Below are 68,113 nucleotides of genomic sequence, written 5' to 3' on the forward strand. Positions count from 1 at the left end.
TTTCTTCACTCTTGCCATCTTTATGGAAATGTCTTCTCCATTAGCCATCATAAGGTATTGTCTCATACCTTCTAGGACTTCAGCTGCTATTCTCGGCCTACCCGTAGAAACATCAACACCTACTTGGTCTTCTCTCAAGACACTAAACAGAGGATCTGATTCTTTCAGGACTGGAGGCTTCTTTATCTTCTCCACAGGTTTACCCATTCTTCTAGCTGCTGCTGCATCTTGACCTCTTTTTAGAAAAAAAGGACAAGCTTCTCTTTCATGAGTTAACCTTTGACATTCGTAACACCTCTTTTGTACTCTTTCATATTCAAAACGCACCACTGTGGTCCCTTCTTTCATGTTTATCACTTTGGATCTTCGTAAAGGTCTGGAAATATTGAAAAGAACTTTCACTCTGACGAACTCTAGAACTTGAGGCACATCCGGATCAAAGGCAACCTCTGTAACCTGACCGATTAACTCTCCAAGTGAAGAAATGGCCAGAAAGGTGTAGTGGTTGATTGGGATGTTCCAAATCTGAACCCAAATGGGCATGAACATCAAGTAATTTTCTGGTGGATACTCATACCACCTATCCACCATAATCGACCACTCATTGTAAGTATGAGCACCTTTATTGAGCACATCTAGGAGATCAAACTCACAGTTGAAGATAAACTGAAATTTTTCACTAGTAAGCGCCACTCCTCTAACTTTTCCCAACTTTTGCCACTTTCTTGGCATGTCTCTAATGAGATGCTTCATCACTTGACATTCAGGATTCAGAAGTCTTCCTACCAGACTTAGGACATTTCTCTCACACGACGAGTACTCCGGCAGATCCGGCATCTCAAAGGGGATTTCTTCTTCCTCTTCTTCTTCCAACGACATTGCCAACATGGCCTTATCCATAGCTGCAGACATACTTTGATTTCTCAGAAGAAACTCAAACCACCGAACCAAGAAAACAAGAACGAAAACGAACGGCAACACAAACAAGCTAACAACCACTTCGAACTGCAACACAATCAAGCTTACAACACCACCTAGAACAGAACCAACTTCCAGCGAAAAACCAAGAAATTTGGAAGAACTCTCAAGAACAAACAAAGAAAACAAGGACGATTAGATCTAATTTTATGTTACGGCTGCGCAAACAGGACAAACTCACAAACGAAACACTTTTTTTTTCCACAAAAGCTCTCGTCTCACCCTAATAAGAGACACTAGTTAAAATAGAAGGTCCTAAGCCCACAAAAGGGAATCAATTTTGTTTTTTCCGAACAAAATTCAGACTGCTTCATTTTTCTAACTTCAACCTTTGCATTAACTTTTGGACTTGTTTGCCATATAACACAATTTTGGTCAAAGTTGACAAAAACACGTGCTGTAAAAGTGTAAATGAGTGATGTGTTTTTTTTTTCTTAATGTGAAAAACACAGTATGAAAGAACCTAAGAATTTCTGTAAAAGTCCCCTGATGTTATTTCGTTCGTCGATGGATTATCAATGATCTTCATGTAGAACGTCACATCATATAAAATTAAGAAAATAAAGGATTATAAATAAAATCAAAACCACAAAAGAAGTAGTGAAAATTGTAAAATCTTACAAATATGTTCGTTATGACTTATGATATAGAACACCATGCAGTTGTTATTATTAGTCAACGTTTGGGTCGAGTACAATGGCCCACACGAGCAATAGGACAGTGGTTAGAAGTTAGTAAATGGTTACGTGTTTCCAATTTTCAAAGCTCATAATCAAAATCATACTCCAACTTTATTGTCATCTACACAAATTTATAACCATGACTTGTCCGACTAGGACTATAAAGTCTTGTCCGTTCGTTCCCGAAAATAATACGTTTCATAATCTGCGCATATACGTAAAACCAGCTTCTAATAATTATCATAACATCTCTAAGTCTAGAGTACAACTCATCATTCTCCGACTTATACAATTATTGTTGTAACTATTACGCTTTTTAGGCATCTACAAATTATTGGCGTATCTTTAATAGGTCAATGGTTCTTTATTTCCTCTAAATCTTTTAAAACGAAAATTGTAAAATCAAGCTATAAATATGAGACCAGTCGATACTTTTCCAAATACTAAAATCAAAAGTAGAATGAATTAGTACATCTCATAAGGAAAAATAAAAATAAAAGAGAGAAGTTAATTCAGATATTGCAAACTTATATGTAAGGAACAGAGTATGCAGTACGACACGAGTACATATGCGGCTTTGTAGTGAAAATGGGAAAAACACCAAACTATAAATGCTTTTACTACTTTTTACATTCGTTTTCTATAATAATATTTTATTACTTGTTTTCATTTTTTTTATAATATGGTCCTGCTGCATACTTACACGTGCAAGTACGATATAAATATTAATCATGATTTACATTGATACCTTACAAAAATTAATAAATTATCATCAAAGAGCAATAATGAAATCTACATAGCTGTCGACAAAAACCTATGGGTCCAAACAAACATGCATAACCAGACAAACAAATTAAAGTACTTAATTAGGATTTGATTTGTTAAGAGAGATTTGTTTGAAAATAAGGGGCAAATCACTGATTTTACTGATAACACAAAATGGAAACAAAATAAATCCATCACTCACAATTGTTTTCTGGCGGATTTTGTCGAATAATTTACCAAATGTAGTTTCAAAAGACAGAAAAAAAGAAGAAAAAATTTAATCAAGGGATTTAATTCACAACAGTACAAAAGATATTTGAACATAGCCTTCTCTTTTCATTTTATATGTTTTTAAAAAATTGTTAAAGTTGGTTCATCAATTGTATACCGTGTTGTCTATTTCTATATGGTTTTCACATTTAAATAACGAAATTTGTGCTAATTAGTAGTTACCATTCAAAATATTGTTACAATGCTGATGTTTTAAAAACAATTTATATATATATATATAGAGGTGTCAGAAAATACTCAAAAAACACTACGTCACTAATCTAGTTAAACCTAATTTTTAAAACGTTTTACTATTATTTTACAGAAATTCTATTTAGCTAAATGTTTTTTGTCATTACTATATAATGATATTTCACTATTTATACGTACCCGTCTAAAACCATTGTTATTTCATTTCACCGATTACAAACGATTTGTTTTGTGTATGACAGTTTTATTTTCTTACAAGTTATAACAAAGAAAAGATAGAAACACTACCTGAATTAGACATCTGCAATATCATTTGGTTCTATAATGAAGCAAGTAATATCATTTGGTTCTATAATGAAGCAAGTGTCATTAGGGTAAAAATGATGAGTACTCTCTTTCTTTCTCGGTACTATCACCCCTCAAAAATTTGCCTTTTCCCAAAGTCCTCAATTTCTTCACATGACCAATTTTTTTATATTAACATATAGATTTCATTACAATAATTAATCAGACAAGCACAAGAAATGAGGAACAAAAAACAAAACAAAAAGAATTAAAACACTTTTTTTTTCCGTGAATTGTTTAATCATTGATCAAAGTTTAGGGCATGAAGAGCTTGCTGCCACACTTGCACCGCCAAGCTTCAGGGTAATACTCCAATGGCATACTTAAACCGGGTTGAATCGGTACGTGAACCGGTTTACACGGCTGACATTTCCCACACTTCGATCTACACGTCGGTGGTGATGAACCCGGACCACCAAACCTCTTATTATTCTCCACGAACCCACCCGGTAAATCCGACCCGGTTCTCTGACCAATCCATCTACCATCTGGTAAATAAATTTAACCACCACTGAGTTAACTCGCTCGCCATTTACACATCAAAAATATTTAACCATTGGACTAAAAAAAGATAGCTTGTGTAATAACTGGAACCAAAATTTCGTATGAAATCAAGAAAATTTCGAGTTCGAGTTGCAAGAAAAATAAACCACATTTTATTGGGTTCTTACCGGCGGAGACTACGAAGGAGGCGGAGAAGAGGTGGAGGAGAGCAAATGCGGCGAGTGAAGCTAAAAGAAAGTGACGGCGGCGGCGACGGAAGGCGCCCATTAGTCAAGAACCGGCAAGGATGCGTACGTTAGCAGAGAGACAAGTGTTGTGGTTAAAATGGTGTGTTTTATTTTTCTCTGTGAGAGAGATTTTTTGGGTTTATGTTTGAGTGTTTGGGGTTTGGGGTTATTCATTTTGGTCTTAAGTCAAAAGAAGCTTAGATAGAGAGAGTGTGTGTGTGACTGTGAACAGTAGAATAGACCCATGAGCTTGGATTTGGAATCCAAGTATTAAATTCAAATTGCTATCTCTTTTTTTTTTTTTTTTTTTTCTTTTTGACTGTATTTTTTTTTCTCCTGCTTTTATATATTCAATTATACTTTAGTGAGACTGTGAGAGTGTTCACTTAAATATTAACCTTCTTTTCTTTCTTAACATTATATATTTTTTAAAGTATGTTTTATAAAGATTCTATAATATTTCTTATTCCATTCCTATAACTTGCCCTTCCTTAAATCAAACTATGGTCATTGGGATTCTCTTTAAAGAGATCCAGAGAGATTATATCCTGAAAAGTGAAAGTTCAAACAAAAATATAGAGGTTCCAAATTAACAATTATGACAAGTAATTAAATTAGTTGAGCAACTAATGAGTGGGGCTCAGAGTGTAGGCAAAATAAATAGGTTGGGCTTTATGGAAATTTCTGGTCAGGTTTTCTTTTCATGTTTCTTTTTATTTTGGCAACCTTTTGATGTTTCTTTTTCTTTTTAGGTTTTCAGTCCTACATTAAAATTATTTTATTCATTTTCTTTCTTGTGTAATGTTGATATGTATCTCTCACTTCATTTATATAAATTAGTTTCAGCTTTTTAGTATATTTTGGTGTCACGTATCTCCTACTCGTTTTGTCATATCGTGTAGGGGCCTTGACTCTTCTAGCATGATCGCATCCGGGGATACGTAGACATGCACACGAATCTGGAGTTGGATATATGATAATTTTGTATTTTATTCAAAATGTATATACTCCGGATTATGATATTTTTTTTTGCATTATAATCCTTATTTAGCAGTTTATATCATACATACGAGGATCTAGTTAGTGTACACCCTCAATCGAAGTAGAATGATTGAATTAATTCAATATTGAGGGTGTACACTACTAGATCATTATGAGTTGATTTTGTTAAGAATCTTACATAAAAAAAATATGGGATATGAAGTAACATATGAGGAGTATATAAATCAATCGACTCACTTTCAAGTGATTTTTCAAGTTGAAAGTTATGACCAAACCAAAACCAAATCGAGGTTCGATCCAAAAAAAGGAGTAAAAATGATTCATTTTAGAAGTCTCACATTAAAAGTGAAAAAGCAAACTACGCTAATCTATAAAAGATATGAGTCAATATATTCGTCGTCATTTGGTTTTTAACTGAAAGTTTATGGGAAATAAAGAACTACAAAAAATTTAAAACCAAGATATATATCAAAACTGACTATATGTCTATATGATTTGTAAATCTTTTTGATAAAGTCCAAATTATTGCATAAATCTTTGACTATATGTGTATGTATATCAGTAAGTGGAACATGGGTTGTTGCTAGTTTATTTCTTTTAATGGTTGATCATGAGAGATTGTTTTATGCTTTTGATCGGACTTCTATCATTTATTTTGAGACAATAGATATCAAAAAAAGATTTGTCCACAAAAGACAGCATATAAGGTTGGGTTGTTTTGCGGTCGTCCAATTGTAGTCACCATCAAATCGCAAGAACCATAAAACAAAGATGAGGCCCAAGAAAAAGACTGACATGATGTTAATGGGCCTATGATAAGATGAGGCCCATTAAAGGATGGTAAGTGTCCCTACAAAGGGGGAAACAGGTCCTGACTCACTGACTCATCCTCTGTACCCGACCCACGCACTCGCGACCCCTCTCCCTGCACATACATAACCAGTACGGTTCTTCAATCACTATTCATCCCTTTTTTTTTTTCAATAATCATTTTCTTATAATAAAGTAGTGGTTTTCAAACCAGTAATTCGGTAGTAGTTTACTGCTTACATGTTATATTCCAAAACCTCTTATATTCGTGGTCAATTACAAACATTCAATATTGATTTTTCTTTTTTTTGAAGCACATCATAATTAGGTCAACAATATATAGTTTAAAAACCATTAAGAAAAAATAAATTTGGGTAGGATTTTGGTGAGTGGTGTCGATAGAAATGGCAGATGCATTCTTTAGAGATTTAAGGCATGGTACCAACTTGGATCCATTTCTTCGATAACGACTCTTCCTATTTCCACTCTTTTTTTTGTTGTTTCCCTCTTCTTTATTTGATTTCTTCCACTACTCTCAATAGTCAATTCTATATCCCAATTTTACATTGCTGTCAACGGCTAGAAGGGTATTGTAACAGTGCTACTGGATATGAGGTCGAGTCTTAAGTGCTATTATATTTGGAAAAGAGATGATTTACGTTTGTAAATTCATTATAAGTATCATCAAATGCTAGACCCGGACATAATTACTAAACTATGAGCCAAAAATCTGAAACTTTCTGGTTAACAATAAGGAAAAAAAACGGTAGGATATAGTAATAGATAGTTTTGAAGAGCACTTAAATATGTATTAGGATTTCAATTGTTGGTACATTATACAACCTTTTCAAACGCGAGTGAACTTCAAAGTCACAAGTTCGACTTTCGATGTTAAAAAAAAGAAAGAAAGTTTAGACATTCTATTCTCTTATCCAAAAAGATTTTATGCATCATTATTCAAAATTTCTAGTAATCTAAAAAGAAAAAGTTGCAATATCACATGAATCAATAGTACATTGATAATATGGTTACTTATATAATCAATTTTCGGGACATCACCATATGAATATTGTAATGTAGAATGTAATCATGTATGGATGACGAAACTGTATTTTAAAGAAGTTTTTAACTGTTTGCTTATTCATGCATGGATATCTTGCCAGTTACGAGCATTGGATGAATCCTTATCGAACATCACGAGTATAATTATATGTATGATCATGCATTGTTATCGATTATCACTTTATATAAAATAAATATTGGATAATGAGAAGGGATGTCACGCAAGACCAAGAAAGGCTTATGGGAGAATCGATATTGGTCAGACTCATGTGAAAATATATTTCTTCTCCTTCGTCTTGTCAATTTATTAGTCTATCTCTTGTATTTTTCAATTGTTTTGGTATTCACTTCAGAAAATGACTAGTCTTCGTTTTTTTCGTGGTGAGACATTTTTCATTTACATGCATCAAAATGATCTACTATAAATATGGATTGACAAGATTTTTGGTATAATGGTTTGTGCTAGTGTTTTTGTTATATTACTATCCAAATTCATAGCACATGTTGTTGACAAAAAAGCTAAAACCATTTTAAAAATACCAACTAGTAAATTGGCTTAATAAACTGTATTAATGTTTATAAAATGTTTTTTTTCTTAAGGAAAACATGCATAGATATTTTATTTTTAGGATTTGATTGGTTGTTTTTACATTGAAGATTAATATGTTTGCAAAATGTTTGGAATGATTTTCTGTTTGCAAAAATCGGCGATGATTGCATGATATATGAGTGGAAGTGTTGCAATGCTGGAGATTCTCCCATAAACTCCTTGTCTCAACATCTTTTAAAAACATTCAACATCAGTCATGGAACTTTCCGATATAATATTTCCTAGGCCTGGCATTCGGCTAACCGTTCGGTTTCGATTAGTTTGGATATGGTAATATAATAATCATTCAGATATTTTATAAATTTTGGTTCCATTCGGTTCGGTTCGGTTTGGATATTTAAATAGATAACCGTAACCCATGTTTAAAAAATCGCTAGGCGCTAGTCGGGCGGTGAGGGTGGGCCTAGCGCCTACCAAGAAAATCGGAGATTAAACGGAGATTAATCGGGGACTAGTTTTAAGGTTTTCGTATATTTTAAAAACATATTAATCCATTATAAATAAGAAATTTATATACTTTTGTTTTTAAAATTGCATTGAACACATGAAAACAAGAATTTAAGGTCAAACTTATGATTTTTATACAAATTATGAACACAAGTGGGACGTTTTGAATTTTAGCTCAAAAAAAAAAAAATTGGGCTAGGCGACCGAAACCGATTTAGACAAAATCGTCGCGGTCCCCACCCGATCAGCGCCTAGGCGGCCGGTTTTTAGAACAGAACTGTAACTAACCAAACTTTTATTACGTTAAGTTTGGTTCGAGTTTTTACCAAAATTAACCGTTAAAAATACAAAAAGAAAATACAAAAAAGAAAAATATTAGAAAGAAAATTAAAATTTGATTCAATTTTGTAAAAGAGTATTTAAGTTTGACAAATATAACAAACAATATTTGGATATTTTGATTATTTAAAGTATTTGATTGTTTTGATTCTAAAAATAATTAATATTTTGAGTATAATTATAGTTTTGGATATTATTTTTTGGTATTTATAGGTTTTTTGATATTTCGGTTAGCCATTTGGTTATCGGTTCGGTTTCGGTTAGTTTGGATAGGAGATTTTACTAACCATTCAGTTATTTTAAAAACTTCGGTTCGAGTATGATTCGATTTTTTTCGGTTCGGTTCGGCTCGGCCGGTTATTTGGTTAGCAATTTTTTCGCCCGGGCTTAATATTTCCCAAATCCTTGCTGATAGTTCGAACAAAAAATTCTAATAGTATCCTGTCATTGTCTCTCGAACCAAGCAGAGAGATAACATATACATTAATGTTAGAATTGCATGGGTCGACAGACGATGATAGAATAAAGAAAAAAAAAGGGTTAGAATTGCAACGCTGAGTTTTCACAATATCTATTGCAACGCTGAGTTTTCACAATATCTATTTCACAAAGAATGTCATTTTATATTTTTTCACACATATTAAAAAAATTATTAAAATTTATACTTTACTTTTTCTTTATACACTAAATAACATAATTTTTATTAATATATCAAAAAATAGGGTTAAAAATGAATTTTTAATCAAAATTTTACATTAAAACTAAAATCTTTGTAAAACGGAAAGAATATAAAGTAATTGATCAACCATTTATTATATTTTTATTTTTTATTTTTTTTTTTGAAAAAGAACCATTTATTATATTTGAACCAAAATTATATATAAAACGAGAAAAAGAAAAAAAAAAAGTTTTGTTAATAAATGTTCATTCAGATTATAATAAAAAACTTGTAGCTGGTTGATCTTCTACTAACTAATAATCGTATAAGTCGTAACATGATCTTCCATTGTTTAGAGATAGATAACTAATCAAGAATTGCAAAACCAAATAAAAAAACACTAACCAAGAATTGATGATTGTCCAAAGTAGTATACAAACAAAAAACAAAAGATAATTTGTTCTATTTTTGGAATAACTCTTATCCATTTATAGATTAATTAGTTATTAATCAAAATATCACATGCAAATTGATCGTATGCGATTTTCAATAAATTGACATCCACTCAATAAACAAACAAGATAGTAGTAGATACTCTATTTCTAATTATAAAAATAATCTCTGTTTTCTTTCGTGTAATTTATCTTTGTCACTCATTGCTATAATCATTTTTAAATTAACATAAACTTTTGTTACCTTTATTTTTTATTCCACTGTTTAACGCACAAAGCCACAAACTAATCAACAAAATAATAGAGAGACTAGTAGGATGCTTACGTGGCAGTCTAGGGAGCTTCGCTGCTCCAAAAACCATTCCCCTAAAATTGAAGCCCATAGAGAGACTATTAGCAGCGACTTCACTCTTTTTCTTTTCTTCTCTCTCGCTCTTCTAATTTTGCCCTCAAAACCCTCCAATAATTACGAAAACGCCACTGCTCTCCCGTCGGGGCTCCGGTGAGGCCGTTTGGCCGGAATCTGACAAGGATATGGATGTTGGAGTGTCTCCGGCGAAGTCTATACTTGAGAAACCTCTGAAACTGCTCACTGAAGAGGACATTTCTCAGCTTACTCGCGAAGATTGCCGCAAATTCCTCAAAGAGAAAGGTTTCTTCTTCCTCCTTCTCCATTTTTTCCGGTCTTATTGTCCGGATTTTGAAGAGAAGCATCGTACATAGTCAATTTTTTGAAATTCTCTCGGAGCTTTTTTTTGCTCGTTTTTCTCGAGAATGGCGGCTGACACGTGTCGAAACAGGAATGCGCAGGCCTTCGTGGAACAAATCTCAGGCGATCCAACAAGTTTTATCCCTTAAAGCTCTCTACGAGCCTGGAGACGATTCCGGCGCCGGAATCCTCCGCAAGATCCTCGTTTCTCAGCCGTCAAATCCGCCTCGCGTGAGCGTTTTTCTTTACTTTGATTTTGCTTATATTTCTCGTCGATTCGCATAGAAAAAGAAGTGAAAATCTGAGTGAGAATCGTTTACTTGGTTGGTGCTGCTGATTTAGGGAAAATTGTTGGTTCTGTGTGTACTTTTGTTCACAGGTTTCAACAACGTTGATTGAGCCAAGCAACGAGCTCGAAGCTTGTGGCAAGATTCTGGAGGATGACGGCTCGTGCCATAGAAGGGATTCTCCAAGATCAGCTGAGTTTTCTGGCAATTCTGGTCAGTTTGTTGCGGATAAAGATGGCCACAAGCCTGTTTCCCCCAGGTTTACATTTTCTTCTTTGAATTTATGTGATGCATTGTGATCTTAGGAAGTATTTGGTTTGATATCACATCCTTAGAGATAGAAAGTTTCTATATGGATCATGGCTTTGATGGTGGATTGGTCACACTGAATTTAGGTTTAACGAGTCAGATAGAGGTTTAATTTCTATCTGTAGTTGGTGTTTCAGGAAGATCTTTTTGGTTCTGTCTTACTCTTTACTCTTCTGGTTGGAGGATTGGTATGCCTTGATGTGATTATATATTGCTAGTGAACGAAAAATCATTTACTTGTCCATTAGTCAATATGATTTGTGAATTCTGCAATGGTTTCTTTTTACGAACAAGAGTTTTAGGGTAGTCCATGTACGAAGGCTTGTTGATATTATGTGCATGTTTTATAATTACTACTCCAATGCTATTCAAACTAGTTGTTTTAAGGTCTGAAATGTTGCAGCAGAAGCCCAGCTGAAACAAGTGCGCCGGTTGGGCAAATGACGATATTCTACAGTGGCAAAGTGAATGTATATGATGGAGTACCACCTAAAAAGGTAAATGAACAACATTATTTCTGTCCAGCCTGACAATATATAAATTTGGATGGCATGTTTTTGATCATGCATCCTGTACATTGGTTTGCAGGCGCGGTCAATCATGCACTTTGCAGCTAATCCAATTGATTTGCCTGAAAATGGTATTTTTGCTTCTAGTAGAATGATTTCGAAGCCCATGAGTAAAGGTAAGCTTTTGCTAAAGTGTCTGATCTGCTTTTTAGTTGATAGATTGATGATTCAGACTTGAAATGATTTTGTTTTAAGTGTATAATCTAACTGGAAAAATGAATACAGCTGCATCTCAAGATGAGTCTTTCTTTCTTTTTGTTTTGCCAAAGACAGCTTTTATTTTGTCCAATTTTGAAAGGAGGCATTGTTAAATGACCATAGAAGCATGTCTAAAAGCTGTAATGGTGCTGCTACCTCAACTAGCTTGTGTGTCTACAAATGCCTCTTGCCCCCTTTTTGATAGCAACTTTTGATGTTCATCTTTTTTTGAAAGCATCTGAAATTGTGATTTCATTTTGCAGAGAAGATGGTGGAGCCTCCCCAATATGGCCTTGAAAAGACAGCTGCTTCTCGTGATTCCGGTACAAACTGTGCTCAGATTACCTTTAAGATTCATATAGAAACTTATTATTCTAATGATGCATAAAACACCTGAGAGCAAAATTTGATCTACCTCTTCACCTCTACATGCTATGCTAATTGTGTTTACTTAAGGCAGATAAACTTGACTTGCTTGTTCTGTATGACCTGGAAATTCTGTTAATTTAACCATTGTTCTTTTTGTTGGTCTTTCTGAAGATGTGGAGGGTCAGGCGAACAGAAAAGTGTCGTTGCAAAGATATCTTGAAAAGCGGAAAGACAGGTAGTTGTTACAATTATGCCGTGTGCTTATATTCCAAATCGCTGAACCTTTATTTCTGAGCAGAAGATTTTCTAAGACCAAGAAGGCTCCAGGAGTTGCGTCCTCTAGCTTGGAGATGTTTCTGAATCGTCAGCCACGGATGAACGCTGCATATTCACAAAACCTTAGCGGCACAGGGCTCTGCGAGTCACCTGAAAATCAAACAAAAAGCCCGAATCTCTCAGTTGATCTAAACAGTGATCTAAACAGTGAAGGTATGAACAAGCATTTGTTAAATGGTTCCAACGATCTCCCTTAAAACTCTCATTCGCTTGTTTCTAGATAATTAACAAGGTGCCAAAAGAAACTGGAGATGCTATTACGGGTCAAAAGGCGCGCTTTACACAGAAGAACAATTTCATGTTCTTTTAACAAGTTAGCCATGTACAAAAGGAAGAAAAGCAAACAATGAATGTTCTCGTTCACTGTGGAAGAAACATGGCTTAAAGATTTGAGCTGGATCAGTACGGGTCTTGGCTTGTTTTGTTTTACCGGTTGCGTCCATCTTTTTTGGTCTGTAATTTTGAGTAGGTTAGAGAGACGAGAGAGAGAGAGAATGTGGCGTTTTGTATTATGTAAATGCTTGTCTTATAATGAGAGACCTTATTGATACCACCAATCTTTGAGGTTCCAAGTAACACAACTTCTTTGTGATTGATATGTATGAGATAAGCCCTTGATTTGTTTATTTTTAAGACTTTTTGCAACTTTTCTATCTTAAGTTACTGTTTGTTTTTTACCCCAAACAAAATCGGAAAGGCATCTCTAGGGGTAGTTTAGTCTTTTGACTAAATTTTTCTATATTGGTTTCTTCTGTTTAAAAAAAAATGAAGAATTGAGTAATCGCGTGGTTTTGAAGAAGAAGAAGGAATAATAAGGCATAACGAGGAAGACGATGGGTGAAGCGGTCAAGGTATGTTTTATCTTTCTCTCCTCTGCTTCTGATTTGGTTTTCGCTAATCGATCATTCCTAGTTTTCGCGATGCAAGCATGAATCGCCGATTGATTGTTCTCCGTTTAGGTTCCGGTTTGTGATTTGATTCATTTTCGAATCATCACTACTTCTTTTGCTCAAATATTGCAATTCGTATTGTATTTAGTTTTGAAATTGAAGATTTCTCGAATTGTTTGCAGTTTTATAGCTAAAATCAGATTTAATATCTGAACATTGCCTCCCAAGGAATCTAATCCCTTTTTGATGTGCTTTTGTTTAGGATGGAAGAGAAGAAGTGATTGAGGCTTGGTATATGGATGATAGTGAAGAGGATCAGAGACTTCCTCACCACAAGGATCCTAAAGAGTTTGTATCTTTGGACAAACTTGCAGGTTTGTTTGTCTCTTTAATTCAATGTTCTTCTCTCTGTTTCTCTATTTGTTTCACATGTAATTTTTGTGTGTAGAGCTGGGAGTACTTAGCTGGAGACTTGATGCTGATAACTATGAAACCGATGAGGATTTGAAAAAGATCCGCGAATCTCGTGGTTACTCTTACATGGTTTGTTTACATAGACTTTGAATGCTAGATGTTTACTTTTGAAAATGTCTTGTTTTAACTCTCTAGGGGGTTTACTCAATTGTAACACTTACTGAAGTGAATGTGTTTAGGGAAATTAGTTGATGATTCGCAAACAGTTTTATGTGCTCGAGTCTTGGTTTGATGATGGAAAAGTGTTTAAATTCAGGACTTTTGTGAGGTATGCCCGGAAAAGCTTCCAAACTATGAAGTGAAAGTAAAGAGCTTTTTCGAAGAACATTTGCACACTGATGAAGAGATCCGTTACTGCGTTGCAGGAAGCGGTAAGTACTTTCACTTGCTGTTTTTAATTCGATATAGTAGTCATGTTTTTATTTTCTTGGAAAAAAGGTTACTTTGATGTGAGGGATCGCAATGAAGCTTGGATTAGAGTATGGGTAAAGAAGGGAGGTATGATAGTCTTACCTGCTGGAATATATCACCGCTTCACTGTGGACTCAGACAACTATATCAAGGTTCAATGTCAGCTTCTTCTAGCCATTTATTTATGTATTTTGGGCTTACTTAGAAAATTGAAGTATCTTGTTAAAATAGGCAATGCGGCTTTTCGTGGGTGAACCGGTGTGGACACCATACAATCGGCCACACGACCATCTTCCTGCAAGGTACACTGTCCTGTTTTTCCTCATTTTGTCTCATCAAGCAAGAAATTCTGTTAATTTACGGGCAAGAAATGTGATATTTACAGGAAAGAATATATCGATAACTTCATGATCAACGCCTCCGCTTAGAGAGCTCTCTCTCTCTCTCTATCTGGCTTTCTGAACTCAGGATCTATAAACAAGGCCTACAATAAAGAAAGCTTTCCTCTCAAGTATTGGATATTTATATGTATGCATGTGGAGAATGCTGGCTTTTGGTATGCTTGAGTTGTTGTAAACTTAGTTACACTCTCTGATATGTCTCTCTTTACCATCTTTGTCGTATCCGAATATACGAAAAGACTACAGTGGGATCGTATCTTCTTACGTTCGTTCTTGTATGTGCAATATGTCTATCTTTTTTTATTTGCTACGATCGTTCTTGTCACTGTGTCTCTACCTCTCTGGTTTACTCTGAATCATGGTTCCTTTGGTTGTTGTAGAAGGCAGAAAAATGTGGTTTCGTGGTTAAGAGTCTTAAGTCTTAAAAGAGTAGAGAATAAATCATATTTTATTCTCCTATTTATTGGGCTATATTGGGCCTCGACTAATCTTGAATTAGCCCATACGTTTAAGCTTTGTACATGTTCGATTAGGTTAAACACATTCTTGTATATAAGCCGTTTGGCAAGATCAATAAACGCAAGCAAACCTTTAACAACTTCTATAGGTTTCTTAACATGGTATCAGAGCCTAGATCTGACCTCTCTTGATCTAGGTTTCAATTAATTCCGCTTATTTACTTCTTTCTTTGACCTAATCTTTGTTAAATTTTTTGTTAACAAGAAAATTTCTTAAAAGATAATGAGTGCTTCATCATCTTCTTCTTCAACGAGCTCTGCTCTGTCTTCTACTTCCGTTGACACCAAAAGAAAGACAATTTCTCCATATGACTTGTCTTCCAGTGATAATCCCGGCATCATAATCTCGAGACCTTTACTACGCGGTCCGAACTATGAAGCGTGGGCAACGAACATGAGATTGGCGTTAACTGCTCGGAAGAAATTTGGATTTGCTGATGGATCCATTCTAAAACCAGGAGAAGATTCTGAAAATTTCGAAGACTGGGTTGCAAACAACGCTTTGGTGGTCTCGTGGATGAAGTTGACCATTGAAGAAAACATCTCAGACTCGATCTCTCACTTGGATGATCCACACGAACTCTGGACACATATTCAAAAACGTTATGGCATGAAGAATGGGCAGAGAGTTCAGAGATTGAAAACTGAATTAGCAACTTGTCGCCAAAAAGGAACAAGTCTCGATGAGTACTACGGCAAACTCTCGAGCTTGTGGAAAAGCTTGTCAGATTATCAACAAGCAAAAACAATGGAGGACGTCCGCAAGGAGAGAGAAGAGGACAAGCTGCACCAATTGTTGATGGGCCTTGACGAATCGATTTATGGCACAGTGAAATCATCACTTCTTTCTCGTGTTCCATTGCCATCATTGGAAGAGGCATACAATGTGTTGCTGCAAGAGGATGAGTCAAAATTGGCGAGTCGTTTTCACGCTGAGCAGACCGATGGAGTGAGCTTTGCGGTTCAATCACAGTCACGACAAGTCTCCTATGAGGACCACCGGACTCACACTTGCAAATTGTGTGGAAAAATTGGTCATTTCGATGAGAATTGTTTCAAAAAGATTGGATATCCACCATGGTGGGTTGAGAAGCCGAGAAACAAATCGAATCACGCATCCAACAATGGTCGTGTGACAACTTCAGCTCCAATACAGTCCTCACGTGGTCGCAGATCTGCGGATGTTTCTCGTGGTGGTCAAGCTAATGCCATGGTGGTTTCTCGTCCTTTGGTCTCTGCATTAAATACCACCGCGATCACTGATTCTGATAGAGTGGGGTTAAGTGGGCTGAATGATCACCAGTGGAAGTCGTTAGTTCAAATGCTTGAAGAGAGAAAATCAACATCGACAGATCGTCTTAACGGTACGTGGTTTCTTGAATCTTGGATTATTGACACTGGGGCATCTAACCACATGACAGGTTCATTAGATTTTTTGAATGAAGTTTGTGATATGTCCCCCGTCTTGATTAAACTTCCGGATGGTCGATTTACTACTTCGACACGTCAAGGAACAGTTCAGTTGGGATCTTCTCTGAAATTATATGCCGTGTATTTAGTTGATGAGCTGAAATGTCATTTAATCTCCGTATCACAGCTGACTCGTGACAGTGGTTGTGTGTTTCAGATCACTGATCGTCTATGTGTGGTTCAGGAGCGCATTTCGAGGACGGTGATTGGTGCGGGTGAGCAGAGAAATGGGTTATATTTTTTTCGAGGTGTTGCGGTTGCGTCGGCAGTCCAAAGAATGGCTTTACAACCTTTGGAGTTATGGCACAAGCGTTTAGGACATCCCTCTTCTACAGTATTGAATTTGTTGCAGCTTTCTAGTAGTAGTTCTTTTGATTCACACTCTTGTGAGATTTGTATTCGCGCAAAACATTCAAGAGATTCTTTTCCATTAAGCAATACTACTTCTCACAAGGTTTTTGATCTAATTCACTGTGATCTTTGGGGACCATATCGAACTACGGCACTATGTGGATCCCGATTTTTCTTAACCATTGTTGACGATTATTCACGTGCGGTTTGGATTTACCTTCTCACCTCTAAACAAGAAGCTCCAATGCATCTTAAAAATTTTTTGGCTCTTGTTGAACGTCAATTCTCTACTCAAGTTCGCACGGTACGTAGTGACAATGGGTCCGAATTTATATGTCTCCGAGATTTCTTTGCAGAAAAGGGAATTATTCATGAGACTTCTTGTGTTGGAACGCCACAACAGAACGGTAGCGTCGAACGCAAGCACCAACATATTTTGAACGTTGCTCGTGCAATTCGTTTCCAAGCAAATTTACCCATTGAATTTTGGGGATATTGTGCTCTTACTGCGGGGTATCTTATTAATAGAACTCCAACGAAGCTTTTACACGGGAAAACACCATTTGAATTGGTGTATGGTCGGCCTCCTCCGCTTGATCATTTACGAGTTCTAGGGTGTCTCTGTTTTGTCCATAATCAGAAACATGGAGGCGATAAATTCGCATCAAGGAATACAAAGTCTGTGTTTTTGGGATATCCCTTTGCGAAAAAAGGTTGGAGAGTGTACAATTTAGAGACTGGAGTAGTCTCTATTTCACGTGATGTCATATTTAAGGAAGATGAATTTCCTTTTGATACACTAGAAAATGATGAAATAACGGATTCACAGCCAGCACCTATCGTTCTAGCTCATGAAGATGATTCATTAGCTGCGGATATCATCTCTTCTTCTCCAGACTCAACATTACCACCATACGTTGTCACCTCCGGAGAACCTAGCAACACCGACGAACCCGTTACTCCAATTTCACAGACTGTGACACCAGCTCCATCTTTAGTCACGACGACACCAACTTCTATCATAGAGAAGTCTACTTCAATATCTGAACCACCATCACCTGTTGCGTCGATTACGCCTCTGTCTCCTGTGTTGAGTTCACCGGAACAGTCATTGGCATCACCAACTTCTTCGACTTCATCTTCTTCTCCGGCTTCGACTGAAACTCTGGTCTCCAATGATTCTCCGGCTCCGTCTATTCCCAGCCCTGAAAAACTAGGACCAGGACTTCGTAAAAAGAATCCGCCGGTGAAGCTAGCAGATTATGTCACCATGTTGCTTCATCAACCGCATCCTTCGGTAACTCCATATCCCATTGACAATTTCTTGTCTAGTTCACGGTTTACAGAACCATACCAAGCATTTCTTTTGGCTATCACTTCCGGAGTTGAGCCGCAGTTCTATAAAGATGCAATACTAGACGAAAATTGGAGAGATGCGGTACAAGATGAGATTGTTGCTCTTGAAGACAATGGCACATGGACTGTTGAAACACTTCCAAAGGGAAAGAAGGCATTGGGCTGCAAATGGGTTTTTAAATTAAAGTATAATGCTGACGGTACGTTGGAGCGCCATAAAGCTCGTCTTGTCGTTCTTGGAAATAATCAAACAGAGGGTATTGACTTTAACGAGATGTACGCTCCGGTCGCAAAAATGGTCACTGTCCGAGCATTCTTACAACAAGCCGCATCCAATGACTGGGAAGTCCATCAAATGGACGTCCACAATGCATTTTTACATGGTGATCTTGATGAGGAAGTGTATATGCAATTTCCACCGGGTTTTCGCACGGAGGATAAATCACAGGTGTGTCGTCTTAAAAAATCTTTATATGGTTTAAAACAGGCGCCTCGGTGTTGGTTTGCAAAATTGGGATCAGCCTTGAAAGAATATGGTTTTATTCAAAACGTGTCCGATTACTCCCTATTCACGTTTGAAGATTTTACCTCTACGCTTAATGTCCTTGTCTACGTCGACGACATTATTATTTCAGGGAGTTCACTTGCCATCCTCGAGAAGTTTAAGTGCTATGTGAGTGATTGTTTCCACATGAAGAATCTTGGTCTTCTCCGCTATTTTCTCGGTATTGAGGTCGCTCGAAATTCGACGGGCTTCTATTTATGTCAGCGGAAGTACACACTGGATTTACTTACCACGACCGGTGTATTAGGTGCTAAGCCGGTTGCTTTTCCAATGGTGCAAAACCACAAACTTGCATTGGCGAAGGGAAAACCACTTATTGATCCTACACGTTACCGTCGTCTCATTGGTAAGTTAATTTACTTTGGTGTTACACGGCCTGAATTATCATATGCGATTCACATCTTATCGCAATTTATGAGTCAGCCCAAAGAAGAGCATTGGACAGCTGCACTACGAGTCTTATGCTACTTGAAAAATACACCGGGACAAGGGATTTTTCTTCAAGCTAATACACCTCTTGTTCTCACTGCTTGGTGTGACTCCGATTGGAGCTCTTGTCCTACAACCCGACGTTCTCTCACCGGTTGGTTTATTCAGTTAGGAGGATCCCCAATTTCATGGAAGACGAAAAAGCATGATGTTGTTTCACGCTCTTCAGCAGAAGCTGAATATAGAGCCATGGCCGATACGGTTTGTGAAATATTGTGGCTTCGTCAGTTGTTACCAGCCTTGGGAATTGATTGTTCTGCTCCTACGATTCTTCATTCCGATAGTCTATCTGCGATCAACCTAGCCAAGAATCCGGTTTATCATGCGCGCACCAAACACATAGAGAATGACAAGCATTTCATTCGTGACGAGATCATACGTGGTGCCATTGTTCCTAAGCATGTCTCCACGACTTCGCAGCTCGCAGATGTTATGACTAAAACCTTGGGAAGGACGGTCTTTGAGGCATTTCTTCACAAGATGGGTGTTCGAAATCTCCACACTCCACCTTGAGGGGGGGGTATTGGGCTATATTGGGCCTCGACTAATCTTGAATTAGTCCATACGTTTAAGCTTTGTACATGTTCGATTAGGTTAAACACATTCTTGTATATAAGCCGTTTGGCAAGATCAATAAACGCAAGCAAACCTTTAACAACTTCTATAGGTTTCTTAACACTATTTGTATGGATGACAATATACAGTAGTTGAAACTTGAAAGAAAATAAATCGGATATAAAAGTGTACTTAGCAAGTTTAGCAGCCATGATTAAGGCTTATAATAATTAAAGCTTACGTGGCAGTCTAGGGAGCTTCCCTGTTCCGGGAACAATTCCCCCAAATTGACTCCCATAGGAAAACTATTCGACCTCACTCTCTCTCTCTCTCTCTTCACTGCTCCGCTTTCTCTCATTGTTCCTAATTTTACCCCCAAATCCTCCAATTATTACTGAAACGCCACTGCTCTCTCGCCGGGATTCCGGTGAAGAGGCGGAGATGGATGTCGGAGTTTCGTCGGCGAAGTCTATACTTGCGAAGCCACTGAAGCTACTCACTGAAGAAGACATTTCTCAGCTCACTCGCGAAGACTGCCGTAAATTCCTCAAAGACAAAGGTTTCTTCTTCCATTTTTTCCGGTCTTATTGTCTTCTCCGGGAGGATCTTCCTCTCGGATTTTGCCTACTTGAGTTAATTTTTAAATTCGCTACTCTCTCCGAGCTTTTCCCGAGAATGGCGGCTGACACGTGTCGAAACAGGAATGCGAAGGCCTTCGTGGAACAAATCTCAGGCGATCCAGCAAGTTTTATCCCTCAAAGCTCTCTTTGAGCCCGGTGACGATTCCGGCGCCGGTATCCTCCGCAAGATCCACGTTTCTCAGCCGGCAAATCCGCCTCGCGTGAGCTATTTACTTCGATTTTGATTCACACTGAAAAAAGAAGAAGTGAAATTATAGTTTCTGAAGTAGTTGAGAGAATCGTTCCTTAGTCGGTACTGATTTATGGATATTGTTGCTATAGGTTACAACAACTAACGAGCTTGGAGAGTGTGGCCGGAATCCTTTTCAGGAAGATGACGGCCCATGCCACAGAAGGGATTCTCCAAAATCAGCTGAGTTTTCCGGCGGTTCTGCTCAGTATGCAGCGGAGAAAGATACCTGCAGGTTTACATTTTAGTCTTTGAATTTAAGCGATACCTTTCTGCTGGAATGTTGCATTGTGACATTCTTAGTAATAGAAATGGTGGATTGGTCTGACAGTAACTAGGTAACCTCCCAAGGAGAGTAAGCAGTCGTAGGGGCTTATCTGTATATGTAGTTAGTATATCTAGGTGTTCTTGGTTCTATCTTAGTCTTCTTGGTTTTGGTGAAGATGAACTCAGTTCAAATGATGGTAAAAGTTCAGTTATTCATTCCTCAATGGTATTTGTGGTTAATCATCTACGAAAGCCTGATTTAAAGTTTTGCTGACATGTGCCTCTTGTTATATTAACGAGCTAACCACTCCAATGCTGTTTACTTGTCTGTAATGTTGCATCAGAAGCCCAGCTGAAACGAGTGCGCTGGTTGGGCAAATGGCGATTTTCTATAGTGGCAAAGTGAATGTGTATGATGGAGTACCACCTGAAAAGGTAAATAAATCTCGTTATTCTGTCCAGCCTGATAATAGAACTTTTTGATGGCATGGTTTGGATCATTCATCTTGTGTATTGGTTTGCAGGCCCGGTCAATTATGCACTTTGCAGCCAATCCAATTGATTTGCCTGAAAATGGTATTTTTGCTTCGAGTAGAATGATTTCAAAGCGCATAAGTAAAGGTAAGCTTTTGCTAAAGTATCTGATCTGTTTCAGTTGATAGATAGATGATTCAGACTTGAAATGATTTTGTTTTGTGTATCATCAAATTGGAAAAGTTCATGGACCAGCTTTTATGACGGAGTAGAGCTTTTTTTTTTTTTTTTTTCTCTAGTTGCCAAACACTGCTTTTGTTTTGTCCATCTTTGAAAGAAGGCATGGGTAAATTGACCAAGGAAGCATGTCTAAATGTTGCATTGTGCTACCTATACTACCTTGTGTAAAATATGCAAACGCCTCTTGCAACTTTTTGTGATAGTGATTCCACATTCCCTCTTCATTGTTGAGTTTGAACTAGTAGAGAGTTAAATTGAAATTGTGAATTCTTATTGCAGAGAAGATGGTGGAACTTCCCCAAAATGGCCTTGAGAAGGCGAATTTTTCTCGTGATTCTGGTATGAACAGTGTTCATAATACCTTAATGATTCTGAGAGCAAAATTTGATCAACACATCTTCACCTGTGCAATGCTATGCTAATCTTGTTAACTTGGAGGCAAATAAATTTGACTTGCTTTTTGTTCTACATGTTATATAACCTGTGAAGTTGATTAATTTAACCAGCTTTCTTATGTTTTTTGGGTCGTTCTTAAGATATGGAGGGTCAGGCGAACAGAAAGGTGTCTTTGCAAAGATATCGTGAGAAGCGGAAAGACAGGTGCTTTTATATTTTTACGCTTATTCCAAAATCGCTATAAACTGATGTTTTTTTAATGTGCAGAAAATTCTCAAAGGCTAAAAAGTGTCCAGGAGTTGCGTCCTCTAGCTTGGAGATGTTTCTGAATCGTCAGCCACGGATGAACGCTGCATATTCACAAAACCTTGGCTGCACAGGATCTCCACTGCAAAGCGAGTCACCTGAAAACCAGACAAAAAGTCCCAATCTTTCAGTTGATCTAAACAGTGAAGGTAAGAAGAGAATCATATGGAGAGCTTTGTTAAAATAGTTTGGATGATTTCCCTCATAACTCCCCCCGGTTGGTCTCCAGGCATTTAAACAAGATGCCGAAACGTGGAGATGCTATCACCGGTTGAAACATTTGCTTTCTTATAAGCTCAAGATATGAAGAAACCTCTCTTTCTTTTGTGTTTCCGGGTTGCACCCATAATTTTTTGTCTATAGTTTTGAGTAGCTTAGTAGGTTAGTGGTAAGTTCTTGTGTTTCTATTCTTTTTGGCGAGGATATAGTCACAGAGATTAGAGACAAGATAGGGAAAAGATGAAAGAAGATCTTTCATTTTCTGGTTTTGTTTATGTGTAAATGCTGTCTTATTTGACACACTTTTAACGAGAGAGAGAGACCTTTTAGCCAAACTGTCTTCTACTCTTTGAGTCTTAGCTTGACACCAAACTTCACTTCTTTTGACCATTTCTAACCCATTTTTTAACTTTACCTTTGTTACCTTTTTTACAATACTCCCTCCGTTTCATACTCTCTTTCTCCCATTTTATAAGATGTTTTGTATAAAAGCACAAAGATTAAAGAATAATTAATGTTTACTTTTTTTATAGGAATTCAGCCAATAGAAAAAAAGACTGCATAATTTAAATGGTCATAACATACTAAATAAACATAAATTATGCAAAGAAATCTGGGAAAATCTTATAAAATGGAACAAAGAAAAAATGCTAAAACATCTTATAATTTGAGACAGAGGGAGTAATATAAGTCGTTTTAGGTAAACTCACGCCAATTAAGAACATCTACTTTTAAAAAGTTCAACCAATCATAAAAGAGAGTACATAATATAAATAATCATAAAATATTAAAATAATATATAATTTGCATCGAAACTCGAAAACGACTTATATTGTGAAAAAAAAAAAACTTTTTCCAAAGGGAGTACTTTTTGTGTATAGATGAGTGATTTAAGTTCAATCAAAGGATATGATTCTAACTAACGCATTAACATTTTCTTAAAACTTAAAAATGTGTTAAATAGTCTGAAACGGATCTACGTGGAGGCGGCGTTTCCCTCGCCGCACGCCGGCGAAAGGAGGGTAGTTTAGTCTTTTAGCATTTTTCTATATTTTTGTCGCAAAAGAAAAAAAACATAAATCGCGTGGATTTGAAGACGAAGAAGAATAATAAAAGGCGTAACGAAGAAGACGACGAGACGACGAAGAGGAACAAACAACCATGGGTGAAGTGGTTAAGGTAATCGATATTCTCTTGGTTCTGATTCTGATTTCGTCAATCTTCATCGGAAATTTTCTTGTTTCCGTCATGAAAACATGAATCGCTGCCGATTAGGTTCGGTTTTGTTATCTACTGAATTATGTTCTGTCTGATTCGTTTTATCGCTACTTCTTTTGCTTATACAGTTATTTAGTTTGCTTTCTTTATCTTTGATGTTACTTAACATATCGAAATTACTTGCTCAAGAACATTTTTCTCAATTAGTGTTGAAGTTTGATCACTATCATCAAATTGATGTTTTCTAGTTTCACATGTTGTGATGTGCTTAGGAGCAAACAGAAGAAATGATTCAGGCTTGGTATATAAATGATTAAGTGCCTTTTCTTATTTTCTCTTTCGAGCTTAGCATCAGAAATTTATGTTTTCTTGTTGTCTGTGTGTTTTTTGATTAGGATGGAAGAGAAGATGTGATCCAGGCTTGGTATATGGATGACAGCGAAGAGGATCAGAGACTTCCTCACCACAAGGATCCTAAGGAGTTTCTATCTTTGGATAAACTTGCAGGTCTTTGTGTGTCGAAAATGTTCTTCTTTCTGTACTACTTTCTATTGTCTTTTTTTTTTTCATGTGTAATGTTTGTCTACAGAGCTGGGAGTACTTAGCTGGAGACTTGATGCTGATAACTACGAAACCGATGAGGAATTGAAAAAGATCCGCGAATCTCGTGGTTACTCCTACATGGTTTGTTTTTGTCACCTTTATTTGATACTTTCTTATATCTTTGTTTGTTATCCCTTAGACTTGATGCTAGATCTTTAGTTTCGGACAAGTGCTGTTTTGAAAATTCAATATATACAGTGGGCTTACTTGATGACGTTCAGCTGCTCAAGCCTTTTCTATAACTAGCCAAGGACGGAACGTAGTAGATTGTAGCGGGTGTGAGTTGGTTAGAGAGCAAGTAGTAGGGTTTGGTTGAGACGTGAGAGTCTGTCATTAACTATCAAATCTCTCTGGTTCGCCTTCCGTTAACATTAACTATTCAAAGGGACATAAAAAATCTTTTACGTTAATCACTTGTTAAATTATAAACATTTTTCTTTGTGTGTTTGTATATTGGTGATGATGGAATAGTGTTTAAATTCAGGACTTTTGTGAGGTATGCCCGGAAAAGCTTCCAAACTATGAAGAGAAAGTAAAGAGCTTTTTCGAAGAACATTTGCACACTGATGAAGAGATCCGTTACTGCGTTGCAGGAAGCGGTAAGTACTTTTATAAGCTACTTTACTTGATTAAAGTCGACATATATATATATATATTCTCAATGTTTCATTTTTTGGGAAAAGGTTACTTTGATGTGAGGGATCGCAATGAAGCTTGGATTAGAGTATGGGTAAAGAAGGGAGGTATGATAGTCTTACCTGCTGGAATATATCATCGCTTCACCGTGGACTCAGACAACTATATCAAGGTTCAATGTTAGCTTCTTCGAGTCGTTAATTCATCATATATATATATATATATTTGGTTGATTAAATAATCAGAATTTCATATTAAACAGGCAATGCGGCTTTTCGTGGGTGAACCGGTGTGGACACCATACAATCGCCCACACGACCATCTCCCTGCAAGGTACAATGTTCTGTGTTTCCCCTTTTGTCTCATCAAAAGCTTACTCTGCAATTGTTCATCCAAGCAAAGAACAGAGAAAACTGTTTATGGATATTGAAACGGCCATTTTACAGGAAAGAGTACGTCGATAATTTCGTCAAGGTGAATGGGGGCGGTGCCATAGACGCGTCAGCGTAGAGGACTCTCAGTCTTAGGCATCAGATTTCTCTATAAACTAGCATACAATAAAGAGAGATTTCTGTCTGATGTTGGATATATATGTTTACTGTTGTCTTTAATGTCATCCAAAGACACACTTAATGAAGACACTTTGATTCGTGTGGCTTCTGTCATTATGGTTGTGTTGTAACAATATTTATACTTTATACACCAGAAATCAAACTATGCGTTACATATCAATCTCCAAATTTTCCTTAAACTAGCTATAAATAGCCTTAGACGAGAGCCCGATCGTTCAATGATTCAACAGAGACAAAAACTCACAAGTAATTGGGCAACCATGGAAGATCCTTATTGTCTTTCAATGCAAAAGCAACATCATCACTTGGAAAATTCAGCTGCAGCTTCTGCAATCTGTGCTTCTCTCCAGGTTCACAGAGAACGATTCTGCATTCACCAAGATCGCAACTGATTTTGAGAAGAATGTCCCAACCCGGAAAAGCTTCTCCATTGGTTAAGCAAAGAGACGATACTGTTGTTGCCACTCTGTCAAAAGTTGTCTCTGCCATTCCTGTTTTGTAAAAAGCTCATGAACCATAGCCGTCAAGAAGATCTTACTCAGTTTCTATACACTCTTCATAACTTGAATATGCGGTGCCTGAAACATCTCTTGAATGGCTGCTTCAACATCTGCCATAATCACCAGCTGACTCTTTGCAGTTTTGTTAGTCTTCTTTAGACGGTACTCCGCTACTTCTGCTGCACGCCTGCATATCTCAAGCGCACGTCTTGCATCTCCTGAAACCGCAGCTACCTTTCTCGAAGCAAATTCAATAGCTGTCTTCTCAAAAGCATTGATTCCTTTCAATCTTGTAGAAATGATTTCTTGTAGCTGCATGTGGTTATAAGGACCAAAACACAGTCTCTGTATACCCATTTGGCTTGAAATCCGAGGAAGCACCTTCTCTGGAAGATCCATAGTGTTTGCTATTCCCAACACAACCAATCTGGAGTTAGGCTTGGTAGGCCAATCCAAAATATTGTATAAAACAGACTGATTTCTAGTGACTAGAAGATCAAGTTCGTCGATGAGAAGTATACAAGGCTTTTCATTCTCTTTACCAATCCTTTTTCCTTCTGCAAACCTCTCATTCAGAGACTGTAGAGCTTTCTTCCAACTAACGCGATGACCACTCAGCGCTTCATAGATAAAACTGTAAATGTTCTCAGGTGAAGCCAATTTGAGACCATTGATCTCCACAAAGCAATATGGGCTTACGCTTCCCGCTTCAACCTCAGCCTTTAGATTCTTCATAACAGATAGCACAGTAATAGTCTTCCCAGTCCCGGGAACACCATGAATATACATACATCTTCCTAAACACTGATCATCCAAGATTGAACCCTTTATAAATGCGGTGATCTCTTCCATTTCTTTGCTTCTACAAGGAAGAGACTTAGGACTTGTAGCCAACAACAAAGTAGCTTTCGCTTTTTCTAACTCATTCTTCTTATGAAATCTCACATGTTCCGGAATCCGCTTAGTTCCCACCTTTTCAAGCCCAAAGATACGCCCTTTACGAACATTCGCACACGTTAAACCTCTCTTACTCTTTGAATCTGCACAAACACTTTCTTCCTCATCATCACTATCATCAATCTCCTCCTCTTTACCACCATTCCATTCTTGATCACTATCGGAATCTTCATCAGCCGATTCAACCAAACGCTTGAAACTATGGCCAATGCACATCATATTCATACTCACATAAAAACACATCATCACCATCATTACTCGCTTTCGAAAACTCCATAGGACACTTGACATAACAATGCCTAAGAAGACATTCCATCTCTATATCAGCAAAATCATTCGTCAAATAAAGCTCGCGTTTCAGATTATGCCGTTGTCTCCCCGAAACCGTCTCTTCAGGTATCATATACCAACGAGCTCTAATCCAATACACACAACCACCATCATCATCAACTTCTCGATTCGAGCCGCCCATAAATCACCGAAAAGAAGCTTCTCCCTCATCGTTCTCGCCGCTTTCTTCTTCCCTTGTGGTTGTGGTGGCTTATTAATTACACAGAATTGACAGATCCAATCACCTTTGGGAACATCTTTCAATGGCGGTTTCAAGCAATTCAAATGAAACCCGCCTAAACAATCATCACATTCAATCATTATGTTAGTATCTGATTTGAAACACATCTGACAATCTTCGATCTCTGGATCTTCTTCTTCTTCATCTGAATTCGTGTCTTCTCTTCTCTTAACGTAAACATGATCACCAATTTCAAATTCGGTTACATTGAATTCAACTTTATTGTAATAAACTCTGTTCTTCTTCTTCGTTATCGTCTCAGATCGATTTGGGGATGTAGGAGAGAACGAAGCTTCCTCAGCTATCTTCTTCTTCTTCTTCTTCTTCTTCTTCTTGTTAGGAGTTGTTAGAGTTTCTGCAACAACATCAGTGGTTCGTTTTCTGGGAGTTAGATTGATTTCTTGGATTGATTCTCGTCCCGGAAGATCGGTCGGATCATTTCCCAGATCGATCTTCCGGGAAACATGACGAGAAGATCTACGAAGAGGAGTGAGTGTTTCTGGTGTTTGAGGAGTGAGTGAAGTTGAAGAAGGAGATAGATACCATTTGCGATAAATGTTAGTCGGGGTTTTGTTTGGGGATTGGATGGTTTTTGCCTTCGAACTCGGAGTAGCAGCCATGGATGGTGACGCAGAAGGAGAGAGAGACAGAGAGAAAGATGGTAACTTTGGTGGGAGAAGGGGAGATTTTAGTGAGAAATTTGGCGGGAAATGTTGAAGGATAAAAAAAAGTTGTTACTTTTATAGAAAGACTGGAAATGATATTTGGTAAAAGATTCTTTGGAAGAAAATAATTTTGGTTTGTATTAAAAATAGATGACACAAAGACAAAGATTCATTGAATTTGATTTTGAAGATTTAAATTGACTAATGCCTGAAATATATAGTTCCTTTTGAGATTTTAATAGACATATTGACTAAGAGCTAGAATTTTTGAGAGATAAGAGTTATTTCATCTAATTCCTAATTAATCTTGAGAAACTAAAGGCTGATGTTAGTTGGATTTAGTAACCAGTAATAGTATGTTTAGTTGCATAGAAGAAAAAAAAGGTTACCAGTGTAAAATTTGATTCCCTATAGATAGGTTTTGTATGTTTTGGTTTCGGTTCAATTTTGGTTTGTAAGTAAATATCTTGTAACCAAATTATGATTTATTCAATTTTTCTTTTTGGTCCTCAAATCAAATATCAAAATTTCTATATGAAACAATCAAAGTGTAATGTACCATTCACTATTAAAACCATTGAAACTCAACAGTCAATCATGTAAAAGGGCCTATTTCCACCCCTACTATTTGGACGGTTCCGTTTCCTACCTACACAACGAATTGGTGCTTATTTCAACAGATTTCGTAACAAATTTCAAATTAACTACTCATACTCTGTGTTTATAGTTGAATTCAACATTGACTCAAACGGACGTTAGTCAACCGTTAAAATAGTAGAGTCGGATGACACGGTGGCATTTCAAAAGAGGGAAAAGGTCCTATTTCCACTCTTACTATTTGAACGGTTCCTTTTCCTACCCACACAACGAATTGGTGCCCATTTCAACAGTTTTTGGAACAAATTTCAAATTAACCACGTGAAATTTGTGACGACAAGATTATTTTAAGAAGATTTAGCATTAACTACGAAACAGTAGTTGACTTTATATCCATGATTTAGATATAAAATAAATTTAGTCACCTATATTGTTATAAAAGTAATTTTGAAAAAAGAGTAGCTCATTCAAAAATGTAAAGCTACATGCCTACATAGTTTTTCATCTAAAATATCAGTTGACAGTGAGTGAATTAATTCATTATTAGGGATAATATTATCCCACATTGGAAAGGACAAGGGATCTTGACTAGTATATAAGATATATGGGCCTCTCCACTCATTGCCAATTGGTTTTGAGTTAGAAGCCCATATTCTAATATGGTATCAGAGCTCGATCCGTACATGTCCTAATCCAATCCACCATCGGCCCGGCCCAATAGTTGGCCCGCCGGTCCATGCCCGAGCATACCGAGATCAATGGCTAGAGCCATCATCTCGAGAGGGCGTATTAGGGATAATATTATCCCACATTGGAAAGGACAAGGAATCTTGACTAGTATATAAGATATATGGGCATCTCCACTCATTGCCAATTGGTTTTGAGTTGGAAGCCCATATTCTAATATTCATATCTCGGTCCGATATGGAATAACAAAAAAATAATAATTGGTCCGCTCTGTTTTTTAATGGTAAAGTTGAAAATTTCCTTTAAATATATACAGATCTGTTTTTGATCTGCTAGGTTTTTGAATTATCTTGAATAATTGACATTAGCCATGAACTATATAAGTTATATGAGATCTAGTTACCAATTTACCAAGATCTAAATTATGCTTTAAATATATATCATATATACATTGTAATTCAGTGTCACTATATATTAAATCTGAATATAGAGTAGATCTTTGCGAATTATATATAAGACATTTTTTTTTTGATAAAGGATTAAGAGATGAATATCTAAACACTTGATGGTGTTGATATTATTTTTATTGGTGTTTCATTCTAGTAGAATGTATTTAATGTTAGTGCTGCTAGATTTATCTTTTATCACCGAAATCTAAATAAAATCCTGAATATAAAGTTGTCATAATTACACAAAACGATGCTGGAAAATCTGTGTTATTGATATAAGATGGCTACATACATATATATACTAGTTAGGGAACACTAACCCTAATTACATAAATATTAAACCTAATAAAGCCCATAATCAAAGGCCTGATCCGATTCTAATCATAGGCCTGATATCTGTGCATGAGTCGAAACATGTTGCGTTGAAATAGTACCCTTAACAATCTCATCCCGCACAATATGACAATCAACCTCAACATGTTTAGTCCTCTCATGGAATACCGGATTAGCACTAATATGGATCGCAGCTTGACTATCACAAAACACGCTCATTGGACGTGTCATCACAACTCCAAGATCCGTCAACAAACCTTTGATCCACAAGAGCTCAGCAGTGAGCATTCCCATAGCTCGATATTCTGCTTAATTTGAAATTTGTTCCAAAAACTGTTGAAATAGGCACCAATTCGTTGTGTGGATAGAAAAAGGAACCGTTCAAATAGTAAAGGTGGAAATAGGACCTTTTCCCTCTTTTGAATTGTCACCGTGTCATCCGACTCTACTATTTTAACGGTTGACTAACGTCCGTGTGAGTCAATGTTGAATTCAACTATAAACACAGAGTATGGGTAGTTAATTTGAAATTTGTTACGAAAACTATTGAAATAAGCACCAACTCGTTGTGTGGGTAGAAAACGGAACCGTCTAAATAGTAGGGGTGGAAATAGGCCCTTTTCCCGTCCCAAATAATACATCTTTAGCAAGCATGTAAATGTACCATCACTATCTAACAAAAAAAATAAAACATTGGCATATGCTGAAAAAGAGAGGTCTAGTAACAAGACAGTACTAATGAACAACATTATCATCTCAAATGTTTCATCTTTTTCATCATCATCATCATCATTCAATTTCAACAGCAGCCTCAGCTTCAGATACATAATCATACCTATAAAAAATGGATAATAAATTAATAAGCATTTCATCCATGTATCAAAAAGATAAAATCATAGACAACATCATAAAAACCAAGTATATAGCATATACAGATATACTTCTAAAGTTCTAAGTGAATCATCACAACTTTAAACATCTTAAGCAAAATTCCTTTGTTGATTGTAAACGCCAAACAAAACCTTTTGATTGCGTTTCCATTTGACGTTTGCGTTTCAATTCTTAGCAAAAAAATGTTTTCTAGTAACCGGAATTTGTTACTATGTTAAAAATGTGATTCTTGTTTTCTCATGTAAAGTAAACACAAGCAAAAAAAGTGGGTTTGATCTCACTTTATTTTGCGAGCAAGTTGGTATATCCCTGTAGCTGCCATAGCAACATTAACACTAAACAGGTTCCAGTTTTTCTGTAAAAACAAAAGTCAAAATCAACAAAAAATCAGATAAACCAAAACCAAGAATATCCATCCAATCACAAAATCATTACAAAAACTAAAACTCAGACAAACAAGATAACAGAATATATAATAATAATCCCACTAAGGAGAAGTAAACAAAACTTACAGGAGTAATTACAGTGCTGCAACGACACCAAATCATTCCAGTGCATGTCACAGCTAATACAGTAATTATAGATAAAATTTAAAAAAATGTAATAATTAAGAAGATTAGAGATACTGTAACAGCAAGAGTAGTAGTAATTTACCAATTTGCTGAAGGTATGAAATATTTTCTGGAGGTTTTTGGAAATCTGCAATGTTAGCAATGCTTATACCCCATTTAAATGTTGGAGCCCAGAAATGAACTGATTCAATTAGAGAAAAAAAGAGAGTCAAACTTTTTACAATTAGAATCCATTCTTTATTAGAGGATTTAAAGTGATATGTTCTAAGCATTGCTAACATTTTCCAATAGTAACGTTTCACTACAGTCTTTGATTCATAAATAGATTGGTCAAGACTCAAGACATCCAAATTGGATTTTCAAGTCTCATCACTTAAAAGGAAAAAAAAAAAAAGGAAACTGAAGAAAGAGTAATTATTAATGAAACAATGTGAGCAGAAACCGAGTTGACTCACTCGTCTTTGGTCCTGCCGGGTGATTCCAGAGAGCTTGAAGCTTAGATGTCGCCATCAACTTTTGTTTTCCTCGGAGATTCTCTTTTCTCTGTCTTGTTTCAGTCTCCCACATAAATTTTAACGAAAAGATGCTACTCTCAAAACGACGTCGTATAAGAAATATTTCAATATATTTTTTTTTTTTTGGGCACACAGAAAGATTTCAATTAAGCCACTAATCCTCTTGATTTTTAATTTTTATTTTACTTTCACAAATATTTCCGATTGTATTCAATAATTCATCGAGCGTAGCCTTGTGGTGGCCAGATCTTTCCTCTTTTTAAGTGTTTTTTTGTTTGTTCATTAATTCTTTTTTTCTTTTTTCTTTTTGTTCTTGGGAATCATCGACGCTTTGATTAGGCTTTGATCAGACTGCTAACCCATGGGCTTGAATTGAGATGAGGTGATTTGTTTTTGGTAGAGAGGAGTCGAATTCAATTTCGTTTCGTCTTGGAAGTTACTTAACTTTCATTATGGCTGACACATGATGACTCTATTGGTCGATAATAACAAGGGAGCGCATAATTAATTATTCTTGGCTCTGGCTTTATTTCAAAAGATTGCAAAAACGCTCAAGCTTTGTGGATAGAGGCTAAAAATTATTTTTTCTTCTTCTTCATTCACATTATCATATAAGAAAAACTGTTGAAGTACTTTTTCAGGTAGGTAACCAATAAATAATTTTTGATTCATGTTGATTGTTGACACAGCTTGTAAAACTCATAGTATTTAATCAAAGTATCAAACTATGCGTTACATATCAATATCATTCTCTCCAAATTTTTCCTTAAACTAGCAAAACAAAAACCTTAGACGAGAGTCCCACCAGTGACGTACTCAGTGAAGGCCAACGCAACGAGACCAATCATAGCGAACCGACCGTTCCATAGCTCGGCGTCTGAAGTCATGAACCCTTTTGACTTTGACTCTGCCCTTATTCCCTTGAACAACGGAACCATCGATGCCAACGTCAGCAACGCCGTTGTGCCTAGAAACCACCCAACGCCACCGTTGGAGATCTGAGCAAACACGTTTTCTCCCTTTGACAACTCCACGGCGATGGCCGCCACGAATCCAACCATTGCTAGTCTCCCGTTGATCCTCTCAGGTGCTGGACCGCTAAACGCTAGTAAATCTCCAAACTTCGTACTCACCTAAACAATAAACAAATTATTCAATTCACAAATCTAGTTTTTATCAACAACAACATGACTTTGATCATTAGATCATATATACCTTAGGCTTGCTAACTGGTGGAGGAGGAGACGGTGGCATTTGCGGCGGAGTAGCCGAAGTCGAGGTCGAGGGCACAGAAGGATCTTCCTTGATAGGATCGCCCTAAAAAATTAGTCAACGTAAGGAACGGTCAGGATTAAAAGTCAAATAAGTAACGTATGGAAGTGGAAGGACTATGAGGTAGTATATATATATATATACCTGAGCCATGCATCTGACTCCCACCGGAGCATTCCTCTTGAAGAGGAGTTGGTTTGTGTTTCTGATGTTACGTGATGATTTCAATACACCGGAAGGAGCGGCGAAAACTGACTGCATGTTAAACGACGCCGTTGCCATTTCTGATTAGGGTTTTTAAACACCGAAGATCGAAGAAGAATGAAGAAGCGAGAGAAATGAATAAACTTAAGACTTGAGAAGTGAGATTGAGCTGGTTTGTTGTGTAACTTAGGATTAATTATCTCTTTATTTATAGAGTTGGTGAAGGTAAATGATAGGTCCAGTATTTTCTGAATTTTATTTATCTTTAGTGATTTATGGGATACTATGATTACGTATTTTGTTTTTGTTTTTGTGGTGTGTAGTAGAGTAATAAGTAGAAACAAATCTATCAAAGAAAAGAAAATTTGAATTGAAACTTTTTACTCTTTTGGGAAGAAAAAGTTTCCTCAAAAAAAATGTTTTCAAACTTATGAGATTTTTTTCCATCTATAGTGTAACAAATTAAGGTTATACAAAAGTTTGCCAAAAAAAAAAAAAAAAGGTTATACAAATAAATTTGTAAATCGAATTATTTCTCATGAAATCGTTGGAAATGTGAAAAAAAGAAAATATAGTATATCGGAATTGAGTTGAACGCTAAACACAAAAACACGTAGCCATGAAAATTTGAAAAATGAGAGGAAAGTGAGGTTGAGATCAGTGAGAGGCCACGTCTAGTCGAAAAAGTGCAAGTAAATTGTTGACGTGGCCTCCTTCATCACACACAGACGACACACGTCTTCATTGTCTTTTTCTGATTGGCCAAGGCCAAGTGGGTCACGTAAAAAATAAGAAACTTGTCTCAAAATATTGAAAACAAGTTAATGGCTCACAATATTCACTTGGGAGATTTGTTTTTGGTAGAGAGAAGTCGTATTCAATCTCGTTTCGTGTTGGAAATTACTTAACTTTGTTATGGCAGACTCATGATGACTATTTTGATCCTTTCTGTGTCCCATTCATGGCTTCGTGCCCAATTCTCCTACGTGCACTGTTTTTTAACACATTAGGACGGTAATTAATAACAACACAATTATTTAGATATACCATCGATAAGTGTGGTACTGTCTTTGCTAAATCTCTTAAAAGTCTTAATATATTTTGAGAGAAAACAGATATCCAGATTAGACACTAGCTAGCTTTTTAATTGATTTCTAGCCGAGGATAATAAACTTATCGCATATATTACTTACATTTTGTAGTTTCAAATACGAAAAAACTATGACCAATAGTAGTGTGAAGTGTGTATTTGATACTTTTGAGTTTTGAGTTCAAGACGAAAAAGTGTTCACGTGACTCGTGAGGAACTAAGGCACTCTAAAGGTCCTCGAAAGGCCGAACATAAAAATCCCCGAAGCCCATAACACAAGTGGCCTTATTATCCCCAAAGAGGAACACAGAAATATGAGTCTTCGAGTGGACAAAGAGAAGGAACAACTTTGGGAAATCAATAGTAGCTTGTACAGTAGAACCTCTATAAATTAATACTCGATAAATTAATAAAATTGTCCGGTCTCAAGTCCGACCAATGTAAATTTTGACAAAATTAGATAAGATAATAAGATAATAATTTTTTTAGAATCTCTATGTAAATCTATGGTCCCATTAATATCCTAAATTAATAATCATATATATATATATATATATATATATATATATATATATTAGTTGTTATACTAAGGTATGCTTTTATTTGTTTTTTTATTAAATTGAATTTTGGTTAGAACATATGTCTAACTTTTATTGAATAAAACAATTGGTCTATTGTGGTTTTAAATTATAGTGGTGTAGTATACTCTATAACTGTATCATAAAATAGTCAAGATTTTCTGTAAGTTTTTAATTTTTGAATATGCATCATTTTCATTACGATAGTCTTATAACTGTTAAAATACGACAATTGAGATCATTAATCATTAATTTGAATTTACGTATATCGTTTGTATAAATAAATTCATCTATAGTCTTTGTAATTTTATTGTCTAATTTATTTTCGAAAAAGTTTTTTTAAACTATTAAAATTTCAAGTCGAGAACTACAAAATTTATAAATTCATTTATTTCTAAAATTTTAAGAATTAAAACATATCTCTTTATAAATTAATAAATATTAATTTACACTATAAATTAATAAATATTAATTTATAGATAAATTAATATCACTATAAATTAATAAAATATCATGGTCCCAACAATATTAATTTATAGAGGTTTTACTGTATTTGTTTGTGACGACTTTCATATGAGAATTGTATTTAGGGAGACTCACAAAAATGCCCCTTTTTCAATACCCCTTTTCAAAAATGCCCCTTTTGGCTGTCGATTTTTTAAAATATCCATTTTTATGTACAAAATGACTAAATTACCCTTCTTTTAATAAAAGATATCACAAATAAATAAGAAAACATGAGAATGTGCACACATCAAAATTACAAATTTTATTTTGTAAAAACTTGTAAAACCTTTAAACCTTGTAAAATTTTTCCGTAAAATTTTTTCCCGCCAAAAGTTTTTTTTTGCGGGAAAAGTGATTCTGCAATTTTGTTGGCGCTAAATTTTTGGCGGGAAAAATTTACAAGGTATTTTAAAGGTTTTTTACAGGGTATTTATAAGGTTTTACAATGTATTTCAAAAGGTTTTACAACGTATTTATAAGGTATTTATAAGATATTATAAGATTTTATAAGCTATTTTATAAGGTTTTACAAGTTTTTTTATAAGGTTTTACAAGTTATAAATACCTTATAAAACCTTATAAGTACCTTGTAAAACCTTTTAAAATACATTGTAAAACCTTACAAAACACTTATAAATACTCTGTAAAACCTTTAAAATACCTTGTAATTTTTTCTCGCCAAAAATTTTCCCGCCAAAAAAATTTTGCCAAAATAATTGCGGAATCACTTTTCCCGCAAAAAAATTTTTTGGCGGGAAAAATTTTACAAGGTGTTTTAAAGGTTTTACAAGTGTTTTGGCGGGAAAATTGCGGGATCACTTTTCCCGCCAAAAAATATTTTGTATTTTGTAGACCTAATTTTGTTTCAAATAAAGGTAAAATGGTCATTAAAAATTAAAAGAGGGCAAACTTAAAAATGGACTCTCAAAGGGGGAATTTTTGAAAAGGGATATTGAAAAAGGGGCATTTTTAAGTTTTAACAATTTCTCTTGTATTTATGAGGTTATTGTGTTTTTAAAAAGAGTAAACGAAAAAAATACGAGGGTCATCTTTTTTTTTTTTGTCATCCGCAATTAATTAGAGCTCAAAAGAGCCATTCCTGAGGAATGTTGTTTACATAGGTGATATGAAGCGGTTCTGTACGAACTTTTCGTGCCAGGTTATCCGCCTTAACATTAGCCCTACGAGAAAATAAAGATAAAGAAAAAGATGAAAACTCCTCCTTGTCGCTCTGAAATTCCTCCAAATACACTGAAAATGCCGGCCATTCGGTTGGAGAAGACACTATCTTCACCAGGTCTGAACAGTAACTAAAGAACGCTACCTCTTGATTATCTGCACCAATAATACGAGGGTCATCATTCATTTAACATTACAATTAATTTTTGATTTATCCAGTAGTTCACACCTTTTCCTGATTATAGACTTAGGTACAAGTACTCTTTGGGATCTCGTATAAATCAAATGCATATACATTTGATAAACTAAACCATGAAAGAAGGAGTTTTTAACTAAGATGATGATTATTGACGTTGATATAAGTTAAAGAGTAAATCGCATACATTTAGATTCTAGTTTTGCTGTATTTGGAACATAAATGTTATAACATCTTTAAGCCCAATTTGGAACAAGGCCTTGCCCTTAATTTAAGCCCAAGTAATATTATTCTTTTGTTACGTTACGTATATGAATGAGGGTAGGTCGACCCTCAGATTTCTTATTTGCACATGTTGAATGTGAGCCCAAAGCAGCCACCAATAAACTGATTCAGCTTTGTCATTTTCTATGCTTTTTATGCAAGAGGAAACATTAAAATATCATCGTTTTAAACTTTTAATTATGTTTTTGACCTGTAAAGGATGGACAAAAGATATACAAACAAATCATTTAGCCGTCAAAAAAGAAACAATAGCTCAGATATAATTTCCTGGTAGCTTCAGCCTTCAGGTCAAGATAAAGTCAGGTCAAAAGTGATAAGCTCTATACTGAGTCCTCAAAATGTGATTTTAAGTTTAAGAAATTAACACACTTTAACTTTTCTTAAGCCGGCATTATTTTTATATTAATGCCTTCACAATTGCAAAAATACTATTTTATTAATGTAAAAATATACTAGTATTAATTAGAGGGATATATATATAAAAAGAATATTGGTGATATCATCTTTTTCTTTTTGTTGATAAATGAATATTGACGATGTCGCATGGTCCTTCACGTGATTACAATATTTATTTGCCTAGTTGATAATATCGTCATCAATATATTGAGTCATGAGTCATGAATCATGAGCAAAGTGCTGGTCGAACATCGACGTATTCTTGGATAAAGTTCGATTCTTGAATTGGTCCTAACTCAAATTCTTGTGTTTTAAAACAAAATTTGTTTTGTGTTGCCAAGTAAATAAATATTTCCTTCAGTTTAGTGTTTTTTTGAATCGTTTTAGGTTAAGAAACGTAAAAGAAATTAAAGTCATTACTTTAAACGAAAGATTGAAAGTTTTCCTAGGAATGCTATCGTGGATACACTTTTATGGATATCATTTTGAATTAGTATTAAAGTAATTTTCTGGATGAGTTTTTTTTTTTTTGGGTTGGACTTTTGATAATACCAAACGGATGATCATAAATCAGTTTATGGGCATTAATGCATTCCAAACTTTAAATGGGATTCAAAATCAATGTAAATCACACAATATATATATATATATATATATATATATATATATATATACGTGATTTTAATACATAATTAACATCAATATGTCTAAATTTTTTTATCAAATGAATAATCTAAAAACTGACTGTTTAGCTTGATACTCCAAAATTTTACTTTCTTATGTTTCTTTTGTAAGTATTTTTTCTCTATGTATGATTTAATTAATTAATATATTGTTGAAAAAAATATTAAATAATTTTAATATAATCAATATTGTATGTGTCAGTCCATAGTCTACGGATCTTTGAAAAAAAGAAACAAATGCTATTTGCAATATTTCATATTTATGTATTAAATACTTAAATATAATCTTAAAATTACTTAAACTATGTCAGTAATATCTATTTAAATACTTAAAATATTTCAATATATTTGTGTGTATATATCTACTAGGGGAGGTCCCCGCGTCCAGCGCGGGGTTGTATGTTGATTAAGACCAGAATTAATAATTAATATTTAGGGTTATCAAGTTAGGGATATTTATTGAATTAATTTTGTCAAGAGTCTAATTTTTATAACGACATTAATATAGAATTATGGTAAAACGCTATAACTTTTGATATATATTATTAGTAATCAACAATTAATAGTGTTTTTGAATCACAAACAATTATTAGTGTTTATATCTTGATATATATAATAGAATTAAATATAAAAAATCTATATATTTAAACCAACAATATATTAGCAACGCCCCGACCGCCACTGTCCATGGGTTCCCACGTCCAGTCTCGGTCTTTAGGTCCATCTTCTTTGTTTTGTCGTACTCTTGATTTTATGACATATTCATGCTTACTCGTTTCTTTCATATTAGCAACGCCCCGACCGCCACTGTCCGTGGGCTCCCCACGTCCAGTTTCGGTCTTTAGGCCCATCTTCTTTGTTTTGTCGTACTCTTGATTTTATGACATATTCATGCTTACTCGTTTCTTTCATATTTGTAATGCCACGACCGCCACTGTCTGTGGGTTCCCACGTCCAGTTTCGTTCTTTGAGCACATCTTCTTGGTTTTGTAGTACTCTTGGTTTTATGACATATTCACGCTTCCTCGTTTCTTTCATATTTGTAACGCTCCGACCGCCACTGTCCGTGGGTTCCCCACGTCCAGTTTCAGACTTTAATTTGGGCCCATCTTCCTGGTTTTTGTTGTATTCTTGATTTTATGACATATTCATGCTTTTAGATTGTATGTCACTGGAGTTTTTCGTAGTTGGAAACAAATAATTGAAAAATATAATCTCTTACCATATCTCTTACCTATCAAGTAAGTCATCTTGCTCTTTGAAGTAGTTATGTACGTAAAATTTCAATGGTATAGAAACAGGCATCTCCTTTGTATATATCGTGTCATATTTATCGTCCCTATTGTAGTATCTTTGTCTCTACCTTCGCCATTGGTCGCTGCGTAACCCTTCAGTTGATCTCTTGTTTATAAAACCCATATAAAAAGTTGTAAGAGAAATATCATTTTCTTAACTGTATCGTATATGTATTTGTAGTATATTGATCTGAGATTGCAAAGATGTATGCCTATCAAGAAGCTCTTAGCAAAGTAAACACTGAAGATAGGTACTAAAAATGAGAGGGTTACAGAGAGCAAGTATCTATCCCTTAGAAACCACTATGTGCAACTGAGAATAATTCATATATGTACATACATACACATGTATACAACGTATTGAAGCTTTTAAATTTAAATATCGAATGCTACAAAACTGGAAAATTGCTTGTGGAGAAAGCAATATGAACATGGCCACATATATAACAAATAACCGATTATGCTTGTCGTAGATCATTCTCTTTCAAACCAAAAGTTTTACCTAAACAACATATCAAGTGACTCACAAGAGATACATAAGAGCCATATCCTAAAAATATCCGGCAAAGCAAAAACGCTCCAGGTTCGAGAAGGAAGTCATTGGAAAATTTGAGTATATACCAAACTGGAGAGTAATTCGGCTACAAAGAGAGATGTGTTGGCTTTGAAGAAAAAGCTATGTGATGCTCTACCTTTTATTTATGAATTTTATGCTATGAATATATGTTTTTGTTAGGGTTCAACTTCAGTCTCCGGATTAGAGACTTATATTCATCCGACAAACAATTCGATGTCACAATCAACGCTACAAAATTGGTGGGTTCTCTCTATTAACAAACAAAAAAAAATTCTGGGGTATATATTTTTTTTTTGTTTTGTTAGATCCATACGACGAAGAACATGACGAAGAACACCAAAAATTCTCATCAATCCGGTACGTTTGATCTTATTTTTATTAGTTTAACAATTACGGTTATGTCCGAATCTGAAATAACCATGGCTCCAGACTCATTCACACCATGGCCACATATCACCGGAGTGGAGACGATTTCAAATTCGGAGCTTCTCTTCGCATATAAAATCATACATATGGTCTCTTTGTTTCGGGTTCCCTCTACAATAATTAGTACATATTTCAAAACTGAGCTACAAAAGAGCACATTGGATTTTGGTAAACATCAAGATTGCTTCCTACCTTCCAAGAAACATGATAGACTAATTCACATCCAAGACCAAACATTAGCCACATAAAGCCTGAATCAAATTAAACGATCTTAGGATGCTCTTCATAATCCGTAAGTTAAAGAGACTTGCATTAATATTGCAAATTAGACTCTAGAGGTCCACAATGGTTAATCAGAGTGTATCAAAGACGACGAATAAAGCATGAATTAGAATATCAGCAGAGGAAGCACACAAATATTCAATAAACGTAATCAATCACTGAGAATAGCATGGACCCAACTTTTGAAAGATTCATAAAAAAAGGAAGATTTTTCCTATGCAACAATATTCAAACAATGAGAAGATCAATGATTGATGACTAACCATACAACCGAAGCAAAGCCATAAACAGAAACGAAAGTACTAAAGAGCCACAACAGCAGTGATACGACATTTGTTTCTTCGCACTGGAAACAATGGCGTGCTTCCATAAATCCAATCTAGTTTTTATGGAAAACAAACCTGCATTCATAATAAACACTACTATTAATTATTATTTTTTATGCAAGAATTAAATGGCAGTATAAAAAATTCAATGGTTAGTGCCGAAAAAAAAAGCAAGGATTAGTTATGATATCAAATCAAAATTAAATATCAAGCAAGGTATTTACATAAAATTAAGGCAGTGGAGGATCTAAGAAAATTTTATATGACAATATCTACAACTAAACAAAGAAAATTTATATATTTTTAAAACAGAATCATTATTTGTTTTTTGGTAAGATTAAAACCGAATCATTATCATATTAGTAAAATTATCATTTATTTATTATTATCCACGTTAATTTAAAAGTTTAAGAGAATATTTGCTTTTTTCTCATAAATTGATGGAATAATAACATAACTCTTTTAGATTTATAACTATATTTGACATTATCATATTAAATCTATTAAGATAAATATATTTCTTTTTGAAAAATATAAATAAAATGATAATATAATTATTATAGATTTACAATTATATTATTATCCATGTCAAAATTTTAAAACATTTTACTTTTTTCTCACATAGGAAGATAGAACAATAACGTAACAGTTTAAGATTTACAACATAAAAATAATATCAGAATTGGAACGCCAAATCATAATCAACACAATTAACACAACTCTAATGGGAAATTAGAGTTATCTTGTGATTAAAATACTAAACAAACAAAACTAACCGAAACAAAACAAAAGTCTTCCTTTCAAAATCATTAACGTGACGGATTGCTGACTGATTAAGTTGAAGTTTTAGGCATTTAAAGATCTAGAAAGATGATTAAGGTTAAACATTTTTATTTATTTTAAACAACGTTTGAATGTTGACAAAAAAGAAGAAGAGAGTGTTGGGACCATCGGGAGAGACAACGTTGAGCAGCTGCGAAAGAAGCCAACGTTGTCTATTATGTTCCTCACAGTGTTTGATTTGACTTTTGATGACATTACACTCCTGTCCACTTGTTGTCTCGAAAGTTCATGCAATGGAAAATTATTAAACAAAACAATTTACTTTTATGTATAAATCCTAGGGAAGAACCGATCAAGGTAAGATCAATGGTTGTGGTTTTAGTACCGTATACTTCTCAAATATACCCGTTGAATAACGGAAATCCGCAAGACGGGGAGGAGACGAAGTCAACCTAGCTGGCAAAGGAGCTAACCCAGCTCCTTTGGTCTTATTTATGGTCATATGTATTTAGCAAAATATGGTATACAAACCGAACCAATCAACAACAAAACCTGGTTTTAAATTGTTGTATATTTCTCAAAAGTCAAAACCCATAATAACCAATGGAACAGAAGAAGCTAATGCAGAGCATACTTACGCTTGGAGTAAAGAGTGATGCAAGCTTCCATTGGCACACCCGAAAACGCATCAGAGCATGGAAAGAAACCTAAAAACCAATAAATTAAACAATAATTAAATCTTAGTGCATGGAAAACGAATCCTATACATACCAAAGTCCGAATCTCAGTGCCTTAGAATGACCTCGATACTAAAAACTTTAAGTTACTACTTCCATATATGTAATATTTTAGTTTGGGGAGAGAGATTGGCAACGAAGAGTAATTCCTGAATTTAACAGCCAAGTTTGTTATCCCTAATCTAAAGAGAGGAATACTTAAATTGTATTAACGACAAAAATTAGCCTCCTCTGAAGATTCATCCCTGAAATAAGTCATCTTTCTGACTTTGTGGCAACTGTGTTATCAAAAGTTGAGTGTTTCTTATGAAAAAAGACATATTTGAAAATAATAAGAACATGTACCTCAACAAAATCGGGAGGTACCTCATCTTTTTACAACAAAAAGAAACATACCAAACCATCGATGATTACCTTCTCAAAAGTTGAAACCAAACTCTTTGATTATAAAAATTGATTAGTGGTGAAAATAGTGAAACCATAAATACAAAAAAAAAAAAAAATCAAATTTGTACATATAAACTATAAGATCACCTGTTTATTCATTGAATTAGGTCCAAATTTTCCATACACCAGTTCACATCGTCCCCTCCATACATCCACTCTACAATAAAAAGAAAAATTAAAATTAGGTAGAAGCAAAAAAAAGTTTGAAAAAAAAGAACAAAAAAACAAGGGTTAGTTATGATCTGAAATTGAATACCATGAGCAAGGTATTTATATTGAATAGGAGGCGGTGCATGATTTAGGGTTTCTAAATTTTTCGACGATAAATACAAAAAAGGAAAAGAAAATTTACATATTTTAATAAGCAAATCACTATCATAATAATAAATATTTGTAAAACTGCCATTTATTCATTGTTATCCATGTTTATTTAAAATAATATTTACTTTTTTCCGTAAAAATATGGAATAATAACAACTATTTTAGATTTACTACTATATCTGATACTATCTTATAAAATATATTAAAATTTAAGGGAAAATTCCTTTCTGTTTCAAAAATAAGGCGGAACAATAATATAATTTTTGATTTACAATAGATAGACATGCATGGTATCCATATGCGTCATGTCACGCTGATCCATATTTTTTTCCAAAACTCGATCTAATTGCTATTATGTGCAAAAATCACCGCCGTTCACGTTCATGTTCACGTTAGCACTCCATACCTTAATTCACATGTAAACCTCTCTGCCTATCTCTGACTTCAGCTCTCTCATCTTCGAGTCTCCCCAAGAAAGTTTTGACACCACACCAACATTTCATTCGTCAAAATTAAATCGAGTTTGCACAAGGTTACAACCGATTAATAGGTGGTCTTCTACCTTCTATTTACGATTTTATGCTATGAATATATGTTTTTGTCAGGGTTCAAGTCAATCTCCGGATTAGAGACTTATAATCATCCGACGAACAATACGATGGCGTGATAACCGTTCACGTTCATGTTCACGTTAGCACTCCATACCTTAATTCACATGTAAACCTCTCTGCCTATCTCTGACTTCAGCTCTCTCATCTTCGAGTCTCCCCAAGAAAGTTTTGACACCACACCAACATTTCATTCGTCAAAATTAAATCGAGTTTGCACAAGGTTACAACCGATTAATAGGTGGTCTTCTACCTTCTATTTACGATTTTATGCTATGAATATATGTTTTTGTCAGGGTTCAAGTCAATCTCCGGATTAGAGACTTATAATCATCCGACGAACAATACGATGGCGTGATAACCGTTTCTAAATTGGTGGGTTCTCTTTCATTGATCTACATATTATTTTTTTTGTTCGTTTTTTTTTCCAAATATTTAGATTGAAACGACGACGAACACGACGATCATACCAAAAATTTCATCTATTCCGGTACGTTTGATCTTTATTTTAATTAGTTTAACAATTAATAGCCGTTTACGATTAATTTTGGATATCTAAATCTTATTAATTTGAGTAAGGTTAGAATAGTATTCTTTTATGTTTATATTAATGCTCCGATTAATAATTTTCGGATATTTGACATTATCATCTTAAATATATCAATATTATAATAAATATTTTCCTTTTCCGATTTTTTTTTTTGGTATAATTCCTTTCCGATAAATTATGAAACAGATCTGTTTACACAAAAGGTAAAAAAGAAAAAAAAAAAAAAAAAAAAAAAAACCCATCAACCGTCTCCATTCACACGTTTCTTCATTATTATCACGAATTCACGTTCATGGAAGCTTCATCATACATTAACACTTACAAGTTTCTTCGTCGAGTTTTTATCTAAGGTTTCTTCGTCAACTCTGTATCCAAGGTAATAAATATTTGTTCTTTTCATTGGTTAGAATTATAGGGTGCAGGATAGTATTGAAGTCTTAAAGACATAACATGGGCAAGATACTATGAGAAGCTTGACTATTCTGCTTCGACAGATCAACAGGTGAAATTCTATCACTAAATTATTAGATCTCTGTTATTGCTATGAATATATGCTTTATGTTAGGATTTCACGTTTTGCCTTCGTTTAGAAGAATTATATTCACACGACGAAGAACACGATGAATTCAATTAAAGCTTCCTAACTGGTACTTCGTTGTTCTTTTTTTTTTTTTGGTTAATTATCATGTTTATTGTTTCCAAAATTATTTTTTCCTGGTTAATTCCGAAATTCAATTTAATTTTTCCAAAATTAATTAGATTTCATTAAGGGTAATTAAGTAATTACGTAAAATCAAGGACTCAACAAGAGCCGAGAGTCCGACACGTCAGCAAAAATACTTCTCAAATATTGTTATATATAGATAGTTACAAAAAAATTAAGTAATTATATTTTAAAAATAACGGGGTCCTAATTGTGTATATATACTAGATTTGAACCCGCGGTACACCGCGGGGCTATATTTTTTTTTAAAAATTAAAATATAAATTATTTTGTTTATTAATAGAGAAAAATATATTTATTTATATATTTTAAATGTACCATCCATATATCTATATATATATATATATATTTTTTTTTTAGGTTTACGGTTGAAAAATATAGGAATGGTAACATATAATTCCGTAAGTAACGATTGATTTGTTAGAGAATTTTTTTTTTGTTTTCTTAATTTAGAAATTATAGTTTCTAATTAAATATATTAAATTTTGTAATATAAGTTAAGTATTATTATGTTTGATCATTTTGTTTGTTTCTAAAATAAATAATGTATCACTTTAGAATATATATAGTTGTGTTGTGCATTGAAAATATGAGTGGGAACAATTATGAATTTCATACCAAATATAGTTTTAAGTTAATTTTGTTATAAACTTTGATTATTAAATTGAACCAATTCTAATATAATTTTTACGAATTAAAAAAAATGTATGTTGGTCTTTAAAAAAATAACTATCCTATAGACACATTTGGTAATTATATTGTTGTGTAAAAAAAGAAAGTGAGTAGATAATTTATTTATTTATTTTTTTTTTTCATCAGTGAGTAGATAATTAAGTGTAGTTTGTTGTCGGCACCAATTTTCACTCTTCTTCGATAACCTAAGATTTTCTTTCTCTATGCACAAAATCGTTGTCATAAGGAGCTGAAAGTTCAATCGATTGCTTCATCTGCTCCAAAGAATAGATCAATGTTACACTGTTGTTTGCTACGAATTCCACCGTTTCAACATCAGGGCTCATGAGAACTAAATCGTATACTTCGTTTCCTTTTCTCTTTTTAATCGACGAATCCATCTGGTTTTATTCCTGAATCTTGTAATTTTATTCTCGATTAGAGCTGTGAATAGAAGATTTCATCACAAATCGTCCATAACCCCAAATCCAAACGATTCTATGTATGGATCTAAGGTAAAATCTGCAAATCTATCTTATTTACTTTTTAAATCGATCCCAATAGAGAACAGATATGTTCATTTATACTTTTCGTTTCCGTTTCTCTATCTACGAATCCCTTAATCGATTAGCTAAGTTAAGGGATAATTTATGATTAACATGTTTATAACTTTTCATTGATGATGTAGTTCGATATACGTTTTCCTGCTCTACCATGTTCGATTCTTAGTGTTGATGCTATGGATATTAGTGGAGAACTGCTTTGTGACGTGGTATGTTTGAAATTGTTCACTGTCTTACTCCAGTGACAATTTTTGTGTTTGAAACATGTTTAAGCTTGTGCAATGTGTGAATTACAGAAACATGATATTATAAAGAGAAGATTAGATTCAAATGGCAACACTTTAAGAGGCAAGACATGACGTAATAGGCGCTACTAAGGTTTGTTCTCTGTCTTTCTGGACTGGATAATCTGTGATTTTTAAAATGGAAGATTGAAACTATTTCGGTATGCTTTTCATTCTATTCTTTAGGATTAAGTGAAAGGTCTGATTCAGTTAGAGTATTGTTTGCTTTTTCTGATCTTAGAAGTGTTCGGTTTCATTGTCCATGGCTTGTTTGTTATTATGTTAATTTGATGATTTTTTTTAAAATCTCTTCAAATTAAGTCTCTGAAGTTGGGACAGAAGAACTGAGTCTCTGCAAAACTGAGTCTTAACAATTACATCGTACGAATTAACTATTTGTGTATCTAAAACTGTCTTTTATGAAAATATCATCCCTAACTATTATAATAGAAAGTATAAATATAAGTATTCTCAGTTATACAATATTCTATCTAATTGTGCAGATGTTGTTTAGAAAAAGTTTTCCACGTCATTGCAATATTTATCCATGTTATATGTTGCTAATTGCTAATAATTTTATGCAGACCAAAACTGCAGTTTAAGAATTAGCAAGGATGGTTCGTTCCAGGTGCGTATTTACTCTACCAGTAAAACTATTTTATGAAATAAACTTAGCATTGAAGTGACATAGGGAAGAAACTGTAAAAGAATGTTGTAGATAAAAATTGAAACCTGAGTCATAACCTCTTCATTTGAAAGTAACAATCACTGTTTGAGTAAAATAGCAACGTAATATGATTCTAATTGTCTTTTCTCTGATATTGTTGTGTCCTTCTCTTCATCTTGATTGAATTGATTGGTAACGTGTGATCTCCATGAACAAAAAAAAAAAAACATATTAGTTAGTAATTGTCTGTATTCGAATATATAGATTGAAATTGGTAAGACATAAAGGTAAAGTTGTGTATTAGTAGGGAATAAGTGAAGTCTTTCTTTACTGTTGCATGCATTTTTTTCCCCTGCAAATAATAATAGGTAAAGTTGTGTATTAGTAGGGAATAAGTGAAGTGTTTTGAACATAATTATAAAATAGAGATTAATATGACTAACACCTGTTCATCAGAGATGATAATCTCTAGTGTTTCACCAGTACTCTGCATATACTGGCGCTAGGAGTGCAAGATTTTGACTTGGACCCTCCAAGAAGTCTTGTAGGGACGCACGTCGTTGAGGAAAGCAAAAGTGCAAGCCATTTCGTTTAGGTAAAAGTTTTCAATATCGGGTTTTAGAGCTTTTTAGGTTTGTGAGAGATATTGGAGCTTAGGAGTAGAGTTTATATAGGGAAAAGAATTAGGTTACATGAACCAAAACGTGTGGAATAATATCTTTCAATATAATAGGTTTGTTAGGAATATACCATCTTTATGCTTATAGAATAACGAAATTGATTAATTTTCTAGATTTGTAGGTTGATATTGGAATGAGGATTTCGTGGGATTGAATTAATTAGTTTGTTAAGAGAAGAAAGTTAGGAGATATGGAATTGTGATTAGGAAATTAGTTTTGTTAGGTTGTTAAGAATAGAATTTTAGGAGAAACAAAATTACTAAAAGTGAGAATTTGAAATTTTTTGCTAATAAAATGTAGATTAGTGTAAGGAAGTTTATTAATATATGAATCTCATTTATTATTGCAGGAGATACAATCGGAAATATGAGACTGAAAGAATGGTGAATTGGTTTTGGAATATAACGTGAAGAATATATAAATTGATGATCGAATTAAGTTTGAGATATTTTAGGAAGATTTGAATCCAATATGTCGTTTAAGTATAGTAACTAATTCTGTAGTTAAATATTTGGAGATTGGTAAGTTTAGATTTTATATGTTGATTTAAGATTATTTAATTAATGTGGTTTTGCCAAATAAATAAAAAAAGGTAACGTGATTAAGATGGGCCTAATATTGGGCCTAGTCGTTTATTTGTTTCATTAAATGTTAGAAGCAGAATTTTCGGAAGTATCCGATTTAATAAACCGGGTCAAACGTTATTAAAATAAACCGATCAACCAGTGGCATTCCATTGTAAATACATTCCAACTCCAGGATTTATTTGCTAAAAGTCATCCAAAAATGTATATATAACTAGAATTTAACCCGCGGTACACCGCGTGGCTATATTTTTTAAAAAATATAATGTTATTTTTTAAAGTTTAACTGAAGATATATCATATTAATTTGTATTTTTAAATGTAGATATCTATCTATGTATTATCTAGTGTATGATTACTATTGTTTAGGTTTCAATTTTTAAAGTATAGATACGAAAACATACATTTTTTTTAAGTAACGATGTATGGTGGATTTTAAAATTTTGAATATTTGACTCCGAAGTATACCGTGGGTCGGTTTTTTAATAACTAAAAATTTTAAGTTGTATTTGTTTTGTTAATATTGTTTCTTTTGTTTTGTGTTTAAGATTGTATAATTGTATTTTGATTGTTAATTTTAGGATTTCATCCTTAATATACCGTTATTAATATCGACCCAAACCCGTCATTCCATATAAACCCGTCTATATTATCCCATTAGCTAAATTATTAGTGTTATAAAATCCAAGAAAATAAATTATTATTGTAATAAAATCCAATAATTTTAGGATCTCACCCGTGATATACCGTTCTTTGAATGATTTTAAATTTATATTACTAATATATATTTTAAATTTATCATATAAAATATATGATTTTAGGTTTTTGTGTTTTTATTTTATTTAAATAAAGCAACGGCTTAAATGATGACATATATAGTTTTTTCTTGTATGTGTATATAATTTTTCTATGTGAATATTTTGATTATTATAAATTAGTATTTTTATTACTATGCAAAATGTTAATATAAATATTTGCTATAAAAGTTTTTTGAAGATATATGGAAAGATTGTGTAGAGATTTTTAAAAACAAATTAGGCAAGATATTGTTTGGTTCATATCTTTTATTTAAATTTTGTAAAAGTAAATAATAAATGCCAATGGCATTCTTTGTAAATACATTCCAACTCCAGGATTTATTTGCCAAAAGTCATCCAAAAATGTATATATAGATTTAATGTCTTTTTTTTGTGCAAAATTAAAGGAAGATCTGTTTAAAACGATTTCGGGTCAAAAAATAAACAAAAACCCGACCCACCAGTGGCATTCCATTGTAAATACTTATCAACTTCATGATTTATTTGCTAAAAGTCATCCAAAAATGTATATATAGATAATATAAATATAGATTTATACTAAAACAAAACAAGTGTCCAGATACATTTGCAAGACGGTCCTTAAAACAAATCACATTGGTCTATAAAAGCCCACTCACACTTCATCTTCCACTTCAAAATTCATTTCGAAGATTCTCATTCTCCATTACAGAACAAAAAAACTTCAAAATTTCACATTCCTCTCTGTTTTTGGCTTTCGATTCTCCTCCTTCAATGGCTTCCATGTCCACCGTCTTCCCCAAATCAACCTCTTTCCTCTCTCAACCTCTCACCAAACCCCACAAATCCGATTCCATAACCACATCCATTTCATTCCCTTCGTATTCAAGAAACCGTAACCTAACAACCCTCCGTGTACGAGCTGGCTTAATCGAGCCAGATGGTGGGAAGCTTGTAGATCTTGTTGTATCGGAGCCACGACGGCGAGAGAAGAAACACGAAGCGGCTGATTTGCCGAAAGTGAGATTGACGGCGATTGATTTGCAATGGATGCATGTATTGAGTGAAGGTTGGGCTAGTCCTCTTCGAGGGTTTATGAGGGAATCTGAGTTCCTCCAAACTCTTCATTTCAATTTGCTCAATCTTGATGATGGATCTGTTGTTAATATGTCTGTGCCTATTGTTCTTGCTATTGATGATCAACAAAAAACCCTAATTGGTGAATCGAAACGTGTCTCTCTTGTTGATTCTGATGATAATCCAATCGCTATTCTCAATGAGTAAGTTTCTTTTAGGTTTTTATAAGATTTTGAGGAATAAAGTTTCGGTTTTTATTGGTCTGTTGTTGATTGTGTATACATTTTCAGTATTGAGATTTATAAACATCCGAAAGAGGAACGGATAGCGAGAACTTGGGGTACGACTGCACCGGGTTTGCCTTATGTAGAAGAGGCGATAACTAATGCTGGAAACTGGCTTATTGGTGGTGATCTTGAGGTTTTAGAACCTGTTAAGTACAATGATGGGCTTGATCGTTTCAGGCTTTCGCCGTTTGAACTGCGTAAGGAGCTAGAGAAGCGTGGCGCGGATGCGGTCTTTGCGTTCCAGCTTAGGAACCCGGTTCATAACGGACATGCTCTTCTTATGACTGATACTCGTAGGAGACTTCTTGAGATGGGTTATAAAAACCCAATACTTTTGCTTCATCCATTGGGAGGGTTTACGAAAGCGGATGATGTTCCTTTAAGCTGGCGAATGAAACAGCACGAGAAGGTAATAATGGAAGCAAAGTCTTTTCTTCTTTGTGTGTTGTTACTAGTTTCTTTATAGGAGATGCTGAGTTGGTTTACGTGACTTAATTAGGTGTTAGAGGACGGTGTTCTTGATCCAGAGACGACTGTGGTTTCTATATTCCCATCTCCAATGCTATATGCTGGTCCAACCGAAGTGCAGTGGCACGCAAAGGCTAGGATCAATGCCGGTGCTAACTTCTACATTGTGGGTAGGGATCCAGCTGGAATGGGTCATCCTGTGGAGAAACGTGACCTGTATGATGCTGATCACGGGAAGAAAGTACTAAGCATGGCTCCTGGACTCGAACGACTCAACATTCTTCCTTTCAGGGTATATACATCAAAATCGCATAATACTCAACCTCGGTATCTCCTTAAAAGATTTAAGCTTTTTGAGTTCTGATTTCTGGTTCTAATTGGTTTAGGTTGCTGCTTACGATAAGACACAAGGCAAGATGGCTTTCTTTGATCCCACTAGGGCACAGGATTTCTTGTTCATTTCTGGCACTAAGGTAAATAACTTCTCAAACCACTTGGGACATAATGTAACTAAGCTTTAAGTGTACTCGATTTCTGACTAAAGCTTGATTTGGTGGTTGTTTTGATAGATGAGAGCATTGGCAAAGAACAGAGAGAACCCTCCAGATGGATTTATGTGCCCTGGAGGCTGGAAGGTGCTTGTGGATTACTACGACAGTTTGACTGTAACCGGAAACACCAAACTCCCCGAAAAGATTCCGGTTTAAGACCGATAAACCCATTTATTTGTTTTCATTTTAGTAAATTAATAACATGATAGTTTTTTAAGAACTCAACATAATGATTGATCCATCTTATTGTAAGATTTGGAAAGCTGATATGAACAAAGGTAACACAAATCTTACATATAAACTAAAATAAAAAAAGCAGAGCGTAGAGATATATGAATCTAACTTTCAATCCTTGATCATTCTTCAATCTATCACTATGACTTCACTTTTTATTTTTTTGGTTAAAGTTTCTTCATTGCTTCTTCCCCTCTTATTCCGTGAATGAATCACAACATCTGACGTTTGCTCTGTCTTCTTCGCAACCACATTCTCATCTATTTGGTAGACAAGATCAGTTTTATCCACGTTTACATCAATGCACACAATGGAGTCGTCATCGATTTCTTCTCGTACAATCATCATCGATATATCTGTGACCACATTCCTCTCTAGCCATCTTCTAATAGGCCTAGCACCATACACCTACAATAATAATCATACGTAAGTGAGTGATACAAATGTAAAACCTCAAGCGCAACATATACTTGTTAAGTGATAAGGAAAAAGGACATTTACCGAGTCGTAACTCGCTGCTAAAATGTAGTCCAATGCATACAGTCATAGATACACCTTTCTCAGCAAGACGATTAGCAACATTATTCACTTGGAGTTGAACAATTTTTGTCAAATGCTCGTGGGACAAAGGATGAAACATCACTATCTCATCCAATCTGTTTAACAGCTCTGGCCTGAAATGTTTTTTCACCTCTTTCATTGTGTTGTCTCGAGCCACTTGCATTGTCACTTCACCAGTAAGCCCTGAAATAAGGTGGTCAGCACCAAGGTTAGAAGTCATTATGATCACTGTGTTTTTGAAATCGACTGTCCTCCCATGCGAATCGGTTAATCTCCCGTCTTCTAACACTTGAAGTAGCGTGTTGAATACAGTAACATTGGCCTTTTCAACTTCATCAAATAGTACAACACAGTAAGGTCGTCTCCTCACGGGTTCGGTTAGTTGTCCACCTTCTTCATGACCAATGTACCTAAAAACAAAGTACTATCATTTGAGTTTCCATTATACCATTAATCACAAACGCACATAAGAGGCTTGAGTTATAAGCAAGTACCCGGGTGGTGCCCCTATAAGTTTATTAACAGTGGATCTATCCATATACTCCGACATATCAAGCCTAACAAGTAGGTTTTCATCGTAAAAGAGTTGCTCAGCAAGAGCTTTAGCCAGCTCAGTTTTACCAACACCAGTTGGACCGAGGAAAAGAAAGGAACCAGATGGTTGTTGTGGCCTTCCTAGTCCAACCCTTGACCTTAGAATTGCCGCAGCTACAGCTTTCACGGCTTCGTCTTGTCCAACAACTCTCTCGTGCAACCTATCAGCAAGAGAAATCAGCCTCTTCTTCTCGTTCTGGTCAAGTGCAGTCACTGGAATCCCAGTCCATCGGCTCACTACCTCAGCAATATTCTCTGGCCCAACAGTTTCCGTAAGCATCACGTTATCTTTAACACTCTTTTCTAATTTTGCTATCGCGGATTCTACTTCCTGAATTGCCCCATATCTTAGATCAGCAGCTTTAGGAAGGTCATATTGTCTCTCAGCCTCTTGTAGAGCAATCATGAGCTCATCTCGTTTCTGTTTAAGACTCCGAGTTTCATTAATTATCCTTTTCTCATTCTTGTATTTTATTGTAAGAGGCTCAAGCTTGTCCCTCAAGTCATCAAGCTCTTTCCTCACCTGCAGAATAACAAATCAAAGAAGCTCGTATATAAACAACACTTACTAAGCAGACTTATATATAAAGAACATGTTTTCAAAGTAATATACTTCGACTAGGCGAGCTTCGCTAGCTTTGTCGTCCTTCTCCTTTTCGAGAGCATGAATCTCTATCTTTAGTTGCATTGTTTTTCTTTCAAGGTAATCAATTTCTTCTGGTTGACTATCAAGCTGGACTCTCACATGTGCACAAGACTCATCAACCAAATCAATTGCCTTATCCGGTAAACGTCGAGCTAAGCAAATACAGAACAGAAATAGAACACAAATCAGCAAAAATAAAATAATTATCATAAACCAAGGACATCTTAAATAGAAAGATCGCGCAACAGACCAGTGATGTAACGCGCAGACAATTGAGCAGAAACAACAAGAGCACTGTCTTGGATACGAACACCATGGTGTCCTTCATATTTTTCTTTAAGCCCTCGAAGAATACTGATAGTGTCAGGGACACTAGGCTCAGCTACATACACTTGTTGGAACCTTCTCTCGAATGCAGCATCTTTCTCGATATGTGTTCGGTATTCCTCAAGCGTAGTAGCACCAATGCAACGAAGCTGACCTCTTGCTAACATAGGCTTAAGCAAATTAGCAGCATCCGTGGAGCCACTTGCCTTTCCAGCACCAAGAGCCATGTGGATCTCATCGATAAAGAGAACAACTTTGCCTTGAGCATTCTCAACTTCTTTCAAGACCGACTTCAATCTTTCTTCGAATTGTCCACGTAGTGTTGTTCCGGCAACCATTGCACCCAAGTCCAAGGAAAAGAGCTTTACATCGGTAAGATTGATAGGCACGTCTCCTTTCAATATCCTTTGAGCCAAACCTTCAACCACAGCAGTTTTTCCAACACCTGGCTCACCAATAAGCACGGGGTTGTTCTTGGTTCTCCTTGAGAGAATCCCAACAACTCTTCTAATCTCCTTGTCTCGGCCAATGACAGGATCAAGCTTACCTACTTGCTCAACCAAATCTATCCCATAAGTCTTCAAAGCCTGAAGGTTTACCTCGCCACCAAGCTTCTCCACCTCAGACTTAACCTTCTCTGGTACAGAACCAGCTTCTTTCAACAAATCCCTGATTTGAGAATCATCAAGAAGACTAATCACCAATGCCTCTACTCCCACACTGGTCTCCCCGGGCTTCGTTTGTGCACGATTTAAGACCATAACAAGACTTGCATTGTTTTGAGGAATGGTTCTAGTTAAGAAGGGAATGGGATTTTGAGGTATGTTAAGACCTGGATATTGAGGAATGGCCCCATTCGATATTGGAGGAGTCTGTTTTGGAAGATTCTTACGACTTGGGTATCGAGGAATGGCTCCAGTTGGTGGAGGAACCTGTTTTGGGAGCTTTTTTAAGGCTTGTTTGATGACTTTGACAGCTGACTGAGCCAAGAGTTCGCTTCCTCCTGCAGTGGTGATTGCTCGATAGAAAACACCAGTCTTGTCAGAAATCAAACCAACTCCGAGATGCAGAGGAGTTACTTGAACATGTGACGATACGATGGCAAGTGTTCGAGCCTTTGCAAGTATAAGCTGGACCTTGGGGTCAAATCTCGTATAATTCATCTTCCTCTAAAACCTGTGAAGCGAGAAACCCTAAAACCTACTCAAGAGATAAACGAATATGATCTAGATAGAAATTCGTAGGAGAGAAGGCAAATAAGGGTTTTTAGGTTTAGGAGAGAAAAGACTTTTTCTCTGATTCAGTTTCTGTTTTGTAACTTTTTTTTTTCGATCAAATTCAGTTTCTGTTTTGTAAAAACTAAAAAGTTATAACGAGTTTGTGTTGTTGGTTGGGTAAATGAGCTCGGTTTTAGCTGAAGCTTTGCAAGAGCTTTAATGACTCATGAATTCAGGTCCCCTTTGATGGAGAACCAAGGTAGAACTTAAGATCATGTGGTTGCAGTAAAGATATTAAGTATGCCTAAATGAAAAGAAAGGAGAAGTGAGTCTTCGTCTTCAATAGGCTAAGGTGAGGGTGGTATTTGCGAAGCATAGTATCATTTTCTTTCGGTATTATTCTCCTTGACGCATGATGTGTAGGTTTAGATCTGATTGTATAGGATAAGATTGGTGTGAAGTTATGACGATGATTGTTGACTTTGATATGTGTTAGTAATGATGTTTGATAATGTGATGTTATATATGATATATATAATTCGCTAATCCGTCGGCAAGATGATTAGCCTCCTTATATGTATGAGAAATCCGGACATTCCAGTCCTTCGAAATGAAGCCATGGCGCAATCGTACCAAGAAGGACAGCGGGTGCGTGTCGTTAACCCCTGTCTTAAGAAACTCAACTAGCACCTTTGAGTCTACCTCCAACTCTAAATGCGTCACTCGCCTCTCCCATGCTATATAAAGGCCATAATATACTTCCCACAGTTCCGCCAACGGAACCGAGCATATGCCTATATTCAAAGCATAGCCTCCACGCCAAGTCCCTGTCTCATCCCGTAACACACCACCTGCTGTGGCTCTCCCCGGATTACCATGTGACGCTCCATCAGTGTTTATTTTCATCCATCCATCTCTCGGCGGCTCCCACTTAACCATCCGCTCTATTCTTCCCCTCCTCGCCCGCAACCCCTTGAGAGATGAGTTAGCTTCCTGCACCTCACTTGCCAACTTCCTGACAAACGCAACTCTGTCCCTGCATTTACCATTTACTCCAAAAATGTTCCCACACCGCCATTTCCATATCCCCACCAAACTGACATCCCAAATAATGTAGACCAAGGGTAATGTTCCATTTGCACTTCCCTGCTGAGATTCTCATACAACCACTCCAACAAGGACTGTGTAAAGAAACGCTGGGCTTTCCCAATAGGTACAAGACGCTGCCATATTCCACTCATAGCCGGATATTCTCTTAAAATATGCATAATGGGGCCAAGAACGGAATCTAGCAATCCCCTACCTCAAGTTAGAATATTATGGATTTGGTTGTGAGCATTTGTTTTTAAGATAAACTGGTTTTGAAACTATACTCTGGCGATTTTATATAATGCTATTTTGTTTAATTATTATTCATTTGTAAAAAAAAAATATAATTTGTAATGAAAATCTATAAATAATTGGTGGTACAAGATTTTTTTATACCGCTATTATTTCCAAATTATAATGTGGTGACTAGAGTAGTTATTTATTTGTTTTTAACGTCTCGATTTATTATTTATTGCAAATTATGAGAACTTTTACATAGACGACTCTACAACGGACAATTATTTCCGACCCTTATTAGATCCACGACATACGACACTTTCTTCTTCATACTCTTGATGGTTACCTTCAATGATCCACGACCTGACGACACTTTCCTCTCTGTGTAGAATCCTGGCGAACTGCTATAATTGTACATCGCTGGAGATCTCCTGCACATTTGCCTCCATTAATCTGCAAATTTGTTAATAAATCGCAATATCTGGGACTCGAACCCCAGACCTCTTGGTGTAGAAGCATTAATTAATGCTTAGTCAACCAATGGGCCAAGGGGGCTTCCACAACTAGAGTAGTTGTTTCTTTATATTTTTAGATAGAAATTATACGATTATTTAATATTGTTTTCTTTTAACACTAACAACTCTTTTTGCCTTATATAACTTCTAGGAGAATGATTTAGCACCAACCGGTTAACTCGACTCGAACCAAAAATAAATTGTATCCTCGAAACATTAAATCGGGTTCGGCGCGATAAAAGAAGCCCATTTAACTAGGGGTGGGCATTTCGGTTTAACTTCGGGTTCGGTTTGGGTTCAGTTCGGTTTGGTTCGGTTTATTTGGGTTTCGTAAAACTCTAACCAAACTCAACCGAAGTTAGTTTGGTTCGGTTTGTGTTTGGGTCAGTTTATGTTTGGTTCGGTTCGGTTTTACTTGGATTCGGTTTGAGTTCGGTTCAAAAAATCAATTAATGTAACAAAACCAAAAATTTCATTGTCTTTGAAGTTTGAACATTGAAATTGATAAAGTAATTTCAAGTTGTAAGTTTAAATTGAATAATTCAAATTAACCATGAAAAGAAAAACCTAAAAAACCCAACCATGGTAATTAGAAGAAAAGGAAAATGAAATCCAATTAACAACGTAACATACCAATCTTCCATGATTCCTTCACGCAATGTCATCAAGAATAAAATATGAAAGTATTTTTGAGTTTTACTCTTTATAAGTTAGAAGGAGAACCCTAATTTTTTTAGAGTTAGAGTTTTAGAGATAATTAAATATATTTTACATTTATTCAAATTATTATAAAAGTAAAAATAAACACATATTTAGTTATTTATAATATTATTAATATAATTAACTAATTAATTAAATAAACACATTGGGTTATCGGTTCGGTTCGGTTTTGGGTTGAGAATAAACCCAACCGAATGGTTTGAGTCTAAGCTTGGGTTCGGTTTAGGTCGGTTTGAGTTCGGTTGGGTTGGGTCGGTTCGGTTCGGTTCGGTTTAAATGCCCACCCCTACATTTAACATAGAATAAGCTCCCTTTATGTGAAAATAGAATAATCAAGATCGACATAATGGAAAATGGAAGGATTGACTCGGATTTACGCTTTCAATATTGAGAGGATAAAAGAAAGGAAGAATAAGCCCATTTAACATAGAATAAGCCCATTTACGCTTTCAATATTGAAAGGGATAAAAGACAACATAAGAAACTTCCTTTGCAAGTTATTATAGAGATATAGGGTTTCCTTACCTTTAACGGCCTCGACGATAGCTACAGTTGCTCCGGTGACACACGGTGGCCATGGTCTCACGCTCTCTCTCTTCTCCTCCACCAGACTCACGATAGTTTCTCACAACGACGGCCATGTAAGCTTTGGAACGGCGGCGGCAATCAACGCCAACAACACACAAGGCGGTGGCTCTAGGATTCAAGTTGCTTCTCCACCTCACGACCTTCTCCACCTCACGACTCCGACGACAACATGAACATACAACTAGGGTTGTGTTTCTTTGACGGCTTAAAGAAAGAGGGAGATATATATATATATATATATATATATATATATATATATATATATATATATATGCACATATTATATTTACGAACTTACAAAACGGGAAAAATGTCGTTTTATCTCCCAACTTTCAAAAAGTGGCCAATCAATACGTCAACTTCATATGTGGCCATTTAAAACATGAAATAAACGTTGACTAACGTTGACCAGGCCAAAATAGACATGCCGTTATCAGTCGTTAACGGAACTTCTAACGCCCGTTATCACCCGTAACGACTCTGTTAATCAACTTTCAAATTGTGGCCATTTTAAACATCAACTTCATATGTGGCCATTCAAAACATGAACTAATCGTTGACTAACATTTGAAACATTAGAATTCGTTGACCAGGCCAAAGTAGACATGTCGTCATCATTCGTTAACTGAACCTATAACATCCGTTATCACCCGTTAACGACACTGTTAGTATGTCCAAAAAGATTTTTCCCAAATGAAAACACCAAATCCCCAAATCTATTTCTACAACAGCTCAAACAAGATGAATAGTCCTATTATCTCTATCTGCATTTCAGAAAAGCTACATTTAGTCTAGGCCTGGGCATAATACCCGAACTCGAAGAACCGAACCGAACCCGACCCGAAAAATCCGACCCGAACCCGAACCCGAAGTTTTAAAATACCCGAACGGATTCTAAACTTGACAACCCGAAAAACCCGAACCCGACCCGAACTCGAACCCGAACAAGTACCCGAACATACCCAAAATATAAGTACATAGTTATAATATATTAGTAATATTTATACTTGTAATAACCTAAGTGCCAAAATTATTCGGATGTTAAGATATTCGGGTGTTTTAGCTACTTTGGGTTAGATTCGGGTTAAAATATTTGGGTTTTATAGATTTTTTGATTATTTTTCAATACTTTGCATAGGTCGGATACAAAATTTCTAATATTTGGATACTTTGGGTAAACCTGAATCCGAACCCAAAATACCCGATCCGAACCCGACCCAAACCCGAAGTTTTAAAATACCCGAATGGATCTTAGTTTTCTAAACCCGAAAAACCCAAACCCAAAAAACCCAACCAGAATCCCTGAGAGTGAATTCCATTGTTCAAGCGAGGTGAGTTTTCTATTTTTTTTATTCTCCTTTCAATCAAAATTTCAGGGTTTATGATCTCTAGGGTTTAGGTTTTCTTTTCTTTATCCATTGTAATTCCTCTTATAAACTAATTAAAACTCTAAATTGTTTTTCGTCTTCCTCTTCTCCTTGTAATTGCAAACGCTAGAGGAGATTGGAGATCGAAGAGGAAGTGTTATACAGGATCGTGGGATCAAAATATTCCGACAGATCTCTTACAGGATATATTATCCCGCCTCGGATTAAAAGCCAACATAAAAGCTTCTATTGTCTGCAAGACATGGCTTGAAGAAGCTTATTGGTATATAAGTTTGGTTTAGTGTAAACCGGTTAATCATGTTGATAACCGGAACACTCTTGTATAAATAGAAGGTTTCTGTTGTTGTTGATAGTGCCTTATGGCATAGTCGATTAGGACATCCATCATATGATAAGATTGATGTATTACATAATGTTCTTGGAATTCATAAAAGGAATAAAGATGAGTTAGTTCATTGTTCAATTTGCTAGCAAGCTAAACAAAAGCACTTATCATTTCCTTCCAAGAATAATATGTCTCCTAACAGCTTTGATCTTGTTCACATTGACACTTGGGGACCTTTTGCAACACCTACAGTAGAAGGATACATATATTTTTTAACGATTGTCGATGATCACAGTCGAGCTACTTGGGTTTTTCTGATGAAGACGAAGAATGAGGTACTTCAGATATTCCCTGAGTTTATTCAAATGGTTAATACTCAGTTTCAGACGTGTGTGAAGGCAGTTCGTTCTGACAATGCTCCTGAGTTAAGATTTGATAAACTTTACAAAGAAAAGGGTATTGTATCGTATCACTCTTGTCCAGAGACACCACAGCAGAATTCTGTAGTAGAGAGGAAGCATCAACACATATTGAATGTTGCAAGAGCTCTTATGTTTCAATCAAATATCCCTTTGGAGTTTTGGGGTGACTGCATCTTATCTGCAGTTTTCTTGATCAATCGATTACCATCTCCTCTGCTACAACAGAAGTCTCCATTTGAGCTACTAAACTCTAAAATTCCTGACTATTCACAGCTAAAAGTCTTTGGTTGTCTCTGTTATGAATCAACAAGCACACATCAGAGACACAAATTTGAACCAAGGGCCAAGGCATGTGTTTTCTTGGGGTATCCTGCAGGTTACAAAGGTTATAATTTGCTGGATGTGGAAACAAACACAATTCATATCTCAAGACATGTCGTATTCTTCGAGAATATCTTTCCTTTTGCGACCAAAGATGGAGTACCTGCAGATATTTTTAACATTGAATCTGGTTCTGATGATTCTGTTTCAGCACTTGATCCAGTTTCAAATGATGTTGAGATTCCAGTGTTTACTCCTGCAACAACGCCTACAACAAAGTCTGAAACAACATCTGCAATAACATCTAAAAAGAAGTCTGGAAAGAGAAAGACAAAACCGCCAAGATACTTACAAGATTACCACTGCAATACGGTTCCTAATGTGCTTAAGGACGTCAGGTACCCCTATTTCAGCATCTATCAACTATGCTCAATTGTCAGAAGAATTCACTGCTTATATTTGTGCAATAAATAAGTATCCAGATCTAGAACTTATGCACAAGCAAAGCAGATACAAGAATGGATTGATGCTATGGAGATTGAGATTGATGCTCTTGAAGACACTAATACATGGACAGTCTGCAGTTTACCTGATGGAAAGAAACCCATTGGATGCAAATGGATCTTTAAGGTAAAAATCAATTCAGATGGAAGTTTGGAGAGGTTTAAAGCACGTTTAGTAGCTAAAGGCTACACACAAAAAGAAGGGGTGGATTATGGAGATACTTTTTCCCCTGTTGCCAAAATGACAACTGTGAAAGTTCTACTCTCTGTGTCAGCTGCAAAGAATTGGAATCTCCATCAACTTGATATTTCAAATGCGTTTTTGAATGGAGATCTAGATGAGGAAATTTATATGACTTTACCTCAAGGTTATTCGCCAAGAAAGGGAGGCTCTTTACCAGACAATGCTGTTCTTAAACTTGAGAAATCCTTATATGGATTAAAACAGGCATCAAGACAATGGTACCTGAAGTTTAGTACAACATTGATGAATCTTGGTTTTAAGAAGTCTCAAGCTGATCATACACTCTTCACCCGCAAAGCTGGTAATGTTTTCACATCTCTTTTAGTGTATGTTGATGACATAGTTATTGCTGGGAATGATGAAGAGGTTATAGCTCAGTTGAAAGTTGATTTAGCAAAGGCTTTTAAGCTTAGGGACTTAGGTCCTTTGAAGTACTTTTTAGGCCTGGAAATTGCTAGATCTGTTGAAGGCATATCAATATGTTAGAGAAAGTATACATTGGAACTACTAGAAGAAACGGGTCTCTTAGGTTGTCGCCCTTCTTCAATACCAATGGAACCTAGTCAGAAGTTGACTCAACATAATGATGAACCAGAGATAGAAAATCCAGAAACTTATCATCGCTTAGTTGGCAAACTAATGTATCTTACGATCACAAGACCGGATATAACATTTGCTGTCAACAAGCTGTGTCAGTTTTCTTCCTCTCCGAAACGGTCTCATCTCAATGCTGCCTATAAAGTGGTACATTATTTGAAAGGCACAGCTGGTTTGGGTTTGTTTTACTCATCCAGGTCTGATTTGTGTTTAAAGGCATACACTGATGCAGATTGGGGTTCTTGTGTTGACTCTAGAAGATCTACATCAGGTTATTTTATGTTCCTTGGTGATTCATTAGTGTCTTGGAAATCAAAGAAACAGGACATGGCTTCTGCTTCTTCTGCAGAATCTGAATATCGGGCGATGGCTATGGCTAGTAAAGAGATTGTGTGGCTTGTAAAACTTGTTGCTGAGTTTCAAATACCTCATACGAAACCAGTACCTATGTTTTGTGACTCCACTGCAGCTATTCACATTGCTAATAACTCGGTTTTTCACGAAAGAACGAAGCACATTGAGAATGATTGCCATATCACTAGGGATCGAATAGAACAAGGTTTGTTGAAGACTCTGCACATTACCACTACTTCTCAGCTTGCAGATATTCTAACTAAACCCTTGTTTCCTTCCCTATTCAATTCTCTTTTGAGCAAGATGAGTCTTCTTTCAATTTACATCTCATCTTGAGGGAGGCTATTGATATATAAGTTTGGTTTAGTGTAAACCGGTTAATCATGTTGATAACCGGAATACTCTTGTATAAATAGAAGGTTTCTGTTGTAACAAACTTTCAAGAGAGTCAATGAAAAATTCATCTTCTTCGTCGTTTCTTCTTCGATTCTCTCTTTAACTATTAAAGCTGTTTATGTCCGGAAGTTACAGCCTCGTCCTTGGCTTTTTTATCGACAAAGAAGAGCAGAACACGAATACTCTCCAGCTGAAACTTACATTCTTTTTGACCCATTACGGTCTCAACAATATAAGCTCAAATTTCCAGAGTTGGAGAGAAACCATGGAATAATTTGTTCTAGGGATGGTTGGTTGCTAACATACGATAGCGGTTATGCACTCTTTCTTAACCCGTTTACCCAGGAGAGCTTCTATTTAACCGAGGGGTCTCCCTACAAAAGAAGCTATTCTTTAGCTTTCTCAGCTGCTCCTACATCAGCTAGCTGTATGGTGATCTCGTACCCCCAAATATCTTCATGCGCATCTGTTGTGATCGATACTTGGCGGCCTGGTGAAACCGTATGGACCACCCATTGGTTTAAGAATCAGTTACCCAAGCGCATATGGGGCAAATGTGTCTTCTCAAATGGTATGTTCTACTGTCTCAGTACCTGCGGCTACCTTGGGGTTTTCGACCCGTCTAAATCAACCTGGAATATTCTTCCTGTGAAACCATGTCCCGCCTTTCGTGGTCGTATACCAGTATTGATGACGGAGCATGAAGGAGACATCTTTGTTATAGTTTATAAATTATACATGTAAAAACAACAACCCAATGGTGCTTAAACTAAATTTTAAACGCAATGTATGGGAAGAGAAGAAAGATCTTGGTGGCTTGACAGTATTTGCAAGTTTCCCTTCCTCTTTTGCAAGAGCTGGTCTCTCGACAGAGCAGAGGAACAAAATATGTTTATCGTATAGGGATAAGTATGGGCGATATGACGTGTCCTACTCCGTCGGTGATGAGAAAAGCTCTTATCCCCCTCCAGAAACCGTTTTGAGCAAATCCATTGTTTGGGTGGAGCCACCTCATAACTACGTTAATTTGTGACTTCATCATCCCCTGTATTATTTATGCATTTTAAAAGTCTGATTTGAATTATTTGCAAGTCCTTTTTGCATTGTAGCTCGGACACTCTAAGAATGGGACAAGTTTCTATCAATCCAATGCCTTCTCTTTAAAAGTTAAAACACATTGTACCTCGAATAGTCAATGAATTCACTTTAAAGGCGATCGTGAATTACCCTGTATCTTCTTTTTCTTCTTCTTTTTCTTGTTGTAATGGTCAGAAAAACAAGTAAACAACAAAGAATAAACCACAAGAACACATGGATCTCCTTGCCAGTTCTTCTTCACTGCATACTTGGCTTCTATTTTCCTCATGCCATTCATTAGATTGCATATAAAAAAAATGCACATACAAACCAAAATCATAACAGGGATGTATCGTAATAATCCTTAGTTACCATCAATAGGTGGGATCTGAAGAAATTTCTTGACATGTATATCGCTAGGGCGTAAAATGATCGGTGAACAAAGTCATCAAACTCACTAACCAGTTGTGTAAAAGAGAATTTAAGGTCCACCATGGAGTTTGTATATATTTCTTTTGCAAACTCCCGGAAAAGATTCCGGTTTAAGATCGATAAACCCATTTATTTGTTTTTGTTTCCCAACATAATGATTAATCCTTCTTAAGATTTGGAAAGCTTATATGAGCAAAGGTAACACAAATCTTACATATAAACTAAAATAAAATAAAAAACAGAGCGTAGAGCAATATGAATCTAACTTTCAATCTTAAGATCGTTCTTCAATCTATCACTATGACTTCATTTTTTATTTTTTTGTTTGAAGTGACGATGTGATCTTCTTCATTGCTTCTTCCCCTCTTATTTTCTGAGTGAATCACAACATCTAACGTTTGCTCTGTCTTCTTCGCAACCACATTCTTATCTATTCGGTAGACAAGATCAGTTTTATCCGCGTTTACATCAATGCACACAATGGAATCATCATTGATTTCTTCTCGCACAATCATCATCGATATATCTGTGACCACATTCCTCTCTAGCCATCTTCTAATAGGCCTAGCACCATACACCTACAATAATAATCATACGTAAGTGATACAAATGTAAAAATCTAAAGCAAGCACAACATATTTATTAAGTGATGATAAGGAAAAAGGACATTTACCGAGTCGTAACTCGCTGCTAAAATGTAGTCCAATGCATCATTTGTGACCGTCATAGATACACCTTTCTCAGCTAGCCGATTAGCAACATTGTTCACTTGGAGTTGAACAATTTTTGTCAAATGCTCGTGGGACAAAGGATGAAACATCACTATCTCATCCAATCTGTTTAACAGCTCTGGCCTGAAATGTTTTTTCACCTCTTTCATTGTGTTGTCTCGAGCCACTTGCATTGTCACTTCACCAGTAAGCCCTGAAATAAGGTGGTCAGCACCAAGGTTAGAAGTCATTATGATCACTGTGTTTTTGAAATCGACTGTCCTCCCATGCGAATCGGTTAATCTCCCGTCTTCTAACACTTGAAGTAGCGTGTTGAATACAGTAACATTGGCCTTTTCAACTTCATCAAATAGTACAACACAGTAAGGTCGTCTCCTCACGGGTTCGGTTAGTTGTCCACCTTCTTCATGACCAATGTACCTAAAAACAAAGTACTATCATTTGAGTTTCCATTATACCATTAATCACAAACGCACATAAGAGGCTTGAGTTATAAGCAAGTACCCGGGTGGTGCCCCTATAAGTTTATTAACAGTGGATCTATCCATATACTCCGACATATCAAGCCTAACAAGTAGGTTTTCATCGTAAAAGAGTTGCTCAGCAAGAGCTTTAGCCAGCTCAGTTTTACCAACACCAGTTGGACCGAGGAAAAGAAAGGAACCAGATGGTTGTTGTGGCCTTCCTAGTCCAACCCTTGACCTTAGAATTGCCGCAGCTACAGCTTTCACGGCTTCGTCTTGTCCAACAACTCTCTCGTGCAACCTATCAGCAAGAGAAATCAGCCTCTTCTTCTCGTTCTGGTCAAGTGCAGTCACTGGAATCCCAGTCCATCGGCTCACTACCTCAGCAATATTCTCTGGCCCAACAGTTTCCGTAAGCATCACGTTATCTTTAACACTCTTTTCTAATTTTGCTATCGCGGATTCTACTTCCTGAATTGCCCCATATCTTAGATCAGCAGCTTTAGGAAGGTCATATTGTCTCTCAGCCTCTTGTAGAGCAATCATGAGCTCATCTCGTTTCTGTTTAAGACTCCGAGTTTCATTAATTATCCTTTTCTCATTCTTGTATTTTATTGTAAGAGGCTCAAGCTTGTCCCTCAAGTCATCAAGCTCTTTCCTCACCTGCAGAATAACAAATCAAAGAAGCTCGTATATAAACAACACTTACTAAGCAGACTTATATATAAAGAACATGTTTTCAAAGTAATATACTTCGACTAGGCGAGCTTCGCTAGCTTTGTCGTCCTTCTCCTTTTCGAGAGCATGAATCTCTATCTTTAGTTGCATTGTTTTTCTTTCAAGGTAATCAATTTCTTCTGGTTGACTATCAAGCTGGACTCTCACATGTGCACAAGACTCATCAACCAAATCAATTGCCTTATCCGGTAAACGTCGAGCTAAGCAAATACAGAACAGAAATAGAACACAAATCAGCAAAAATAAAATAATTATCATAAACCAAGGACATCTTAAATAGAAAGATCGCGCAACAGACCAGTGATGTAACGCGCAGACAATTGAGCAGAAACAACAAGAGCACTGTCTTGGATACGAACACCATGGTGTCCTTCATATTTTTCTTTAAGCCCTCGAAGAATACTGATAGTGTCAGGGACACTAGGCTCAGCTACATACACTTGTTGGAACCTTCTCTCGAATGCAGCATCTTTCTCGATATGTGTTCGGTATTCCTCAAGCGTAGTAGCACCAATGCAACGAAGCTGACCTCTTGCTAACATAGGCTTAAGCAAATTAGCAGCATCCGTGGAGCCACTTGCCTTTCCAGCACCAAGAGCCATGTGGATCTCATCGATAAAGAGAACAACTTTGCCTTGAGCATTCTCAACTTCTTTCAAGACCGACTTCAATCTTTCTTCGAATTGTCCACGTAGTGTTGTTCCGGCAACCATTGCACCCAAGTCCAAGGAAAAGAGCTTTACATCGGTAAGATTGATAGGCACGTCTCCTTTCAATATCCTTTGAGCCAAACCTTCAACCACAGCAGTTTTTCCAACACCTGGCTCACCAATAAGCACGGGGTTGTTCTTGGTTCTCCTTGAGAGAATCCCAACAACTCTTCTAATCTCCTTGTCTCGGCCAATGACAGGATCAAGCTTACCTACTTGCTCAACCAAATCTATCCCATAAGTCTTCAAAGCCTGAAGGTTTACCTCGCCACCAAGCTTCTCCACCTCAGACTTAACCTTCTCTGGTACAGAACCAGCTTCTTTCAACAAATCCCTGATTTGAGAATCATCAAGAAGACTAATCACCAATGCCTCTACTCCCACACTGGTCTCCCCGGGCTTCGTTTGTGCACGATTTAAGACCATAACAAGACTTGCATTGTTTTGAGGAATG

General features: G+C 35.7%; 11 protein-coding genes and 1 long non-coding RNA gene across 22 annotated transcripts in view; 6 read left to right on the forward strand and 6 right to left on the reverse strand.

Annotated features, from left to right (window-relative positions):
• Window positions 1–3,340: 3,340 nt before the first annotated feature.
• On the reverse strand, window positions 3,341–4,282 carry LOC9306362 (EPIDERMAL PATTERNING FACTOR-like protein 4). The gene is made up of 2 exons (XM_002870245.2): window positions 3,920–4,282; window positions 3,341–3,736 (listed from the first exon to the last, which is right to left on the reverse strand). The coding sequence occupies exons 1-2, from the start codon at window positions 4,017–4,019 to the stop codon at window positions 3,504–3,506; spliced, it is 333 nt and encodes a 110-aa protein (XP_002870291.1). The 5' UTR covers window positions 4,020–4,282; the 3' UTR covers window positions 3,341–3,503.
• A 5,406-nt stretch (window positions 4,283–9,688) lies between these two features.
• LOC9306363 (protein TIFY 4B) lies at window positions 9,689–12,764 on the forward strand. 7 transcript variants are annotated; one of them, XM_021020063.1, is made up of 9 exons: window positions 9,689–10,011; window positions 10,160–10,299; window positions 10,448–10,614; window positions 11,068–11,161; window positions 11,253–11,349; window positions 11,695–11,754; window positions 11,972–12,035; window positions 12,102–12,289; window positions 12,357–12,764. In XM_021020063.1, the coding sequence occupies exons 1-9, from the start codon at window positions 9,894–9,896 to the stop codon at window positions 12,362–12,364; spliced, it is 936 nt and encodes a 311-aa protein (XP_020875722.1). In that variant the 5' UTR covers window positions 9,689–9,893; the 3' UTR covers window positions 12,365–12,764. The 7 variants fall into 7 exon arrangements, with proteins under 7 accessions (XP_020875722.1, XP_020875724.1, XP_020875719.1 ...); XM_021020065.1 differs by having other exon boundaries at window positions 9,690–10,011; window positions 12,099–12,275; window positions 12,355–12,764; XM_021020060.1 differs by having other exon boundaries at window positions 9,691–10,011; window positions 12,099–12,289.
• A 113-nt stretch (window positions 12,765–12,877) lies between these two features.
• LOC9304330 (1,2-dihydroxy-3-keto-5-methylthiopentene dioxygenase 2) lies at window positions 12,878–14,615 on the forward strand. Its single transcript, XM_002868212.2, has 7 exons — window positions 12,878–12,987; window positions 13,289–13,400; window positions 13,475–13,569; window positions 13,757–13,871; window positions 13,939–14,063; window positions 14,143–14,213; window positions 14,297–14,615. The coding sequence occupies exons 1-7, from the start codon at window positions 12,970–12,972 to the stop codon at window positions 14,337–14,339; spliced, it is 579 nt and encodes a 192-aa protein (XP_002868258.1). The 5' UTR covers window positions 12,878–12,969; the 3' UTR covers window positions 14,340–14,615.
• Window positions 14,616–19,787: 5,172 nt separating this feature from the next.
• LOC9304331 (protein TIFY 4A) lies at window positions 19,788–22,392 on the forward strand. Of its 2 annotated transcripts, XM_021020066.1 has the most exons (8): window positions 19,790–20,175; window positions 20,318–20,457; window positions 20,579–20,721; window positions 21,098–21,188; window positions 21,278–21,374; window positions 21,747–21,806; window positions 22,004–22,067; window positions 22,131–22,392. In XM_021020066.1, exons 1-8 carry the CDS (start codon window positions 20,058–20,060, stop codon window positions 22,354–22,356), a joined length of 939 nt encoding a protein of 312 aa, XP_020875725.1. In that variant the 5' UTR covers window positions 19,790–20,057; the 3' UTR covers window positions 22,357–22,392. The 2 variants fall into 2 exon arrangements, with proteins under 2 accessions (XP_020875726.1, XP_020875725.1); XM_021020067.1 differs by lacking the exon at window positions 21,747–21,806 and having other exon boundaries at window positions 19,788–20,175.
• A 1,062-nt stretch (window positions 22,393–23,454) lies between these two features.
• Window positions 23,455–25,577, forward strand: LOC9304332 (1,2-dihydroxy-3-keto-5-methylthiopentene dioxygenase 3). 2 transcript variants are annotated; one of them, XM_002868214.2, is made up of 7 exons: window positions 23,455–23,567; window positions 24,002–24,113; window positions 24,196–24,290; window positions 24,694–24,808; window positions 24,893–25,017; window positions 25,108–25,178; window positions 25,292–25,577. In XM_002868214.2, exons 1-7 carry the CDS (start codon window positions 23,550–23,552, stop codon window positions 25,353–25,355), a joined length of 600 nt encoding a protein of 199 aa, XP_002868260.1. In that variant the 5' UTR covers window positions 23,455–23,549; the 3' UTR covers window positions 25,356–25,577. The 2 variants fall into 2 exon arrangements, with proteins under 2 accessions (XP_002868260.1, XP_020875727.1); XM_021020068.1 differs by lacking the exon at window positions 23,455–23,567 and adding an exon at window positions 23,855–23,907.
• A 62-nt stretch (window positions 25,578–25,639) lies between these two features.
• On the reverse strand, window positions 25,640–28,705 carry LOC9304333 (origin of replication complex subunit 1A). Its single transcript, XM_021020058.1, is given in 4 exon segments — window positions 25,640–25,918; window positions 25,921–27,078; window positions 27,080–27,321; window positions 27,324–28,705. Coding segments are annotated over 4 exon segments (2,403 nt in total). The 5' UTR covers window positions 28,066–28,705; the 3' UTR covers window positions 25,640–25,657.
• A 2,074-nt stretch (window positions 28,706–30,779) lies between these two features.
• On the reverse strand, window positions 30,780–32,523 carry LOC9306364 (mitochondrial pyruvate carrier 2). The gene is made up of 5 exons (XM_021020070.1): window positions 32,095–32,523; window positions 31,722–31,820; window positions 31,580–31,632; window positions 31,349–31,422; window positions 30,780–31,011 (listed from the first exon to the last, which is right to left on the reverse strand). Exons 1-5 carry the CDS (start codon window positions 32,204–32,206, stop codon window positions 30,966–30,968), a joined length of 384 nt encoding a protein of 127 aa, XP_020875729.1. The 5' UTR covers window positions 32,207–32,523; the 3' UTR covers window positions 30,780–30,965.
• Window positions 32,524–32,787: 264 nt separating this feature from the next.
• LOC110226970 (early light-induced protein 2, chloroplastic) lies at window positions 32,788–33,874 on the reverse strand. Its single transcript, XM_021020069.1, has 3 exons — window positions 33,571–33,874; window positions 33,370–33,471; window positions 32,788–33,287 (listed from the first exon to the last, which is right to left on the reverse strand). The coding sequence occupies exons 1-3, from the start codon at window positions 33,706–33,708 to the stop codon at window positions 32,943–32,945; spliced, it is 585 nt and encodes a 194-aa protein (XP_020875728.1). The 5' UTR covers window positions 33,709–33,874; the 3' UTR covers window positions 32,788–32,942.
• A 12,591-nt stretch (window positions 33,875–46,465) lies between these two features.
• On the forward strand, window positions 46,466–49,050 carry LOC9306366. Of its 3 annotated transcripts, none has more exons than XR_002330245.1 (7): window positions 46,466–46,651; window positions 46,735–46,807; window positions 46,981–47,064; window positions 47,152–47,233; window positions 47,724–47,767; window positions 48,263–48,401; window positions 48,836–49,050. It is a non-coding gene; the product is annotated as an uncharacterized LOC9306366 (long non-coding RNA). The 3 variants fall into 3 exon arrangements; XR_002330246.1 differs by having other exon boundaries at window positions 48,290–48,401; XR_002330247.1 differs by having other exon boundaries at window positions 48,313–48,401.
• Window positions 49,051–50,484: 1,434 nt separating this feature from the next.
• On the forward strand, window positions 50,485–52,566 carry LOC9304334 (ATP-sulfurylase 3, chloroplastic). Its single transcript, XM_021018989.1, has 5 exons — window positions 50,485–51,126; window positions 51,214–51,619; window positions 51,710–51,970; window positions 52,065–52,151; window positions 52,248–52,566. The coding sequence occupies exons 1-5, from the start codon at window positions 50,621–50,623 to the stop codon at window positions 52,383–52,385; spliced, it is 1,398 nt and encodes a 465-aa protein (XP_020874648.1). The 5' UTR covers window positions 50,485–50,620; the 3' UTR covers window positions 52,386–52,566.
• LOC9304335 (putative chaperone protein ClpB2, chloroplastic) lies at window positions 52,517–55,788 on the reverse strand. The gene is given in 6 exon segments (XM_021018988.1): window positions 52,517–52,871; window positions 52,965–53,001; window positions 53,003–53,434; window positions 53,519–54,141; window positions 54,232–54,416; window positions 54,515–55,788. Coding segments are annotated over 6 exon segments (2,796 nt in total). The 5' UTR covers window positions 55,755–55,788; the 3' UTR covers window positions 52,517–52,592.
• Window positions 55,789–65,270: 9,482 nt separating this feature from the next.
• Window positions 65,271–68,113, reverse strand: part of LOC9304337 (putative chaperone protein ClpB2, chloroplastic) — a 3,251-nt gene continuing 408 nt past the window's right edge. Inside the window, exons 1-5 of the mRNA XM_021016781.1 lie at window positions 67,248–68,113; window positions 66,965–67,149; window positions 66,252–66,874; window positions 65,690–66,167; window positions 65,271–65,594 (exon numbers count right to left, since the gene is read on the reverse strand). The exon at window positions 67,248–68,113 is cut by the window's right edge and continues 408 nt beyond it. Coding sequence (XP_020872440.1) covers window positions 65,304–65,594; window positions 65,690–66,167; window positions 66,252–66,874; window positions 66,965–67,149; window positions 67,248–68,113 — 2,443 coding nt within the window. The 3' untranslated portion in view covers window positions 65,271–65,303. The remainder of the gene's footprint in view (window positions 65,595–65,689; window positions 66,168–66,251; window positions 66,875–66,964; window positions 67,150–67,247) is intronic.

This window comes from Arabidopsis lyrata, assembly GCF_000004255.2.
Source record: "Arabidopsis lyrata subsp. lyrata unplaced genomic scaffold ARALYscaffold_7, whole genome shotgun sequence".
In the NCBI taxonomy this organism is placed as follows: domain Eukaryota; kingdom Viridiplantae; phylum Streptophyta; class Magnoliopsida; order Brassicales; family Brassicaceae; genus Arabidopsis; species Arabidopsis lyrata.

Bases quoted from the DNA above. Each gene is read 5' to 3' on its own strand.
- LOC9306362 (XM_002870245.2), bottom strand. From the start codon at position 4,019: ATGGGCGCCTTCCGTCGCCGCCGCCGTCACTTTCTTTTAGCTTCACTC. The intron at 3,737-3,919 runs GTAAGAACCCAA...TTTATTTACCAG, and splicing joins CTCCTTCGTAGTCTCCGCCG to ATGGTAGATGGATTGGTCAG.
- LOC9306363 (XM_002868211.2), top strand. From the start codon at position 9,894: ATGGATGTTGGAGTGTCTCCGGCGAAGTCTATACTTGAGAAACCTCTG. The intron at 10,012-10,159 runs GTTTCTTCTTCC...GTGTCGAAACAG, and splicing joins CAAATTCCTCAAAGAGAAAG to GAATGCGCAGGCCTTCGTGG. The intron at 11,755-11,971 runs GTACAAACTGTG...GTCTTTCTGAAG, and splicing joins AGCTGCTTCTCGTGATTCCG to ATGTGGAGGGTCAGGCGAAC.
- LOC9304330 (XM_002868212.2), top strand. The intron at 13,570-13,756 runs GTTTGTTTACAT...GTTTAAATTCAG, and splicing joins CTCGTGGTTACTCTTACATG to GACTTTTGTGAGGTATGCCC. The intron at 14,064-14,142 runs GTTCAATGTCAG...TTGTTAAAATAG, and splicing joins ACTCAGACAACTATATCAAG to GCAATGCGGCTTTTCGTGGG.
- LOC9304331 (XM_021020066.1), top strand. From the start codon at position 20,058: ATGGATGTCGGAGTTTCGTCGGCGAAGTCTATACTTGCGAAGCCACTG. The intron at 20,458-20,578 runs GTGAGCTATTTA...TTGTTGCTATAG, and splicing joins AGCCGGCAAATCCGCCTCGC to GTTACAACAACTAACGAGCT. The intron at 20,722-21,097 runs GTTTACATTTTA...ATGTTGCATCAG, and splicing joins GCGGAGAAAGATACCTGCAG to AAGCCCAGCTGAAACGAGTG.
- LOC9304332 (XM_021020068.1), top strand. From the start codon at position 23,869: ATGTGCTTAGGAGCAAACAGAAGAAATGATTCAGGCTTG. The intron at 23,908-24,001 runs GTATATAAATGA...TTTTTTGATTAG, and splicing joins GAAGAAATGATTCAGGCTTG to GATGGAAGAGAAGATGTGAT. The intron at 25,179-25,291 runs GTACAATGTTCT...GCCATTTTACAG, and splicing joins CACGACCATCTCCCTGCAAG to GAAAGAGTACGTCGATAATT.
- LOC9306364 (XM_021020070.1), bottom strand. From the start codon at position 32,206: ATGTGGGAGACTGAAACAAGACAGAGAAAAGAGAATCTCCGAGGAAAA. The intron at 31,821-32,094 runs GTGAGTCAACTC...TAATTGAATCAG, and splicing joins CCCGGCAGGACCAAAGACGA to TTCATTTCTGGGCTCCAACA. The intron at 31,012-31,348 runs GTGAGATCAAAC...CATTTTTTATAG, and splicing joins CAACTTGCTCGCAAAATAAA to GTATGATTATGTATCTGAAG.
- LOC110226970 (XM_021020069.1), bottom strand. From the start codon at position 33,708: ATGGCAACGGCGTCGTTTAACATGCAGTCAGTTTTCGCCGCTCCTTCC. The intron at 33,472-33,570 runs GTATATATATAT...CTAATTTTTTAG, and splicing joins GAGTCAGATGCATGGCTCAG to GGCGATCCTATCAAGGAAGA. The intron at 33,288-33,369 runs GTATATATGATC...TTTATTGTTTAG, and splicing joins CACCAGTTAGCAAGCCTAAG to GTGAGTACGAAGTTTGGAGA.
- LOC9304334 (XM_021018989.1), top strand. From the start codon at position 50,621: ATGGCTTCCATGTCCACCGTCTTCCCCAAATCAACCTCTTTCCTCTCT. The intron at 51,127-51,213 runs GTAAGTTTCTTT...ATACATTTTCAG, and splicing joins CCAATCGCTATTCTCAATGA to TATTGAGATTTATAAACATC. The intron at 51,971-52,064 runs GTATATACATCA...TAATTGGTTTAG, and splicing joins TCAACATTCTTCCTTTCAGG to GTTGCTGCTTACGATAAGAC.